The sequence below is a fragment of the Quercus suber genome, unplaced genomic scaffold (genome assembly GCF_002906115.3).
Source record: "Quercus suber isolate HL8 unplaced genomic scaffold, Cork oak 2.0 scaffold_513, whole genome shotgun sequence".
NCBI classification, from domain to species: domain Eukaryota; kingdom Viridiplantae; phylum Streptophyta; class Magnoliopsida; order Fagales; family Fagaceae; genus Quercus; species Quercus suber.
In genome coordinates, this window is record NW_027069962.1 from 81,360 (window position 1) to 146,212 (window position 64,853).

General features: G+C 34.9%; 3 protein-coding genes and 1 pseudogene across 3 annotated transcripts; 3 read left to right on the forward strand and 1 right to left on the reverse strand.

Moving 5' to 3' along the window:
- Positions 1-11,353: 11,353 nt before the first annotated feature.
- On the forward strand, positions 11,354-13,549 carry LOC112021103 (patatin-like protein 7). Its single transcript, XM_024053677.2, has 2 exons — positions 11,354-12,452; positions 12,864-13,549. The coding sequence occupies exons 1-2, from the start codon at positions 11,481-11,483 to the stop codon at positions 13,239-13,241; spliced, it is 1,350 nt and encodes a 449-aa protein (XP_023909445.1). The 5' UTR covers positions 11,354-11,480; the 3' UTR covers positions 13,242-13,549.
- Positions 13,550-21,865: 8,316 nt separating this feature from the next.
- LOC136063332 (protein MOR1-like) lies at positions 21,866-26,248 on the forward strand. The gene is made up of 11 exons (XM_065763544.1): positions 21,866-21,943; positions 22,863-22,985; positions 23,174-23,251; positions 23,458-23,616; positions 23,703-23,861; positions 24,582-24,679; positions 24,830-24,986; positions 25,067-25,183; positions 25,491-25,586; positions 25,725-25,796; positions 25,964-26,248. Exons 2-11 carry the CDS (start codon positions 22,875-22,877, stop codon positions 26,033-26,035), a joined length of 1,119 nt encoding a protein of 372 aa, XP_065619616.1. The 5' UTR covers positions 21,866-21,943; positions 22,863-22,874; the 3' UTR covers positions 26,036-26,248.
- LOC112021131 (U2 spliceosomal RNA) lies at positions 25,225-25,339 on the forward strand (annotated as a pseudogene).
- A 5-nt stretch (positions 26,249-26,253) lies between the features above and the next one.
- Positions 26,254-45,531, reverse strand: LOC112021101 (protein MOR1). Its single transcript, XM_024053673.2, has 43 exons — positions 45,133-45,531; positions 44,942-45,047; positions 44,728-44,851; positions 43,627-43,706; positions 43,240-43,417; positions 43,055-43,119; positions 42,211-42,293; positions 42,018-42,103; positions 41,758-41,871; positions 39,885-40,004; positions 38,633-38,735; positions 38,243-38,379; positions 37,247-37,312; positions 37,043-37,160; positions 36,905-36,945; positions 35,816-35,887; positions 35,622-35,729; positions 35,431-35,536; positions 33,370-33,482; positions 33,185-33,272; positions 32,929-33,029; positions 32,657-32,764; positions 32,424-32,529; positions 32,267-32,346; positions 32,036-32,185; positions 31,851-31,926; positions 31,508-31,632; positions 31,304-31,414; positions 31,078-31,227; positions 30,849-30,923; positions 30,675-30,756; positions 30,466-30,581; positions 30,287-30,385; positions 30,123-30,197; positions 29,932-30,027; positions 29,740-29,841; positions 29,552-29,653; positions 29,140-29,322; positions 28,947-29,058; positions 27,757-27,833; positions 27,585-27,664; positions 26,418-26,480; positions 26,254-26,335 (listed from the first exon to the last, which is right to left on the reverse strand). Exons 1-43 carry the CDS (start codon positions 45,290-45,292, stop codon positions 26,254-26,256), a joined length of 4,419 nt encoding a protein of 1,472 aa, XP_023909441.2. The 5' UTR covers positions 45,293-45,531.
- Positions 45,532-64,853: the final 19,322 nt, after the last annotated feature.

Genomic DNA, 64,853 nt, shown 5'->3' on the forward strand with positions numbered 1-64,853 from the left:
AGACCGAATGGACCGCACTGGACCGTAGTGAACCAAAGTGGTCCTACATGCTACGCTGATGTGGCTCAATAGAAACGTAGCAACAATAAATGTTATATACATATTATATAGATTTGTAGTTTTGAAGATCTAGAACAACTAAAAAAACTCTCAAATTGCAATTTACTCAATAATTGTTACTTTGCATTTTCTTTGAACATCCACGTAACAAAAGTTACAAAACTTAGTAGATTTGGCATCAATAGATTAAAAGTCATCTTCAATGAGGCAGTAGGAGAAAGATCTTAAGAAGAATCATAGGCGCCTCTAAGATTCTCAATACACTAATAATCACATCTGTATGTGCATTGAAACATTAAAATTAAATCTGTTACAGAGAAATTGCTTGGAAAGTAAGAAAGTTTTGAATTTTATGAATTTCCCATGCAACAAGGTTTAAAAAAAAAGAAAAAGAAAACACATTTTTCCCCTAATTAGGAACACAATCTTTCATATCCAGTCCTTGAAGGCTGAAAGCCTGAAACTATGAGCTATGGAGATCTAAATTAAAATCAATCATATAGCCCAATAATATGGTCTTGCTAGAAGCCAAATTTCATCCTATTCTATATTTCTCCATAAAAATAAAAATAAAAATTTGCTTGCAAGTACGTACCACCATACCAACAATTACTGAAAATATGATTCAGCAAGACTGTCGGCTAGCAATCACATAGCACAATTGTCCGGGTGGTGACTCTCAAGAAATGGCCGTCCGTACCTTCCTCCCTTAGCTATTTCTTTTTGACTCGTTTGTCCTCTTCTTTCTCACTCGTGTTGCTCCTTTCTTTTATTTATTATTTAGTAATTTGCCTTTGTCACCATCCATCAAAAGTATGCCTTATACTACGACATAATTAAATTAAATATACCATATGATAAAATATTATAACTTTGCTTTAACATTATTCCTCTCTATCTATCCACATTACCATACCATCAGACACATGTACTTATTTAAAATCATAATTAAACCCCATTTTCAACCAACCATATTTAACTAACGCAATGATCAAAGTTACTAACAACTAATTTAGTAAACAAATATGATTAAAGGCGTAGCCACATAATGAAGAAACCATTCAATTGTCGGGTTGAAAAAAATGCATGCTAAACGATAATCAATAATTAGTTTTTTTTTTATTTTTTTTTAAGAGTTTCCGACAACAATTCGTGGTAACAATGTTATAGTAATTGAGATGAGTGCAGTGCTGGTGCAGAAATATATATATATATATATATATATGCTAAATCTATCTCTACCTACCGCTGAAATTTTTGGCGGTGTCCCTACATGACCCAACAAAAGCAACGGCTGACAATATATTTGACTGCTGATTCGATTTATTTATTTATTTATTTATTTAAGGTTGTTTGTTTCATCGTTTTTTATAATTGTTAGGAGCATGAACTTGGGCAAAAGCAACGGCTGACAATATATTTGACTGCTGATTCGATTTATTTATTTATTTAAGGTTGTTTGTTTCATCGTTTTTTATAATTGTTAGGAGCATGAACTTGGGCGTCGGTGATGTGAAAGGAAACCATGGCGAAACTACAAATTCTAAGCGTTCGTGCTGGATAGTGGATACATGCATACATTTCTATCTTTATGATCGGCACAGACATTCAACTGTGACGAGGATTTGCTATTGTCTATAGCTAGACTGTAGATAATGTATTTGGGGCCCCATTTCTTGGAAACCTGTAATAAGATAAATTATAATACTATTTAGCGACAGGAATATGTTAAACCACTGCGGTGGTGGTATAGCATGGTGGTATTGCCACGCATGATATTTGATAAGAATTAAGGGGTTTAAGTAGTATTACTATAATAAATGTGTTGTACATTATAGTCTCATTAAGGTCCTTTGATATTATCAATTACTGTTACTTAACATGGGTCAATGACTCCACACAAAAATGATAATCGATTATAATTTAAAAAGTTCTAATAATGCATACTTTAAGGCATACATTATTACTTATAAAAAATAAAAATAAAAAGACATTCATTAATAAATCATTTTAGAAAAAAATTTTATAAAAAAAAGAAATGACTATTTTTTTGGACAAATTTTTCAATTTTTCATAAAAAATTTCCTAAATAGATGATATACACGTTAAGCGGAACCTAATTAAAAGCGCTCTACCAAAACAGTTTGTGTCACTCATTAACCCAATCCTTAGTAATATTTGGGAGGTTTTTTTCTAGTAAGACTTTTATTCGGTGCTCATGACCAAACAAGAAACAGGACTTGCACAATATCAATTCTAAACGCGTGTTGCATCCGTGTTTGCAGTAGACAGAAGCTAAACATTTCTTTTTCCCTTTTGCAATACTAAAGCTAAACATGTCTCTAACAAAGTTGAATTTACTGAATAAAGGCTTCAAAATCATTAATGTTGAACCACGCTAATGCCTTTAACTTACAAAATCATTAATGGTCAATTGGCTTAATGACAAACTTGATTGCCGCCCAAACCCATCTTGGGATTCAAACATTCAAGGAAAAAGAAGAACATGCGATATTTCCACCTTATAATCTCAGTCACTCACGTCTTTTCTTATGCCCCATATAGGCATAGCTTTTGGATTGTTCTCATTTTCAAAGGTCTAAAACCTATTCTTCCCAGAACTTGAGCAAGAATGAAACCAACTTGCACTTATCCTTTATTATCTCACGTGTACTTGGGATATCCTCCGACCCAATAGAAGTAAATGAAAGGTGCTGCATTCTTTGTCACAGCTAAGCAGTTTGGTAGATTTCATTTTGGTACGGGTCCCTGGCCAACTGTAACGGACAGTACCAACACCTAGATTTCATTTTCTTGTAGTTTGGATGTACAAAAATCTGGAAAGATATGCTCATTTATTGAGAGTCGTTTGTGAGATTGGCTGTGGACTTGTGGCTGAATTTCTTCTCTCAACTTTTACTGCTAGTACTAGAAATTAAGAGAGATGAAAAGAAGATATTTGTCACTCAATATGTCGGTACAACCGGACATCCAAAAGCTTTAGAGAAAGAGAAAATAAGCATTGTAGCCTTCGTACTAAAATTCTAAAACCCTACATATCTTATGAGGCCCTACTAGGATTTTTTCGCTGAGATTATATTTCTGTAGCTTTGAATCATTGAATGGTGCATGTATGCCTTAATTTGATGGTCAACTTTGTCTTTCACATTTGTAACCAATACATATATAGATGATATATCCATTGACAGCAGTCAAATGTAAATTTACTACGATGACGAGATGTTGCATATTGCTGCATATTGGGCCCCAATTATATATTATTGGGTCCTGACTTCCTTTATCACATTTAATTGTAGTCATCAGATGAAGAGTGCTATTTCAATTCCTTAGCAAGCATTAAATGCTAGCATGTTCTATACTTCATTCCTAAATGAATCAAAGTATGCCATCTTTGTACAATTGTTTCTAGAAGAACAAGAAGACAACTCTGCACAAAGTTATTGGGTTACAATAAGAGCACAAGAAAAAATTGAAGCAAACAAAAAAAAAAAAAAAAAAATTCACTCTAAAAGTGGAGAAATTTAGAAAAGAAAGTTGAAACTTTAGATTTGGAGCATAGTTATCTAAAACCTCACCAATAATTGACCTTACTAAGTGTATATGGTCGGGTTGGATTGGGTTTGTAGTATTTTTCAACCGAACCCGATCTCATTGGATTGAGAAATCTTTAATCCAACCTAGCATATTATAGCTCTAAAATCAACCAAAAAACTTTAATACATTAACTAGTTACAAGGAAAAAACGAGAAATTCAATCTTTTATAGTCATGTGACTTGCACGTGATTGTCAATTTTAACAGTGAATTATGTCATTAGATGCAATTCGTAAGTTTAATTATTTTAACAATTGAGGTGGTGGTTGCAAGTTTTCATCAAGCTATATGCTGCAATTTGAAAAGTTTTTTACAATTGGGTGGTGATTAATTGTACGTTAGTTTTCATAATTTGGAGTACTGCAAAGTGCAAGTCCACCCACAATTTTAGGTCGTTTTATACAGTTAATCATTTTTTATTCAATGACAAGGATGCTTGATATGTTCCTCTTTCTTTCTCATAGAAAACATAATTTATAATTTATTTTCTTTTTTAGGAGGAATAATGATTTTCCCTTTTAAAAGAAAAAGTCTATATAGCTTTTATATATATATATATATATATATATGGGCTATGATCAAGTTACATATGGTGTAATTCTTTATTAATGTTTCATAATTCAACAACTTCTTATTGGATTAAAATTTTCATATTAATCGAGTCTTTTTTACTATTCAATCTCTAAATTTGTATTTTATGTAAAATTTTAAAATTAAAAAAAAAAACATTTTATAGAAAAGATAATTATTAATCTTTGATTATCTTGAAATTTATAAAGGTGGAGGATAAAAATAAAATAAATAAATAAAAAAAGATGTAATCCAACAATAAAATACACATCAAATAAAAAGTATTGAGCTGTGTAATATTGTCAAAAATTATACAAAATGTACTTTGAATCTAATTATATAGATATCTATGTGTAGGGGTGTGCAGAAAACCCACCAACCCGACCCGCCGCGCCGGGTTGGGTCGGTTTTTAAGGCTTGGTGGGTTGGGTTGTGTTACAAAAAAAAAAAATTATATGGGTCGGGTTAGATTTGGGTCATAAAATTACAAACTCGCCAAACCCAACCTGACCCACCCATATTTAATATATATTTAAAATATATTTTATATTTAATAGTTAAAAAAAAAAAACCAAACTAATACTAATTTAATATATATATATATATATAATATTATATAATTAATAAATTTTTTTAAAACAACTAGTCCTTTCTATCATGTATAAAAGCTAATTAGTTCACACAAACCCTAGTAAATTACTATTGTTGTTTAATTATTAGTGTTGTTTGCCTTTAAAGAGTTACATTGATACTAATCTTTAGGTTTTTTTTAATATATTAATATTTATATTTTTTTCTACTCAATTTAATAATAATAATAATAATAATTGTCAAACACATGGATTTAACCCGACCCATGTGGGTTGGGTTGGGTTGAATTTTTTTTGACCCACCATGGTGGGTTGGGTCAAAAAATTCCCTCAACCCAACCCATGCACAGCCCTATCTGTGTGTTTTATGTGTATTGAGATGTTTTTGTTAAATTACAAGACAAGGCTAGCCTTGATTATTGTAGTTCGTTTAAATAATTGTTAAAACAAGTCTTTTATTCCATTATTAGTATGTAATTTTGTGACATAAAAATTTAGGAAACATCATTAAGTTATTATTCATTTTTATATAGGGAGAAGTGCTACGTCCATAATATTTTCATAACAAATTATAAGTGGTTTGTTATTATTAGTTCTAATTTAAATTTAGTACTGAAATTACATTTTAGCTCTACCAATAACAAATTATAACAACCTACCACTTAGAATTTGTTGTGAAAATAGCATTTCTTTTTACATAGATTTGTTAGTGACACCACTTTATTTTTTATCATTAAATTTTTTTTTCTCTTTTTATAAAACAAGTCAATTTATATAATATGGGTAAAATTATACAATACTTCGAGAGTACAAAATGTTATACTCTCTAATTTCACATAAATAGTAAATCTCACCATAAAAAGGGTATTTGACATTAAAATTTAGATATTAAATTTTATAATGATGTGGTGTAAAATTATATTTTATCCCTCCAATCCAACATATCACATCATCTTATCATATATTTAAGAATAAGCATAACCATAGCCAAAAAATTCTAATACCCATATAGAAATCCAACCAAATTGAATTTTAAGTAAAATATTGATATAATAATCTCTTATTGGATGATGTAAAACATGAATTTTACACCTTATCCTTACCAAATTAGGCTCTAAAATGTACTATTAACAGTTATGAAAAATCAAAAACCAAAAATAAAAAATAAAAAACAAAATAAAAATTGTGAAATAACCTATGGCTCTAGACTTATTGTTTTATCAAAGGACCTACAAATTTCAACATCAAAGGACCTACAAATTTCAATTTGAACGTACATATGATGTTGATGTTGAATTCAATACAGGGAAGACTTCAAAATCCACCGCAAGAAATAAAGGAAATTATTAGATACTTACTGTATCCCCTGACGTGGTACTCCACACCAATTAATGCAAGATATTTTCTCTAAACATGACACAAATCCATGAATACATATATACATATATAATATATAAAATGTTTTTCATAACGGCTGAATTGTTAAGTTTTTGACAAATTGCAAATTACACTTTTGATGTTTCGGATTGACTGGATTTTACACCTCAATATTTCAAAAACTTGATTTTACTCTTTGAAGTTTGGTTTCATTAGCAATTCACCTCCCATAGTTAATTGTAGTGTGTTAAGTGACACATCATCATACTAATGTGTATTTTTTTTTTTTTTTGACCAATCAACTGGAAATTACAAGTCAGTAGAGATGTAGTACAGCTCCTTATTTCTTCAATGATGTGTCCAAATACGTTGTGGCATGGCTCCTTTGTATTGATTGCATTAATAATCCGTAGGCAGTCTCCCTCAAATATGACATTGGATAGACTAAGCTGCCTTGCAAATATCACAGCCCGAGAAGCCGCCAATGCTTCAGCATGTTCTATGGATTGAGGTAATACTATTTTCTGACTTAGAGCACCCATAACATCCCCATTGCAGTCCCTAATCACCACTCTAATACCTGCCCAGTTGCTGTTTTCGAATAAAGCATCAAAGTTGGCCTTATAACAATCCTCTGGAGGTTTTGTCCACTTTGTATGGTGTCGGTGCACCTGTGGTCTAGTAGAAACAAAACTAAAGGATAATTTGGTAAAAATACATATTTAACTTGCACTAAAACATTGCCTACAAAATAGGAACACTCTTCCATAACCCACTTCTTCAAAACAACTATAAGTTTTTTTTTTAAATAGAAAAACAAGTTAAACAACCAGCAACATTGTTTTTTTTCCTATAAAAAAAAAAATCCCACATTTATCCAAAAATATATATATATATAAAAAAAACTAAATAGTTATTAAAAAAAAAAAAACTAAACTAAATAGATATATACACTTTTTTTTTTATAAGTAGTTACATCTTTAACTTCCATCAAAATGTTGCCCATAAAGAGAACCACTCTCTTGATGGTTTTCAAATTACTTTATCCATTTATAAAAATTAAAAAAAAAATGGATATGAATTATCACATGTTTTACTCTAACGGGCTCATGTTTTACTCTTAAAATCTGATTTTATTATGTCAAGTGTCAACAATGTTTTGCACTTTTCTAGTACCAACCAAAATTTTTCCCCTTTTTACGGCCAATTAAATATATAGCGTTTTATTGTTTTACTCCTAAAAAATGATTTTAATTTACCAACCACGTTTTCCACTTATCTAATTACTAAATTCATTTTTTTTTCCCTCTTTCAACAAATGGTAAACTAAATTCAAACTTTTTAAGAGATAAACTTATACAATTATTTTTTTATTAGCAGAAAACTTATATAATTATCACGACAATTGCTAACCACGTTTTCCACTTTCTCAATTACCAAAAAAAAAAAAAAGATTCCCTTTTACTACAGATATGAACTTCCAATACACACACAAAAAAACATTGTCACTCTCTAATCCTCATTTATCTCCTGACTTCTCACCAATAAATACGTACATGGTAGTTACCTCTCTTTCAAAAAAATTCTTTGAAATTTCAAAATTGAAGCAATCAATAACTCCCAATATTTTTCACCAATCAAAACTAAAATTTGGTAACACGTGAGATTCAAGTATTAGTTTTTCTATTTTCTCTGCTCCTTTGTTTCTCAAAAAGTACAAAGTTGTGAGGTTCTCAGGTTTGTCTATTTAACTCTGTTGGATTTGATTTTTCATTTCATTTATCATCAATTGAATTCAACTTAAATTTGTAGTTTTGTTGTTCGATCTCCATAAATTATTTGGTTTTCATTTTCATTTTCTTTTCTTTTGTGAGTTTGTAGGTGTAAAGGAACCTTTTGAAGCAACCCAATTTAGAGAACAAACAGTAAGACGAGCAGACAAGGTATGGTCTGAATTTGTGTTTTCAAATTTTGTAGCTTTAATGGATTGGTAAATTTCCTATCTATGATTCTATATAGGGTGAAAATGGTTCAAATTTGTTCTTGAAGGGTTTTAATACTTAGTTTATTTTTTATCCATATAAATGTACTTTCAAAAAATATTTGTTGGTTAAACATAAATAAGAATGGATTTTAAAAGTGAAAATCCTATGTCAATTTAAACAAATTCTTTAATTTAATAATTTGCATTAATTATAATTTAGAGCATTTATTATAATTTAGGATTACTACATTTTTCAATCACACAAAAAAAAAAAAAAAAAAAAAACCTAGGGTTGTGATGAGTATCCTATATACACTTCATCTATTTGATAGTTGACTCCATATATACTTCTTTAGCTGTTTTGGTTCGTCAAAATTCCATTGCATGAGTTCTTGTCCAGGAAAAAATTAAGATTATTATCTTAAAAGTAATCAAAAGAAATCAAAATATCGACCACAAACCTTACCCAAAGTAAATTTAATCGAACAAAGGAAGAGAAGAACAATATAATTAAAAAACATTTACATTGAGTAATATTTATGTAATTTCATTTGTTCCATAAAAATAAAAACATAAAACACATTAAAGGAAACTTAAATAACTTTTTGAGAGGAGAAACCCAAGTTATACACAGTAGTTTTTTTTTTTTTTTTTTTTTTTTTTTTTTTTTTTTTTTTTTTTTTTTTTAACGCTAGGAGAAGCAAAATAGCCCATAAACCGTACAGGAGAAAATTAACATAACTATGGTAGATTTTTTTTTTTTTTTTGAGAGAAGTTTTAATCTATGATATCTGCTCTCGATGATAGTTATTTATTATCAGACTACGACACCAATTGGTTTTTAGTGTATGCGGAGATTGACCTCTAGATCTCTTATTCAACCATGAGAAACTTTACCAGTTGAGTTAACTAGAACCTACTTGTAGTAGGAAGTTTGTGATGCAGTAAAAGACGTAAAGAAAGGAGAGGTTATCAGTTTTTAAAATATTAAAATTTTGTATCTACGTTTTTTTTAATAATAAAATTTTGTATTTCGCTTTTGTCAATATTTTGAAATCTTAATTGATACATGTTAAAATATATGCTGGTTTTTTAATATATAGAATTGAACCTGTGTAAGAAAGAAAAAAATTATAACCTAAAATTTGGGATTTTATAACTTAATAATTTACTTAAATAAGTGAAAAAGAGTAGTGAATAACTTAAAAATTCTTTAAATAATCTAATAAAAACTACATAGACTTATCCCAATTATGGGATAAGGATAAGATTTTTTTTTTTTTTTTTTTTTCAACTCTAAGTTAGATGGGGAAGATTTTTACTTAAAGTTGGTTTTTTTTTTTTTTTTTTTTTTTTTTTTTTTTTTTTTTTTTTAAGTAGAGTTGTTTTGAAGACTTGGATTAATGGAGGAGTGGTCCTATTTTGTAGGCATGTATGTTTACTGGGTTGTCCCAAATTTTGTCCCAAGTTTTAGGAGTGTAGGTATATTTTTGAATCATATAAAAATTCTAATCTAAGAAATGAAATTTTATAAGGAACTAGCCTTTGAGCACGTGCGTGCTCAACGGCTATTTTATTTTTTTAATAAAAGTTAATAATTTGATAGGAAGATAAACGTGAGGATGATTTTTATATTTTGTTTAACTTGTTTTTCTCTTTTTTTTTAATTAAAAAAAATACAGTAAACGTATAGTTGCTTTGAAGAAGTGGGTTAGTGGGAGAGTGGTCATATTTTGTAGGAAATGTTTTAGGAGAAAATTAAAGATATATTTTTATAGTATTATCCTCAAGTTTTCCCCTACTTAAACATAGGTTGTAAGGATATTTTGAAAAAAAAAATTCAGTCCAAACAGGAGAAACTCCTTAAATAGTAGTAGTATAAATATTGTGACATTATAGACCCTATTCCTAAAATATTGTAGGAGAAGTTTATTGGATATTGGAAGTACTTTTGACCTTTAGAAAAGCCTAAATCGAAGAGTGAATCTTGTTATACATATAGAATAGATAGATAGATAGATAAGGATATTTTCCAAAAAAAAAAAAAAAAATTGTGGTTGTNCTCAAAACTAAATCGTTTTAGTGATGACCAGGCAAAAAACTGGCATGCATCAAAACTATTAACATCACTTTATTATTTAATTTTAACAACTTACCATCTCATCTTGGAAATTTTAAAAAAAAAAAAAAAAATTGTGGTTGTGGCCGTGTGGGTCTCAGAATTCAACTTATGTTACCTACAAAAATTGCCTGAAAGCCAATCTAGGTGGTGTGACAGTTGTTTTGATCTTGCAAACACAAAACTTAGTGATGCAACTCAAAAATCTCCCTAAAATTGGCCATGCCGAACCATGAACACCCCTAATAAAATTCATAGCCTATTCGGTCAGCAATTGGTTGTGAGAATAAAAGAGCTGCTCATAATACAGCAAAATGCTTCAACCACAACTGAAGACAGGATATAGTTAAAGGAGGTTCCACCATGTGTTGCTCACTTAGTCGCCAATGATTTATCCAGTGATAACACCCAAAAACAAAAACAAAAACAAAAAAAAAAAGTATAGTATTAAGTGGATTGCATTTGTTATTGTGAAGACCACGTCTACTGTAGGGTCAAATAGTAATTACTCAAGAACATAACATAAGGATAGAGCTCTGTGATTCCTCTTTGTCCGGGCCAACTAAAATTCTATAGAGTTTCAACATTGCTGGGTGTTTTTTCTCAGTCAAAGAAAGAATAAAAATAAGGTTTATATAAGAACACTAAAGCGTTTACAAAGAAGAAAAAGGAAAAAGAAATACAAAAGGTCTGAACCTGATGTGTTTCCACTGGGACTTCCAAAATTTCTTGCTCCCTCCATTCCAAAATGCAACAAAAAAAACATAAAGAATAAATAGATAAATAAATAAACATGTGATAATCAATACTATTAGAGTATTAGTTAATTACTCGGATGCCGATTAGTCGCCTACCAAATGCACATTCCACGACATTCACAAATCACAGAAACATTTATTTTAAAAAATTTTAAATAAAAAATAAAATCACTCACACAAGTGAGTGAATGACACAGCACACCAGAGACAGAGACAGTACGCACGTATGTACCACCACACCTATATAAAGGCAATCCGGTGCCTCCCCATTTTCATCATTCTATTCCAATTCTCATTTCTCTCGCTCTCTCTCACTCTCTCACACGCTCATAAAGTCATAACTCTCTCTCTCTCTCTCTCTCTCTCACACACAGAAATACATTAAAATTTTCGAAAAACAACATTAAAATGGCGGCTGCAGTGACAGTAGTGTCAAACCCAATGCTCAACTTAGAAGAAGACTCTTCCTTTGACGTAGACAAGTTGTCTTATGAAATCTTCTCTATCCTTGAAACCAAGTTCCTCTTCGGCTATGATAGCATTCCCACCACTCCCCTCCAAGAAAGCTTGAAATTGAAGCCCATAACCACCAACAATAACAATAACAATAACAATTCTGTCGGAAAAGTCCGAGTCCTCTCCATAGACGGAGGCGGCGCCACCGACGGCATCCTCGCCGCCACCGCCCTCGCCCGTCTCGAGTCATTTCTCCGCCGCAAATCCGGCAACCCCAACGCCCGCATTGCCCACTTCTTCGACGTGGTGGCCGGAGCCGGCGCCGGGGGAATCCTCGCCGCCCTTCTCTTCACCCGAGGAAAAGACGGCAACCCCATTTTCACCGCCGACCAAGCACTCAGCTTCCTCATCCAGAACCGCCGCAAGCTCTTCCGGGTGTCGCCGGAAAGCACTCTCCGGCGACTTCTCGGCCGTCCGGCGAAGCTGGAGAAGCTCTTCGCCAAGACTTTTGGGGAGTCAACCACCCTGAAAGACACGCTGAAGACGGTTCTGATCCCCTGCTACGACCTCTCCAGCGACGGGCCGTTCGTGTTTTCCCGCGCGGATGCTGTGGAATTCGACGGCTACGATTTCAAGATGAAAGACGTGTGTGCCGCCACGTCGGCTGTGGGGCCCGCGGAGATGAAGTCGGTGGACGGGAGGACGAAGATCTTGGCCGTGAATGGGGAGGTGGCGATGAATAATCCGACGGCTGCGGCAATCACGCACGTTCTGCATAACAAGCAAGAGTTTCCTATGTGCAATGGAGTAGAGGATCTGCTTGTGGTGTCTTTAGGAAATGGGGAGTCTCAATTTGACGTTGCAAATTCAATTCCCAATGGAACTCAGCTTGTTAGAATTGCCGGAGATGGAGCTTCCGACATGGTAAGTTATCACAAATTTTACTATAAAAAAAAAAAATTACAAATTTGATGATGAATTTGATTAGTTAAATATTATATTACATTTTCAATCATAACAATTACTCCATCACTCTTAATTGTTATGGTAATGGTAATGAAAGTGCCACCTAACAGGATTATTTAATTAACTAATTAAGAGTGGTTTTATTTTATTGAGCAAAAAAAGTATTATTCTTGTTTATTTTAAACAATTTTGTCGGCTGAGGAATCTGAACGTGGGCTTACCTTGTCCTTTGTGTATTTTTTTACCTTATTTGGTTCTTACTTTTAAATTCATTGAAAAAGAAAAGAAAAAATTAAAGTGAGTTTCAATTGATTAATTTGTTTTAGGTGGGTACGCTAATCATTGAATCTTTCTTATTTTAATCTACAGGTTGATCAAGCAGTTTCAATGGCATTTGGTGAGTGTAGGACAAGTAATTATGTTCGCATTCAGGCAAATGAAAGTCTAGCTAAAAAGCATGGTGGGTTGAAGAAGGGCATGAATTCTTCTAGCAAGAGCATGGACATGTTGGCCGTGACAGAAAACATGTTGGAACAGAAAAATGTGGAGTCAGTTTTATTTCAAGGGAAAAAGATGGTTGAGACCACAAATTTAGAGAAGCTAGAATTGTTTGCTGGAGATCTAATTAAAGAACAAGAGAGGAGAAGAACTAGCATTTTACCGACTGTGACATTGAAGCAGTCATCACCTTCACCAAGAACATCTTCAGCTACTACTTTGTCAAATTCAACTCTATCTTCTTGCTAGTTAATTTGGGTGATTAAAACAAAAGGAGAAGGAAAAAAAAAAAAAAAGACAATTGAGTTGAGTTTATTTATGATGCCTCTGCTGCCGCTCGTGATGAATGAAATCCGAGTCTGAGCTGAAATGAGTTGCTCGGTGGACCTATATTTTTTTTGTATAAGTTACTAGTTTTTATGTAAAGTTATGGTATATTGTTGATTGTTTAGATGGAATGAGTTATTGTGAAAGCATATTGTGTAAAATTAAATTACATTAACGATGCTACTTTTGGGTACTTTGCTATAAGTAAACCAAAAAATTATTGGCTTGCATATTTAGATGTTATCCTTTCCAATTTAGCCCCAAAAAAAAAAATGTTACTCTTTCCTTGTTCCTCTTAAATGGACAGATGTAACCACCGCGAGGTGTAGTTTAGTGGTAGCAGTTCCCATATTGCTTCAATGAATTCACACTAGAGACTTCTTTTTTTTATTCAAACCTTAAAAAAAATATAAAAAATAATTTAAAAAAAAAAAAAAAAAACCTCATTTTTAGTCACTAATTAAATTGAGTTCAAGTGATTTAGTTAGTCAAAATTGGAGAATTCAGCATATTTGAAACATGTATAGGTTTAGAGAGTAGAGACACGCACAAATTCACATTTTTCATTTACAATTTTTTAAGGTATCTTATTCTTACAGCTAACGTTTCACGTTTGTCTATTTTTAATACTTAATACTACTTCAACTTAAATCTATAGTGGCAAAACACATCAACTTATAAGAAAGCTCGTATATTTTTGCATGTCTATAAATTTTTTTATTGGAACATACAAATTTGCAAATTGAAAGTTTAAACTTTTTTTTTTTATTCACTAGTTTGAAAGCATATTGTGTAAAATTAAATTATATCAACTATGGTAATTTTGGGTAGTTGGCATTTTCATTGGATTGGGTTCAACTCGATTACAAAAATGCTCCTTTTTTTTCCTTCAATTTGGGAGATGGGGAATCGAAGTGTCGAACCTAGCCATTGGAAAACTTCCAATTGAACCAAAATGTTATTAGCTTGGGTAATTAAATGTCATTCTGTCCATTTTAGCTGGAAAAAAATAAAATAAAAAGAAACTCTTTCTTAGTTCCTCTTAAATTGGGGTCCAATATGGAGTCTCAATTAAACCCACAATTTAGCTCCCCCTCCCCCCCCCCCATTTTTTTTTTTTTTTTTTAAGGTTTCTTATTCTTACCGCTTCACGTTTGCCTACTATTAATAGTTTACTTCAACATAAATCAATAGTGGCAAAACACATCAACTTATAAAAAAGCTCGTAAAGTTTTGCTTGTCAGTAAACTTATTATTAAAACATCCAAAGTTTGCAAATTGAAGGTTTGAATTTTTTATTGGTGAAAACAATGAAATAAATGGTGTGTAGTATTGTAGTGATTTCTTTCTTTCTTTTTAGTTGTTAAAGTGGGTGTGTCGTGTTCTTCAAACACCTGATTATTCTTTTGAGTGTGTGTAATCTCCAGTTCTACGCATATTATAAGTAGGGATGGTAATGGGACAGAGCAGGTCCGAAGGATGGGGTCTTCGCCTTGCCTTGAATGGTTTTGTCTTACCCTATCATCGTCCCAGCCTACATGACAGGGAAAATTTTCTTACCTCATTCCTGCCCCTTAAGGCCCCGCAAAACCCCGCCCCACCCCGTAAAACCCTACTTCTTGTTAATTTGCCCACAACTATTACAATTTTTTTTAATAAAACCTGTTTCATTAATAAAAATATACTTAAAATTACAAATAACTTTATCCCATCAAATCAAACTTATTTTTAGCAAAAATTGAATAATATTATTAAAGTATTTAACAAGACAATATCACAACAAAAACAAAAATCTCATAATACAAAATCAATGATTCAATAGTAGATAAATTTGTTTATAATAAAGACAAAAGAAAATGTTAAAATTGATACCTTATTTCCAACCTTGCTAGAGAAGAAGAAAAAAAAAAAAAAAGACCGAAAGTCTTGTTGGGTAGAATAAAATAAGCTAATGATATGTTTATTTAAATAATAGAATTTTAGAGTATAAAAATTTACAATTTAACCATTATCAATGCGGAATATGGTAAATTGAGTCTAAAAAGTCTAAATCCATTCCCGCTCCACTACCTTTGTAGAGTGGAAAAAACCTGCGTATGGTGAAGTACGGCAAAATTGTCATCCTCAGTTATAAATAAGTAGTAGTTCTTAGATTCCTTGTGTGGGCTTGGACCACTGTGTGAAAGGCAGAAAAAATAACATGCAGCCTTAATTTGACTTTGTTCGTTTTGTACATTTCTCGGCTTTACGCTGGGCTACCAATCCATCAAAGCCCGTATCATTCGAGGCCCCAAGACGTGTGGTACTTGTTTCATAGGCCTTAATTACTTGTATTGGTACAGAGAAATTAGCCTATAACAAGTATAAAATAAATCAATTAAGAATTTATCTGACTTCATAAGTTGTTTCTAAATTTTCAATATTCTAAGGTCTAGATACATTTTAAGGTGAGCATTTTTGTTATTTACTCCTTTGATGTAATCTGGTGGGTTTTGTATAAAAACAAGTAAAAAGATAAAAAGGGAGACTTTGGATTGGAAAGATCTTACATTATGAGTAGGCCCACCACTAGTTCAAATTTGAAACAACAAAATCATCATGGATTCACTTTTGTCTTTCCCTTTAACCGTCCCTTCTATTTGAAACAAAGGGCGGTGAAAATGATACTCAAGTGCCTAGTGTGCCCCATAGGATTGATTCCCTTTGTTCTGCTCGATCTGGTCCCCCAATTAAAATTGCTTTAAATCAAATTTCACACTAAGTTATTAAACTTGACTTTGAAGTTACAGTTCTCTTTTTCCATGTAATCCATTTATGTTTCAAATCTTTCAAGTTTCAACTAGTAATGTCACTTTCAAGTTTAAATTTTTTTTTGCATGTATTTCTCATCACTGGCCTGACCAACCAATTAAATGGCTCTCTTTTTAACACTGCACGCGTTTGGCAGTGCAAAGCACGATTCTGAGAACAAAACAACGAGGCTTCTCAAAATCAATTTTAAGAGGTAAAAAAAAATAAAAAAGGTAACAAAGTGGTCCTGTGTGGAAATGTGCTAGTGAAGCTTAGACTCACTATTTTGGAACATGATTGAAGTTAAGGTACTATCTGATACATAGTGCGCAACTTTAATAAGAGTAGTACTACTAGGACTGTCTCAGCTACCTTTTGTAGTTTCTAGTTATGAGCTTGTTTCTGATCTCTTTTGTGTATGAAAAGCCTGTATACTATCGAGTTGTGGGGGACTAGTTTTTGCATGAAGTGAGCTCTCTTTTAAAAGATACATGTCTTTTGTTTTCTGTTGACAATTGTAGCGTGCGTGTCGTGATGCTATGTATATAGAGAGGGGGTTGTGTTGAGCTTAGGGACCCCTAAGGGCCTGTTTAGTAGAGGTGTTTGAGTAATGTTTTTCGTATTTTTTAAAAATACGTGTCGATAAAAAAATGTATGAAAATGTGTGTAATATTATTTAAAAACTGAAAACATGTGTTTAGGATACTCTACCAAACGGCCCTAAGGCTGCTTGCTTGGACATTATTGTACTACTACTTTGGTTTTTTGGCAGACTAATTGAAGTGGGTTCACCTTGAAAGAAAAGAAGCATCAAACTAAATTGGGTTTTGAATCTTTGCCATACTATTTAGACAAAGACTAATGAGGACTGTACACACAGTGGAAGAGTACCAAGTACGAACCTTTACTCCTTTCCAGGCCCTCTCTAAGCCTCACCAATGGATTCCACGTGCTCCTTTTGATTGTAACCAAGTGGATCTTTCACAAACCAAATCCTAGTGCCTTTGTTTGATGGAACCCAAGGACAAGGAGAGCAACTGAGAGAGAGAGAGGAAGAGTCAGCAACTGTGGCGGAGCTAGAAAATTTTCATGGGGAGGCCGGTGAATACATTTTTGTGTAATTTTTGGATTTATTACCAAATGTAAAAGAAAATCAATTGAAAATTTCAAAAGCTAAGAACCATGGCCCCCTTGGCACCCCCTAGCTCCGCCTATGTCGGCAAGAAATTGTGGGTGGCTCATGGTTGCCTATGCCTATGCCTATGAGAGTGGCTACTTTTTTTTTTTTGGAATCATTTTGTCTAGAACAAGATGCTTTTTACATACCATCTTGCAAAAAACAATAAATCTAGGGCTTTTTTAATGGGTTACCCAAATGAGTGCTTATTTATGCCTACTTAATTATTTATGTACAAAGAAAAAGAAACCCAAAAAAATACATCTTTATTAAAATAAATTCCATACTTACATCATCCTTATAAGAATAAGAAAATAAAAATTGTATGGCCCATTTCCTAGTTACAAAGCCATCATATCATCATCGAGGATTAATCAATTTTTTGGGTATCCCACTAAGCTTAAGCCCAACCAACTACTAAAAATTGACTATATTTCGCATAAACATGAATTGCTATTTTAGTATGCCACGTTGTATCTCTAAGCAAATATGTTTGCTCCTACTTAGGCAAGCATGTGGTAATCATCCTCAAGATGGTATTGATGGTTTCTTTTTAAAGAAAACATTCAATTTAAAAGTTTCTAGAAAAAACTATTAATGTTTTTCTTTAGTTAATTCTCCCACCATGTTGAAAATATGAGTAATCTTACGTACCTGCTCTATGTGATTCGAAATCCTATTAATATGTTCTACCATACTTGGAACGCCATTCATTATGGAATTCACATTGTGCAAATAATCTCGACCAACAGGACATCAAGTTCAAAAATGTAGAGGCAATAAAATGCATTTCCCAAAATTGCAACACAATGTACCATTATTTCACATAACTTTACTACTTGAAATCTTCCCATTCTCAGATTCCAATTGCAAGATATTAGGGAATACTCAAGCCATTTTCATCACAAAGCACCCTAACTTACCGCATTACAAGTATGTCTCTTAAGTATTTCTTGGAGAATCCCTACAAACTTATCCACCACCCGTCCTCCAAAAAAAAAAACCTCAATATCACTAGTAAACATAATAGGCAAATCTCAGCATCAAATTCTGGCAGAATTAGGTGGAATTTTCACATAAGAGGCAAAATAGCTCATGTCTATAAACAATATGCTAATGTAAAAATAAATTAACCCTATTAAAGGAAGATGCTCTGACCGACTCTCTAATTCCCTAAATTACTTTCGCTTTATTATGAAGGCGAGGGTTCATCCAAGCGAGATGGTCCCAGTGACCCACTCAAGCTATCTTACGCACATCATCATGTGCAGCACCCGCCTATGCACAACACTCTCTAGCACGCCAATGCACTTACACAGTCAATTCAATCAATTTAAAAAATTTCGCAATCCATTAGTACCAATTTCATCGAATTATACGAAGAATAAAAATATATTTAAGGATAAAAACTTGCACAATGAAGCGCTCAAAATTAGTATTTCACATTTAGACCCAAATGTTCAATGTAGACCAAAAGAGAGTAATCAATGCCAACACTCTTCAACTTCTAAGCTACAACTGACATGTTACTTAAATGCTTAACCTGACCCTTTGGGAGTAAAATTTTATAATTGTCAGTTTACACTTCTAGTATACAACCCACCCAAAGTAATTATAAAACCAAGTGCATTCTACACAACACTTGTGTTGCATACCCATTGTATCTCTCTAGGAATATTAGTCTCACAACCAATTCCCACAATATACCAAGTCATGATGGTTTAGAGGTAGTCTCCTATTTAACATGTGCCCAAGGTTGTCAAAATTGGGATCTTACGTAAGATCGTTGAAGATAAGTGGGATCGTAAATCGTAGGATTAGATCGTGAATCGTAAAATCTTAGATATTTTCAAATTTAAATCAAAAACACATTAATAATGACTTTGTAGGTTGAATAATCATGTAAAATATAAATTTATCCATAAAAAAACTAAGATTTGCAATGATGTAATTTGCATGTCATACATCACTAAGTTTATACTGACGAAACAAATATATTTAAGTTTTGACCCAATGTATCTAAAAAGTTCAATAAATGTTTAATTAGCAACAAAATAACAAAATATTTATCAAAACATATAGAAAATATTTTCCAAGTCCTAAGTTCCAAGTTTGAAATCCAAAATAAGTTAGCAAATGAAAACTAGCTAACTACAATATAAAATCCAAAAGTAAGATGAATATTAAGGTGAAGTAAATATTTAATTATTCTCATTCTAAGGTTCTTATAACCACCGTCCTAAATTCCTAATCATCATCATCTATTTCATCATCTATGTAAACATTATATATTTGTATACTAGAGCTACAAAAGACATCAAGATACAATTTTATACTCATTTATTTAAGTTATACCACTTAGCAACAACTAAAGAGCATGCTCAAACAAATCAATCAATCAATATACAAATACAAACATAACTGATAAAATTATATATAAAAAAATATTTTAATAATATTAAAACACAAATTAGTATATTGATCAAACAAATTTAACAGCTTAAAAGGTAACAAAGCCTACATCAAATTCTTCATTTACAAATGATGAAGCATTCATTCATTTTGATTACAAGTGAACTACAAACTATGCTTAGGTTAACATAATTTTATAAAAATAAAATAAAAAGCCATACCATCTTATCGTGAAAAAATAAAAACCCTTGAAGTTTCGTCAAAATAAAAAATTTATCCCATAAAAAAAAAAACCAAAAAAAAAAAAACCAAAATTTTTTTTTTTTTGGGGGTAGGATCAATAGGATCTCATATGATCCTATGTACAATCCTACAATTTTTACGATCCTAGTGTGATCCTAAACGTTTTGGTTAAATAGAATCGTACAATCCTACGATCCAAATCGCGATTTTGACAACCATTCTTATACCACGCTAGTGCCTAATGCTCATGGAAAGAAAGAACTTAGGTTGAGCTCAAGAACCAGTGTCCATCGCTTATGAAGGAAAGAAAAGCTCGGGTTGAGCTCAAGGATATACTTTCAAATCATGAGCGTGTAACATCGTAAATAGCTTGGGGCTGGGGTCTTACAAGTTATGTAACTAGGCAACAAAACAAGAGAAATGCTATACGCACAAGTCAAGCATACAATCACTAGATCATGTCACGTGCAATATTGTTCATGCACAAACTAATAAAAAGGCAAGACATAATGTATCTTTTTTTTTTGGGCTTCCCACAGTGTTTCTTCAAGGCTTTCAACGAAAGACTAATCATTGTTCGTGCCGGATGGGCCCACGAAAGGATAAAGCACTAGCCCAGTCAAGACATAATGTATCATAGTTTGCAATAACTTCATTCGCCTGCTGACTCATGATTTTTCAATGCAATATAATGCTGGCCATTACTTGGAAGAATAATTTGTATACATCACTGTTCATTTCAATCAAAATTTCCTCGTGCCAGAAATAACTCATCAAATACAGAAATTTATACTCAAACTGCACTAAGGAGTTAGTACACTTATATTAAATAAAAGAAAATCAGGCACATCTGCAAAAAGAATATTTAACTACAATATACAATTATATGCAGAAACGTTAAGTCATTAGCACTGGCCAAAAAGTGCTACTTTCCGGAGAGCTCTGCAACTAAACCGAAGGTTGCCATGACATCAACTGGAGAAGGGAAACGCAAACAGATCCCAACTATATATGTACTGGAGGCAACTGCCTTTCAATGCATTCTGGCTCTCAATCCATTTACAAAGCAGGGTGATGAATAAGATGACAAAATACTTGTTCTATACTCCAATTGTTTTTCTACACATGTTCGATTGACCCACTTTTAAGCCTCTCCATCCTGGCTTGAAGCCCAGACAACGCTTTCTCATCCATAGGAAGAACCCCACTCTGCACCGTATTCTCAACACCAGAGCGGTCTGATGCATGGGGAATTTGACTAGAAAGTCCCTGGCTTGAGTTGTCATTCATGGACATTAGAGGCCTGCTTCCTGGGTTTGGGTTACCAGCTGCTGCTGCTAATTGCATGCTCTTCATCCTTTCTCTGATTGCATCTAATGTCCCACTGTTTACTGCAGTTTCCATGACGTTTTCCACTTAGTTTTTTCTTAATCTGGAAGTGTAAAACATCAAAAAAAAAAAAAAAAAAAAAAAAAAAAAAATTGTAACGTAAAATATGGTAGGTGCACAAAAACAGTGCATGCACATGCAGACAGAGGGTGGGAGAAACAATTGAAAACATGTATGTAATCATTTGGTTTTGCCCTTCTACAGATGGAGAAGAATGCAGCAGCTGGAAGGACTCCTCAAGTCTGCCAATGTCAACCCCTCCTCCATCGGCCTTAACAATTTCTTCGCCTGAATTTGCTCCTCTCTCCCCTGTACACACAAATGCTTTAAATGATGCAAAATCCTTGAATATTAAATCTGATCCAACAAACTTTAATCTACCACCTTCATATACTGAGGACAACAGGGCCATGAATGCCCTTACTTATAGGGGAATCACCTCTGAGAACTCATTTGGGGACCAAAGAAATGACAGATTTATAACTGGAGGTAATCTATACTATTTGTAGTTTTTTTTTTTTTTTTTTTTTTTTTTTNTACCCTTGCTAGTGCCAATGGCCCCACAGACTGGAATGAAGCTCTGGAAATCATTTCTTTTGGTTCTCCCGAGCAGGTATCCATCTTATATTGTGTTGAGATTTTCTCTGTTGATTAAATTAAACTCTTCCAATAAACTAAGATGATTTCTGTGCGCATTGACACATGTATGTAATAAGCTCCGTTGCAGAGTTTTTCATTGGTTAATTTTGCAAAATTTCCTCAATTATCTGAAATTTGGCTGGGAAATTTTAAAATTTCCTCTATATAGATGAAATATGTTGGAAAAGTATTGCAGGAGTACTTTTATTGTATACTATTATAATTGATTATTTATAGTGTATAATGTAGCTGCTAGGCCTTTTGTGCTAGAGTGACATTTCTCTTTCTTTGCAAGGTCTGGAGTTTTACAAGGGGGTTGTGGAGTTGCCATGCATTCTTTTGTTTGGTGAAAATATTGTAAAAAAGCCACCTTGTCATTAACAGGATTCTAGTTTTTTTGTATATTAATGTGTCACTTGTTGAATTTCTATAGTGGAATAACCCTGTATTTCCTTTTTATTATAATTCTCAAATGATCTATAAATATAAAATATTCCACAACAAAATGTCCAGACGAAGATTTTCAAAGATTGTGTCTTTCTCTGAACCTAAACTTCTCTAGTTGAACATTTTTAGTTGATTACATACTGGATTTACTTGCGGCCTTGTCGGCTGTATTTGTTGTGATTTGAGTTGCAGGCCTTCTCTTGGATTTTTTCCATTTCAATTTTGTCTCTTCTAGCAGCTAACATGTTAGATATGTGACTTGAATTTCCATAACTGGTCCATTGTGATCCCTTTAGTTGTTTAGGCCTGATGTTTGTTCTTTTTATGCTGCAATTCTCTTGGATGTGTTTTGCAAACATACAGGCATATCTAATCTGTTATGTATGTACATGAAATTTCAACTTTAAAAAGTAGGTTCTGAGATTTGAAATATGCATGTGTTGCAGTCTGTTGAAGGAATGAAAGTTGTGTGTCATGAGTTGGCACAGGCCACTAGTGATCCAGATGGCAGTGCAATGGATGAACTTGTGAAGGATGCAGATAGGCTGGTTTCTTGCTTGGCTACTAAGGCAATTACATCTATCAATATGTTATGATGTTACAACCCCCACATCATCCCCCACACACACCACCCCCCCCCCCCCCCCCCCCCCCCCCCCGGTGCCCCCTCTCTTTTCTTACACTCCTGTTCTCTCCTGAGTAAGTCTTCTTAATAAAATCTTATATTCTCTGGAAAATGTATTTTCTATCCTAACAGGTAGCAAAGACTTTTGACTTCAGTCTGACCGGCGCCTCTTCAAGGTCTTGTAAATATGTCCTGAACACACTCATGCAGGTAATTTTCCATCCAGCCTGATATTTTACTTTATGCTCCGTTTTAACGCAAGTTTGGGTTTGATCATGTTTTTTCCACCCTAATAGAAGATGGGTTATGTAAGACTCTTAATTTTCTCTTCTCCACTTTTGTCTTCTCTTCAACCAGACTGCGTTTAGTAGTTATTCTTTTTTCAACGTACTTATGATATCTGGACTTTTCTGCAGACATTTCAAAATAAAAGACTTGCTCATGCTGTCAATGAGGGTACTCTTGACAGTCTCATCACTGAGCTTCTTCTTTGGCTTTTGGATGAAAGGGTTCCCCATATGGATGATGGAAGCCAACTCCTCAAAGCTTTGAATGTGTTGATGCTTAAGATTCTGGTTAATATTTGCTTGATAATACATCTGCATTGCAGTTGCCTTTTTGCATCTGTTATATTAGCTTTACTAAGAGATTGTATATACAGGATAATGCGGATCGAACTTCATCATTTGTTGTCCTGATTAATCTGTTAAGCCCTTTGGATCCCTCAAGATGGCCTTCACCTGCATCAAATGAGTCCCTTGCTTCAAGAAATCAGAAGTTCTCTGATTTGGTTGTCAAATGCTTAATCAAACTTACAAAGGTAACTTCTCACTTATTACCTTGGTTTCTTTGTCTCAGTCTATTTTACAACAAGAAGATAAATTATAGTTTTATTAGATTTGCGGGGAAGGGGAAGGAAAGGAATAGGTTCAGGTGTCTTAATGGGCATGGGCAATTTCATCAATCCAATGGTTTTTCTAAAAGCTCAGATTTATCATTTAACACAGAAATTCAGCTTTAGGGGAGCACATAAAAAACTTTTCAAAACTTTCCAGATGCCTGTAATTTTTTTGAAAGAGCTTTAGGGCCCTTAAAGTGCTTTAAGAAGGGGTCTGTCGGTCTGGTAATGCAATACCGACAGGCCCTCACAGATTTCGCAGAGTCCTCAGTAGGAATTCATTTATGCAACAGTTGCTGAATTCTTCACCCATTGATATTGTTAAATGTTTGTCCTTGGTCATGCCTTGTACTTGTTTTTGGCTGAACAGTCAGTGTGACAACTATATCTCATGAATTTGAACACTTGTTATACTGTATTTTCAGTTTCTCCCAGAGATGTTCATTTGTAATTGTCAAGAGACTCTGACTAAAAAATTGTTTAAATAGTTTAATTATTGAAATTCTATGGATGGAGTGAAATTTATGGAGGAAAATTTGTTACTAATTGATGAAGCATCGGTTTTGTTTTTAAATGTTTCTTTTTCTGATTTATGCTCAGATATTTTTGGATTTGTCATAGTTCTGCTTCCATGTTGTACAGGTTCTTCAAAGCACTATATATGATGTTGATCTTGATCGCATCCTTCAAAGCATCCATTTATATTTGCAAGACTTGGGGATGGAAGAAATCAGGAGGAGGTATCCGCCTTGTATATATGTCGTGTTTCTTGCTCTCTTTAATACATATTTATGTACTGCAGTTATATTTTATTCTCTTCCCCTTTACCCAATATGAACTGATTTCATTTCTCCTTTTTTCTGCTATCTTAAAAACTTACACAACAAAAGAGCTGGTGCTGATGACAAACCGTTACGAATGGTGAAAACTGTTCTTCATGAACTAGTGAAGCTTCGTGGAGCTGCAATAAAGGGTCATCTTTCTATGGTTCCTATTGATATGAAACCTCAGCCAATTATTCTTGCCTACATTGACCTTAACCTTGAGGTTGTTATCCAGTAGGACAATAAGCTTTTCTAGATATATTTATTATTTTTACTTGTCTTTCTTACACCTTAATGTTGCAGACTTTAGCTGCAGCAAGAATGTTGACCTCATCAGGTCCTGGGGGCCAAACTCATTGGGGTGATTCAGCAGCCAACAATCCATCCTCTGGCACTCATTCTGCTGATGCACAGTTGAAGGTATCATTTTGCTCATTTTCTAATGCTTAATATTCAATCACAATACCTTTCTGCCTTTTGGCTAAGATCAAGTGTAGTATCTGTTCTTATCAGTTTAATATCTGATATGTGGGTCATCGGCCCACACGATATTAAAAAATTATTCAATCACAAATTTGTGGTTGTCCTTGATATCTCTAATATTATGTTCTATAAATTCCTCTCCTGTGTTCACTTGTTTTTCTGTTTCTCTCTTTGTGACTCAATGATGATTCCTTCCACCCCTCCCCCCTTTTCTTTTTTTTCTTATGCTCTCTCCAATTTACAGCAAGAACTTGCTGCTATATTCAAGAAAATTGGTGACAAGCAAACATGCACCATTGGTCTATATGAGCTATATCGCATAACTCAACTATACCCAAAGGTAAGCATTTGAGTCTGGGCTTTCCATTTGGAAGATGAATACTTGATAATCCTCTTATTTTTTTGGATGGTATCAAAAGTCAGTTACAATCGTGTTTGATTACCTAGCTAATGTTTATTTATTTTTTTCTGATTTCAGGTTGATATATTTGCTCAGCTCCAAAATGCTAGTGAGGCATTTCGCACATACATTAGAGATGGTTTAGCTCAGGTTTTGTATTATCATCTTAAACTAATGAATTGTTTAGGTATTCCCTAAGAAAAAATTGTAACGTAAAATATGGTAGGTGCACAAAAACAGTGCATGCACATGCAGACAGAGGGTGGGAGAAACAATTGAAAACATGTATGTAATCATTTGGTTTTGCCCTTCTACAGATGGAGAAGAATGCAGCAGCTGGAAGGACTCCTCAAGTCTGCCAATGTCAACCCCTCCTCCATCGGCCTTAACAATTTCTTCGCCTGAATTTGCTCCTCTCTCCCCTGTACACACAAATGCTTTAAATGATGCAAAATCCTTGAATATTAAATCTGATCCAACAAACTTTAATCTACCACCTTCATATACTGAGGACAACAGGGCCATGAATGCCCTTACTTATAGGGGAATCACCTCTGAGAACTCATTTGGGGACCAAAGAAATGACAGATTTATAACTGGAGGTAATCTATACTATTTGTAGTTTTTTTTTTTGAGGCAACAACTGTTGGTCCATGTGAAGTTCAGTATGGCCATAGTTTTTCCTGGAACTGAAACGTATTAGCACCATGACAAAAATGCACAGTGCATAACCATAAAAACAGCTAAAAACTTATGAAGTACATATTGTACCTTGTAATTATTGGGCCTGAAACAGATCGTGAAACTTCCCCACTTTGCTCTGCTACATCAGACCTGTTAATCAACAGAGAAAACAGGATTGAAAGTTTAAGACAATCTCAAGGCAGCCACAAAGCTACTACAGCTAATTACTGCATTCATGGTTATAATATTTACACAAAAGTTTCCCTTAGCTAAACAAAAAAATTTCCTAGTATGCTTCTGATCCTTCTTACTGAATAAATAGCAGATAGCAGATGAACTTTATAAAATTGCAAGAACTATGAGCAGAACTTTGCTAAATAGTAGCCAATTGTTTCTTTTCCTAATCCTTTTTCCATTAAAAATAAATAAATAAAATAAATAAAAAAATAAAGAAAAAAAAAAGATAAAAGAAAGATAAATAAGTACTTAAGCCTAATTAGAACACCCTTCTGCCTCATAAAGGAATGAGCAATGGAAATTAGGGGTTCCAATTGAAGAAACAGTAAACACCATGTATAAGCATCAAAATAAAACTTAAATAAAATTTGTAAGAATTATGACAAGAATTGTATGAAACATCATCAAAATTCTTTCCTTCAATCCTTTTCTTGGTATAACAAGTAGTATGAATTTTATCAGAAACGGAAAAGGAGAGGCCCTAGGCACCCTAGAACATGGAGAGTATACATGAGCATCATCAAAGAACTAACATCTAAAGTTACAAAAATCTAAACAATACATAAAAGAGATACAAGCTAAATCCCAAATCTCCTTAAAAATTCAAGCAAGGATCTTAGACATAAAAGTATCAAAAGAAGCAACAGGTCTCAACTCATGCAAATGTCCTAGATACACGACATCAAAAACTAAAGAACAACATTCCTTCATTCTTTTATAACTCACTAAAATATATATATATATATATATATATTAAAAGAAAGCAATAGTATTATTAAAATAATGACAACTTAAGCTTTAAGTTAAGCCAGCAGAAACGCAAACCTGAAGGGTACACAAACAAGATACAGTAACCAAGAAGCATAAATGTTGAAAGCCAAATACATTTCAGTTCACACTCACTAATTAATTAACATGACAAAATTTGCAAGAATGGAAGCAGGAAACAGGAATGACAATTTATTCTGTAAATGGTACAGAGACATGTACATCCAAGCATTAAAAGCAGATACAGACCCATTCTCCCTGACAGAACGCCTTAAAGCAGCTCTAGCTTCACCAGGCCTACCTTCCTTCTTCTTTTCCATCTCTCGAACCTGATAAAATGCATCCAGATTAATGGAAAAACAGAAACAGGACAGAATAAATAAATACCTTTCAGCACAGAAAAAAATAAATATATACCCACCTTCCACTTAAATCTATCGTCTAGCATGCTTCTCTGCGCATCTGTTAGCTTCCCGACATATCTCCATATGTCCTCACCTACAAAATTTGGAAAATAGATAGTGCTCAGCAACAGCCAAGGAGCAGGAAGAGGGTGGGGTGATGGGTGGAACGTAACTGGAAGCCCCCTTGAAGACTTATATGATGCAAGTGAAAGCCGATTATAGAGCTCAAGCATTAATTTGGAATGTTTTAGATGATGAAGAGCTTTCTTGGAACCCTGCTTAGTTAGTTTAAATTGAATTGGGTCTTATTGTTCACTTCTGTGTTTATTCTATTTAATCAGTTTTTAAGGCCTACATAAGGCTTTATTGTAGTCAATACAATTCATAGTGAGATTAATTTTGGTAAAATTCCAACAGACTATTTTAAGCTTCGAGAGTGTGATTGCCTTCTCCTAACTAAGTGTGATTTCTTAGGAAACCTAGGTGTGATTGCCTAGTGTTTATCTTTCCATATTTCTCGTTCTAATAACTTTTTAATACCAAAAAGCCATCAAATATATTCAAGATCCAATCATTTTATTACCTAAAACTACATAAACACATCAAACCCTATTCAAGAACCTTCAACATCTCATCAGGAAATCTAATTTGGTGTCAATGAGAATTTTTGCGACAGAAAGAGCCTGGGGACAAGGGATGCTGAAATTTAACACCAGTTGCCTCAACTACAAAGTATGACAGGTAAACACATAAAAGATCAAACACTCCACATGCCCTATGAATCTGCCTTTTTTTTTCATTAGTAAAATAATTTTATTACATAGCCAAGAGTCTTGTAGTTCAACTGATTGGCAATTCCTGGTGTCTCCAACATAAACACCCAAGGTTCAAATTCCCCCTCCCCTATTGAAACTATTGAATTATCAATAATGATTTTATTAAGGAAGAGGAAGCAGTTTGAATCTATTTCAAATTGGAGCAATTCCCACACTCCCCCCCCCACCTTTCCCCCATTTTCCTCTCCCTCCAAGCTGATGCATTAATCACACATTAACAAAACCAAAAAAAAAAAAAAATGTTTAAAAAAAATCACAATCAGAAATGAATACTACTCAAAAAGATTACATTCCTTGAGGCATGAGTTTTATAAATCCAAAATCCCATTAAAAATCATGAAGCATTACAATGAGTACATATCGTGACATACCAAGAATCTTATAGCCAGTAGCCAGCGTATTTAATGCTGCTTTCCTAATTTCACCATCTCGTTCTGCAGTCAAGCCCGCAACAATTTGCAATGATTTTAATTGCCCACTAATCTGTTCAAACATGAAATGTAAGCACATTAGAACTGAGAAAAAAAAAAAAAAAAAATGCAGCACAAAATTCTCTACTTTTACCTCAACTCCATGATGATCAATGATGAATCCAACAAGATCAGCACACTCTATCCGAGTACGGTTGTTCTTTGATCGCAAACCCTCCAAAATATAAGGGAAACTTTTTGATGCAGAATATATGTTTACAATCTGTTTGGTCAGCTCCCGCATTTTTTCTCGTACTTTCTCAATATTATGCCCTGACTGCAGCACAACATAAAGTTCAGCATTCTCTGCCATAACCATTTTAAACTTTACGGAGCAGATGATGGCATATAACACACCACATTGAAAAAGCTCTAAACCCAGCAATACAGAAACAACCCAATGACAGAAAAATAATATCCCATGAATTGTTTAGAAGGATATTAACCAAATTACAGATTATGTTTATATATGCAACCAATTCTTCTAATAAAAGAATATAATGAACCTTCTCAACTAAGCATGGAAGAAATATGGCCGCTTCAGATTCAGTCAAAGAGTAGGCCTCCTCCCTCAAGGTATCAAAAAGTTCGGGAAGAAATTCTAACACCTGTTCATTTCAACAGAATGAAGTTATATTGTACATAATAATAATCAGGGGAAACAACATTAATAAAGAAAGGAAAAGTACACCACCTTCAAAAGGCATGTTGTGTTCGATTTACAGAACTGCAACACAAACCACCTCAGAAGTATATCCAAAACTTCAACAATTTCCTTTGTTATGGATGGAAGCGCCTGAAATGTTTATAGAAGATCCATGTAAAAACAGACCTTCATATTCTCAAATAAAATACAAATACTCAAGGATGTAAGAAAGCAAAACACCTTCTGCAGCATCTCAAGCCCATCCACTTGCTTCTTAAAATCTGTACTTAGAAGCCGCCTGTGTAAATCTTCTCTGAAGTACCTCATCATGTCATTCTGCATCCAAAGCATGCTTTCAAAGATCATACACAACATGGTGGCAAAAAGGGGAAAACAAGATATCATTCTATGAACACTATACAATTATAAACCTCAAGATCTTGAATCTGTTCTACACGTAGCTCTTCAAACTTGAACCTACGAACTACCATTCTCTCCCGATCCTCCTGCATATAAGCCATACCAAATGACAGTTAAGTCATCAATGCCTAAGATTTTATACCAGTTTCAACCTTTCATATTCTAGCCAACATACCTTAGATGAGTCCTTGACATTTAACAATGCCTGTGACTGGACAGCTATATCTTGAACAGACAATAGCTCTGTCCTTGACCCCTTCGTTGCAACGACTCTCTTTCCAGAACATGAAACACACAATCAATATTGCCATTACATTTCAAAAAGAATATCCAAGATAAGACAATATTACATACCGAGGACATAGCTCTGTTTCCAGGCTTCATTACACCATTTGAAGTAGATTTTCCAACCCTTGAGCTGGATTTGGATGTTGGCCCCATTGAAATTGCTTTCGCTGAATCAAAGGATTCTAAGAGAAAGGATGTCACATTAGAATAAAGCATGACCAACCCAAAAAAAGATTTAAAAAAATTAGAGTCAGCCGAGCTACCAGAAAGCCCACCTTGGAAAGCCCCACTAGGTTTCAGTCGTTCAATAACAAGAGCCAAAGCTGGTCCATGTAGATCTTTAAGAATCTTTTCAACCTGAACAAAAAATTATATCAAGAAAATGTTCAGGCACCAATTATACCTCAGATGAATTAGAAAAAGCACCAGAATTTACCAAGCAGACTTACTGTTTCTTGTCCACTAACTCTCAAAATTTCATTAATGCATGTCTCTGCCGCCTTTCGAACATCTGATGATTTATCCTGAGAAAAATCCAACCATACATATAATTTTGAAGGGAAAAGTTTTAACAAAAAAGAAATGATCAATTTGCACAAGTTATAATCAGGAAACGTTTGAGCCAAGAAATGACTGAATATACTTTCCTAAATTTAAATAAATAAATAAATAAAATACCGTCATAGCAGAACATGCTGGTTTCAACAGATGTATTGCATCAGAAAAATCACTTAATCCAGAGAGTTGCCTCGTCAACCAATCAAAAAGATCCTTACGCCCCTCTGTCCCATGCTTTGTGTCTGTCAATGCTGCTGTGATGTAAGGAACCTACAATGAAATTACAGTTACCACACCTTACAGTAAAACGTACTAACTTTTAAAACATCAGAAAATAAACAGTTACCATTTTATCAAGATGAACAGCACCAAGCCAGGAATCTAAGGTAGTCAAAGTGCATTCTCTCATATGCTTCTTATTGTCACCAAGACATTTCAAAACATCTGACAGAATGCCCTGTAATAAAACAATTTCATAATAACGTTCAAGTTTCTAAAAAGCGAGAAGCACATTAAGATTTACTAACAGCTGAAAAAGTAGTCAACAAACCTTGCTGGACTTCTCAACAGCTGGTCCCATTGCAGAGGCAACACTACCAATAGTCGTTAAGGTCGCCATGACTAAATTTTTGTTGCTGTCCAATAGACGCCCTTTAAGGGCCCCAAATAACTCAACTGGCAGTCAAATAGCAAAAAAGATTTAAGCAGATTAACTGTCTTTGCAAACAAAATGGTAAATACGCAAGCTTATTGTAAAAGGACAGAGCAACATCAACAGCCTCTAACCCATGAGACATTCTAACTGAGAGACGGAAAAAAAGAGAGAGAGACACAGACAGAGCAGTGGTTTTGATTATTTTGAAAGCACTTGAACAAATGACAGTATATCAAACCTGTTCCAGTTGGTTGAATTCGCTTATTTGCCTCTTCCAAAATCTTATTCACAGCTTCAATTGACTCCAAACGAACCTGGAATATGGAAAAATTCCATAAATGAAATGTTTCTATTTACTAAACATTGACTGCAACCAGAAGAATGACAAATCAAACTGGTGTCAACATATACAAATAATCAAACCTTCCAATCAGTACTTTCCAAGCTCTTAAGTAGCACAGGGGTGATCTTTCCACTGATATCTTCACGTGGCAGGCCATCAAGCCCACTAACTGATACAGAAGAATTGGACTCAGATGCCCTAACAGTCCTCTTTGGAGCTGCAGAAGCACCCTGAAGGATGATATATAAGGACAATTAGCAATCCACAAACAATAAACAAATTTCTGGCATTATAACATAAACTTGATGTACCTCAAAGGGATTCTTTTCATACTCAGTATCAAGCGCACTAAGCAGTGCAGGTTTGACATCCGTAAGAAACCCTTTAATATCTGCAGTGGAATACATTTCAGAATTTGTAAAATTAAACACAGGCAGATGGACAGTTCCAAATAAAATGATTAGTCACCTGGACCAACAAATTTATGCACAATGCCCAATAGCTTAATTGTAGAATTTCTAGTGGCAGCCGCACTAGACTGCAATCCAGTTTCTTTACAGAAATCAATTAAATCCTGTAAAAAATTACAGTTAGTGTCACCTTAAATAATGATAATATTACAGTTTATTATTGAAAAACCATGAGAGACAAAACAAAACAAAGACACAACATGATAATTATGCTAAAATATCAGGAAAGACCTTAAGTTTCAAATGTGATACACCGAAGTCCTCGATAGCTGACACCATCCACAATATTCCTTCACTGAGAACCTTAGGATTCTTGTGCTCCTTCATGATTTTGTAAAGCTACAAAAACCACAATTTGCAACAATCATTTTAGACCAACATCAAAACAAATTTAATGCCAATGAACATAGGGCATTGTTTATACCTGCTACAGTATAAATTCTTCATATGCATGCATATATGCAGATGCTAACAGAAATTATATAAGTAGAAAGTATACTTACTCTTTCAAAAATAAAGCCTGGACCTACTGCTTCACAGAAAGTAGTAAGGCATTTCATGGCATAAGCACGTGTCTTGATATCTGCTACCCGTTCGCTTATACCTGTCAATTAGATGTAATAACTCCAACTAAGGTTAAAGTTGACTTGACAAAAATCAATTCAGCCACAAGGAAAAACAGCATATTGACCATAGAAATTGGAAAGCAAACACAACCATGAAGCTAGCTACTACTACTAAAATGAAAACAATACCCACCCAACAAGCAAAGTACTACACATTTCTTTGGAAACTTTTTCGCTGTAGAAGCTATGAAAGTAATAACTTCAATAACCTGTTGCTGAACCTGCATTACAAACAATTAAAGGCTATAGTAATTTTTGAACCCAAAAAAAAAGCACCAGATGAATCTGTCAACCTGAAACAGCAGAACCCTTAAGTACCTGAACATTTTTTTCACTCCAACCCGGCACAGCGCAAAGTAAACGAATCAAAATCTCTACAAATTGGTCAAGGCCCTGTAAACCTTCCACTTGTTGTTTCAAAGAGGAAATTGCTGCAATAAAACTTATATTTAGTAACCATACACTCAATCAAGAACCTCAGTTGACAAACCAGGTTCCCCACAAGGTAAATGCACAGTGCATGGCCTCTAAATTTTACTATTGTACAAAACAATCACTACACAGTTTTTAGCCAACATAAATCCTACCAGGGTCCATGGCATGCACCATAAACAGAAAATGATAGGTACAGAAGTCATTTGATAGTTCCAAGCTCGCAAAATCAAAACCAGCTAATTAAAAAACTGGAGTGCAACAAGTTAGGCTCATGTCAATCATATACAAAGAAAGGCATAAGCATAAATGCTAGTTACTTCTAAGATTTCAGCCTTTTTTTATAGGTAAATAAAATTCATTAATTAAAACTTCTAAGGTTTAAAGTTTAAACTTACAATTATACAAATAAATCTTTAAACCTTGATTAAAATCCAGAATCACAACATCAAATAATACGGCAGGAGTTCAGCTTCAGCAAACCATAAAACCATGTCATGATGAATTTAATTGAATGAAAAAAAATGATAAGTTTGTTTTAGTCCCAAGGGGAATGGAATTTAAGTTTTTTTTTTTTTTAGTGAACTTTCACAAAAATAAGGAACTTGTTCTTACTTGACTTCTTTATTAACAATTAGAACCAACTTGGATCATATTACTGGTTAACACAAATATCAGTTCATTATATAGCCTAGGCAAGCTACGTGTGCACCCAAACCAATGCAAAATTTAGGTAATTTTTTTTTTCAAACATGTTTTAGAACCCAAGCCTTCATTTGCAAAATTACAATAAACATCCATGCACTCATCTGTCCTAGCGACTTGACTGAATACATTTACCCACTAGATATATAAAGCTTCATAAGAATAGACCCATTAAGAATTTATAGGATAATAAAACTACTCAGTAGAAACAAAAATAATAATTTAATAGAGAGGAGGGTCCCATTACAAGAATTTACAAGATAAAGAAATTACATATGCAGGAAACACTAATGGCCTAAAGCAATGTCTGGTTTGAGGGAAGATGGAGAGAAAGGAAAGAAGAGATAAAAGGGAGGGAGGATCACAGAAATCCATCATTTGATTGGAGAGAAATGGGGCAACCAATTTTCCTTACACACCCACCTTTTTCTTTCCTCCCTGATTTGAAGGAAAGAGAGGGAAGGGGGGTACGAGTGGGACCCACATGTTGATTCTTTTTCCTTTTCTTCCTCCCTTGCAAACCAAACTCTTGGAAGGAAAAATACTCTCCTTTCACCTCCCTTTATTTTCCTCTTACCCCCTCCCTTTCTGTTCCCTTCCCTCCCCCTCCATTTTATCAAACAAGGTGTAAAATGAAATTAAGCGCCCGTTTGGGAACAACTTATTCAGTTTTTTGCTGAAAGTGTGCTTAAGTATACTTGTACTTTAAAAAAGTAATAAAAAGTGAGGTTTTAAAAAACTGTACATAAAAGCTAAAAAGGTGGCTTATAATCTAATACCAAATGGACACTGAATGAAAAATGAAACTCAGAAAACAGGACTTGAAATGGGATGTTGTATTGTTTACCATGATAAAACAGCATGAACCAGAATGGTAGCAAAGGACAATGTAATTGATTACAAGAAACTAAATTGCTTAATCTACAATCCCCAGTAAACCAATCTCATTATTATCTCTAGCACTACATGCTAAAAAAGTTGAATGGCCATACCTTCCCCCTCCCCCCTAGCCACCAACAAAAAAAGAAAAAGAAAAATCAAAGCAATGCTAAATGAGAAAAAATTAAAGGCAACTAAAGCTCAATGCAAATCTAGAAGGAATCTAAGCGATGCAGCCAGGGAAGATTAATATATGACTAGCCCAAAAAGATACATCACAAGGGACATCCATGCAAGATACATCGACAAATGACCCACCAAATAATAGCACAATAAAAAGAGTTGAAAGAGAAGATAACCAACCCTCAAGTCGTTCTTTCCATACTGTGCTCTTCAATTGAGAAACAGTGTCTGCCTGTAGAATAGAACCTAATCTGCTTTCAATCTCTTCAAGGCTCATTTCTGCTGGCTGTAAATTTGAAGGAAAAAAAGGCAGTTAACAAAGACCTTGCAAAAATCAGAATAGAGTATTCACAACCAAATCATTGACTTACCTCAATGTCTTCAGGAGGCTCAATTGGTTTGGAAGATTTTTGCTGTCCAGTTCCATCACTTTTCTTGTTAGCACCCGGTTTTACAGAGCCACCCTTCTTTATAGCAGGCTATCAAAGTAACAGCACAAGTCAACTAGGAAATACTTGGAGATATAAAGTAAATTAAGCACCAAGAGACACAAACAAGCACTCACAGCTGCCTGGACAGGCCTCTTCCCACTAAGCATGCTAGCTGCTGACTTTCTCACAAATGCACCTTCAGAAGCCTGCAATTTATTCAAGAATGACATCTTAAGCTAGTAATCTAAATATAGGAATAATCAACGTCAACAACACACAAAAATTGGATCAGCGTAACATCTAAAACCTTGTAAGCAGCTACTTATATAACAAGATGCATTTTTTTAGTAACTATAACAAGATGCAACTTTTGTATATCAAACTTGGTAAACATTAGAAGTGTTGAACAACAGATGGGATCTCAGTCAATATTTATTATAAGAACTTATGGAAACAAAAGGGCTTGCCATAAAATTTGTCAAAAGAATCTGTACAGCAGGAGGGCTAAATAAATATGCCCCGGTATTGTTTTCAAAATTGTTGGAAACAGGATACTTATCAACAAAAAAAAAAAATTGTTGGAAATAGGAAAAGAATTAGAAATTGAGATGTTGCACAAATAGAATTAGAAATTGTTCATGTGGGAACAGTATGCTCTCCATTTCACTTAAAATGGAGACTCCATTTCACTATCAAAATTTTATTCTTTAGATCTAAGAATGGCCAAAGTGCCCCATCATTTAAAATGGTAAATAGTGTGGCACTAAATACACCTTCAGATTTGTAATAGTTAATATGAAGCACAAAATGGATCCATTTCAAATGAAGAGAACCCCTTTTTCATTGATGTATACATTACAGCAGGAAGGAACTTCCATCTTGTTTTATATTTAGCATTTATAGACTCTATATATATATATATATATATATATACTCTCCACTCATGCTAATGGTTGATCGGATAACTATGTACACCTATGTAGATTGTAAGAAGTTCCAAAACTCCTAATGCAAGTCCATCCCACGATAGTTCCTCTGTTTTGTCCTCTCACTTAGCTTTGATGCAAATGCAGTTAATGCGAGTCCCAAATGTGATAAAAATCTGGAACCATAATACATTAAATAACCTAGTGTAACAATCAAATTTCTTGAATGTACCATATGTAAAAGGCATTAAATATGCAAAGCATGAAACTTTAATCAAAAATCAAGTATCAACTCACCACTGAAGAGGGTATGCTTCCACCTGAAGTTTGGACTGTGACTGACACACAGGACAAGGTATAAGTAAGAAAGAGAAACCTCTAAAGATAAACACTTGATTAAATTGGTATCCACTTGAAGTACAAAAAATTACAAACCTGAGCTCGTATTAGTGGACACACCAGCTTCAGAACCCACAATCATTTCAGAAAGCTTCTTTCTCCGAACATCATCAAGTTTCTCCAATGACCTTTCCAATGGCCTCATGCCAACCAACTAAAAATGAATGAACAAGTGAAGTTCAAAATAACAGTAGTTTTCATATTTTATTTATTCACACTATAAAAGGTTGACAGTGCTACCTTAGCCATTGCTGCCAAGGCTGAAAAGGCTGCATCTCTCACATCAGGGGTCCCATCATTGAGGCTCTACACAAACCAAAATATTTTCTTCAGACACATAAATGAGAAACCATAAAAATTGCAGTAAAGTCCCAAACAAATCTTATCAATGACTATGCACAACTCTGTATCCATATATGACTTAGAAAGGCATTAGCAAAGGGAAGAAGAAATGTAAATAGGGGTGTTCACGGTGCGGTGCAGTGCGGTTTTGGGTCATTTTTAGCACCGCACTTTGTTTTTGCGGTCACATGTGCGGTGTGGTGCGGTGTAGAGTTTAGCCAAAACTATAACCGCACCGCACCTCATTTTTGTGGTCACATGTGCGACACTATGTATAAAATGCGGTTCAAAGTCGGTATATTTTTCAAATTTTGGGCTTTTCCTACTCAGTCCAAAACTAATTTTTCTCTTTTTTTGGGCCAAGTTTTAAATTATTGAGCTAGTTTTTCTTTATTTTGAGTTAACTTTTCTAGTCAACACTTGCTAGAGCTATCAAACTTTTTTCTTTTTTTGAAAACTAAGATTATTAAACTATTAATAATATATTTAATATTAAAAATAAATAAATATATTAATATATAGAGAGTGTGCGGTGCGGTTTGTGTGGTTTTCTTATTATAGAACTACAAACCGCACCGCACCCTGCGGTGTGGTGTGATGCGTGCACTATTACTTGCAGTGCAGTGCGGTTATGCCATTTTGCGGGCGATTTTGGTGCGATTTTTGCGGTTTGGTGAACACCCCTAAATGTAAATAACAATCCATATCATGTCCAAGCAAAGAAGCAACACTTGTATCAGACCATAACGGAAGCACCAAAGGACTGGCATTCCCAGACATTAAGAATGTAAAATTAAATCCTCTTATTCCTCTTATTCATAGATCTCAAGTTAAAACAGCACATGTTACTAAAAGCCAGAAAAATAAAACACAGGTAAGACCACAGGCACTAACCTCCATACAGATGGGTACATAATCCTTGTGCGCCTTTAGAACAACAGCCTTGTTGCTTGTTTCAATACAAAATGTAACCCAGTTCAAGGTTAGAGAGCGCACCAAAGGCACTTTGTTTTTTACTGCAGTCCTAATATCTGCAATAAATACCATTCATTACAATCAATATTAATTCACAATTACCACCAACCACGTGTAATATATGAAACATGAAGACACAATTTTTTCATGCAACCACCTCCAAAAACTGTAACTTCTGCTCTTTAATCAATATTCAGAACTAAACCAATTTGAAAGGCAACCAAAAAAAATTTTTAAGTAAAGAAAGATGAATTTATTGGAAACAGAGATAACGGAAGTGATTTTTGAATGAAACATAATAAAACCTGCCTTCAACAATGTCAACAAGATTTAAGCACCCAGCCTTGTGCATTGCTTGGAGAGTTTGAGAAAGTGCTTCCGTCAATGTAGGCTTCTTCTCTTTCAGTTTTTCCTATTAAAGAAACATATTTGTTATATCAGCAGCCACTTGTTCAGGCATAGCAACAAAAGGAAATAATTCTGTTCTTGAATAGGGTTCACAATAACCTTAAAAAACAATAAACATAAGATAACTTATTAAAGAGATATTGACGACCACAAATGGACAAATTTTCCTCAAGAAAAAGGTTTTCCTCAATTTAAAACATGTAACATATAAATAGATTTTGAATTGCATATTTTCACTCTTTACCTCAAAGTCCTTTGCAAGATATAATCAGTACAAAAAATATAATCAGCAAAGGCAATTGTAAAGGTAGCATTAAAAAAAAATCATTTACAGTTCCAGGGAGAATCCAAGTGACCCATTGCTACGACTAGAAAATAAAATTTCTGACCAAGACCTGCCTATCAAAAAAAAAAAAAAAAACAACTGACCAAGACCTACCACTAAGGTTAACAAGAGAACCAATTCTATATCCTTACAGCACTTCCAGTTACACATCAAATATATCAGGGTATATTTGGTTTCAAGTCATATAGGCAATGTTGATCATATTTAATCAGGGCTTCCCTTTCATTATTACTTTCACAGGGGAACCATGTCCTGCTCAGTTAAAGTATTGGAACACCCTCCTTACTCAAAGAGAGAGCTTTTGCACCTATAATATTTTTGCATTTCCTATTTGTTATTTCTAGGGAATGTGAAAATTTCTGTTCATTGTTTACAGATTAGACCCTTGTTTCATCTCTTTTTCTTCTCACAAAACTGTTTTCATTTTCAAATTACCAAACAAATAGGAAAACAAGAGATTTTCAATAACCAAAGACACCTTTAGTTTATGATCAACACTCTGCCGCAAGATGACACAAAATGATTTGCAAAAACAATAAGACATCAAGAGAATATAGCAATTCAGTTTCTAAGTAGATCCATTTTAAGGAAAAAAAAAGTGCAAAAGATAAAAAGAGGGGGGGGGGGGGGGGGGAGGGGGGGGGGGGAAGGGGCGAATGCAATCATACTATAAATAATATATTCCCTTCTTTCATAATAGAATAGTGCATCATTTGGAACAACTTGAGATGCAACAAGGGATTCACACAAATTATAGACATTTTAACTTTAGTTTTCCTTTTTTTAGAATTACATAATTGTACTTACAAGAAGAATTGGCAATAAAAAGCGTGAACTCCCAGAAAAATGCAATCTAAGACCACGGGCAAGATTGCCAAGAGCTTGAATAGCTTCAACTGCAACAGCAATGTTCACATCCGTAATAAGCTGCATGAAAAATCAATCAGTTAAACTTTTACTTGGCAAGGCAATTATTTGTTGCATGAACAGCTGTTCAGAAACAAAGCAACATGTCAAAAATTATAAAACAGCATACACATAAGCATATCAACATGCCAACTTTTGAGCATTCAAATAATAAATTCTAGCTAACCAAACACACATTGAAATTTTAAAACCCTTCAAATCATATGCAACCAAATACAAATCAAATGTCGTCAACTATGATGTTGACACTGCAGTCTTTATGGGCATTGTCATTTTAAACCAACAGGGTTCCACAATACAATATCTTCCCTCAAATAAACTGTACATAGAATAATATCATTCATGATTCAAAGAATTTAAGTTCTAACCTCTAAACTGCAATGTGAGAAAAAGAAAGAAATAATTTTTACCATGTAAAATGCAATGAGCAAACAAAAAGATTAATTCAAAATATGGTGAGCATGGTTTCACTGCTGCCAACAAAACTCATGTACAACTACTGTGAAAAGGCAACTACTTAATTCAGATCACTACCTGTCTATGGTTTTCCTATATTTATTTAACCTTTTACTTCACTCTCCAAATTGTCAAAAATGCACCCAAAACCAAAAACTACACGATAAGTTTAATAAGAGCCACCACCAAGAGACTTGTAGCTCAATGGCATTGCTTGGTCTCCTTTATAAGTAGAACCAGGGTTCAAAACTGAAAACCCCTCCTTCACTTGTTGTATCAATTGAATTGTCAACCAAAAAAAAAAAAAAACCAAGTTTGAGCAAGCCACCCAACCAATTTGCTGATCACAAAGGTAATTCACAACCCTGTCCCAAGTGAGGCATATAGAGCGATTTTCATCGTCTAAAATTCATTTTAGAACCTTAATTATAATCCCCATTGTGGTAGATTGTAGATCTCCCAACCAAGTATCTAGAATGGTGCCCTTTTAACCCTGCAGTAGGATCATTGACTCAAATTTACTCATAGCAATTTGATGGGCCCCTCAATTGTGTGCAAAAAAGAATACACGCGCACACACATCCATAATACTTTCCATAAATATATATATGCACAAGTACTAAGGCATACACATTTACTTTGTCTTCTTTTTATTGATAAGTAATAAAGGGCATATACCTTTAGATGCTCAATGTTTTTTTACATCAATAATTTAAAGTTATCAGCAGTGTTTTTTGGCTAAGTGGTCCGTAAATTTTCTTTTGAGTGTCTTGTAAAACCATTTTTTAGGTATAATACCTTTTTAGTATCTTTATAACTTAAATTGGACTTCATAATTGAACCACAATTGCCTATTCATGACTCTACTAACAAGATCAATACAAATAGAGAGATTTGATTACTTGAAATCTTTTCTTTGTAAATTAAGCCAATATGCTTTGAAAGTTTTGACCTTATAGTCTAGTTTAAACAACCATTGGAACCTCAAGTCAAAGATGTGAAAGTACAAGCACATCCAGGAATGCACAGTATGGGCTCAATCTACTGTCATAACCCAGTTATTTTTACATTCATTTGCCCATTAAGTGACATTTTTGTGATATTCGAGGGTGTAAATTGCAAGTTTACATAGATTAGGGGCCAATTTAGAAGCAACCTCAAACTTTAAGGTTGTAAACTGCATTTTAGCCTGAATAAAATGTACCCATAATCAAGCCCAAACGACAATACAAAGGAACAATCTCAAACTCAGTAAAAATGAAGACTCAATTACTTCAACTAAATAATTTTAACCCACCTTCTTCAATGTCCGACAAACTTCTGTAAAATCACCATGTGCTATTCTTTTCGTTGAGGCAAGCTTGGTAAGTTCCGCTACAGCCTCCTTTCGTTCTGACCATTTGGTAGCTTTCTGAAAAATAGATACATCATTAAAACAATAATTAAGCTCCAAAACATCAAAATTTGCACTATTTGATGAGAAGATTAACCCCCCATATAGCCCAACAAAATATGTTTAACTGTGACCAAAAAGAGAGATTGATATGGAACACTTACCACTCCATCCCAAAATCCAGACTTCTCAAGAGGAGTCAATATATCAACAGGGTCAACAAGCTCATACTCGTCCATTTCCTGCGGAGCTGTCAATCAAAAATATCAAGAACAAAGATACGTTAGTAACATTGCTATGGTGCTGACATGTTTCAATGGAAAGCATGTTCAAGGATGCTGCAGGGACAACACATACCATCATCTGAAGATTCTACAGTCGGACCAGGGCCCACAACTTCAGATATAGCTTCCTGCTCTGGCTCTTTATCTTGTTCAGATCTAATAAGCATATAACAATTAATCCCATCCATAAAAAGGAACCAACAATATTATCACTTCAATTTTGATACAATTCCTAAAAAAGAAGAGTTATTGAGATAAATAATGCATAAACAATTGTATGCTTAACAAAAGTGCAGTTGACATGCGGTCACAAGGAGTGTTTGTTAAACAGGTAATGAAAATGCATTGACGAAAATAAATAAATAAATAAACCTTTTTTAGTTTACTTAACCCCTAACCTCCAAGAAAACATTAATATAAAAAAAAATACAAAATAAAAATACCTAAGTACACATATTACACAAAATACTGTACAGCCAAATAGACACCAATTCTCACTTAGGACATCACGTAAGGAAAATAGGAAATCTACAATCCAAGAAAGTCCCTTTGTTCAAATATTTAGAGATTTAAACTTTTAGGAGGATCTAAAAACACATAAATCAATGCAGGACTGCCACTGCTCATGAGCAATGCATTAATCAGTAGGGAACTCCACACACACACACCCCTCCCCCAAAAAAAATAATTTTGACTGGTAAGTTGAACACACATGCCCAGTGGATTTTAGACCCACAACCTCACCCTCAACCTATTCTTATGGGGGAAAACAAGAAAGAGGCATAGAAGGAACAACATGAAGACACATTTAGAGACATAATATGATCATAACAATTGCCAAAGAAGTTACCAGATCATAACACAAGTAGATAAATTTAAGAAATTAGAAACATGGTTATTCACAACAGGACTTTCACCTTATTTTGCGAGATGGCTTAGCTGTGACCGTAACATTTACAAGTTCAGCCTCCAGCTCTTTTTTCTTCAACACCCAAAAATAAAAACAAGAGTTTTTTTACAATTTCAAACAACAGGAGAAACATAGACAAGCTATAGATACAAAAAAAAAAAAAGAAAAACAAATGCAAGATATACACCATACCATTGTATCCCGCATTTTTTCAAAGAGTATTGATTTTACAGGATCTTTCCCAATCCAACGACATAGCTCAAGAGTCAGTCCTTTAGAGGATGCACGAACATTTTGATCTTGATGGTCAAAGAGTTCAGGAAGCATCTTCAGAATTCTCTTTGGGGGAACAACTTTTGCTCCAAATTCACTAATGACAATCAGAACAATGCCATCAAATTATTTATTAAAAATGAACAACATAATACGTTTTGGTTATCAACAGGTAAATACAAACACAAAATGCACATACACACTTGGGATAAAACCCATGACCTCTACCTCTATCTCTTGCTAAGGAGGCGAGGAGATGCAAAAGAACTAATGCATAATATGTAAAATCAAACTTAATATGCAAACCTCAAGGCTTGAAACATAACATCGATTGCAGGCACAACAGCTTTGGCAACTTTGTTCTTTATTGCTTTCTCCATTGCATCCTACAATTACCAGGACCCATAAGTTAATAAAACCTACATTTAAAAGAAAGGTTGTATTTTGTACATCTAAGCACATATTCTCAAATCATATTCACGTTTCCCCATTGCAAGTACCAAAATTGATTATACAATTCAAATAGCACAACCAAAAACTATAAGTATATATTTTGATAATTCAATAGTTACAATAATAGGGAATGGAGAATTAGAATCCTAGACGGCTTTCTTGGAAACACTAGGAGGTGCCAATTGAGCTACAAAGCTCTTAGCATCTATAAGTAAATTTTTCTATCCAAAGAATATTTAAGCTCCATTGACTGTACCAAAAATGTGCATACAAGAACAACAATTATGTGCAACCTATCTCAAATGAGTCCAGTGGGAATGTAGGATTGTTTTACTTAAAAGAAAGGAACAAAAGCACACTAAGAATTCCAAACATGAAGGAGAGAATAAAGAAACAACCAAGACTCTACGCTAGCCTTAAGAAAATCGAAACAATAGTGGCAACTAAATGGAATTGAAATCTATAAATGTACTATCACTAAAGCATTGTACGATAATTCACATAGAGAGCAAATGGTGGACAGGTTATTCCAACTTTAGAAAAAAGGAAAGTAAAGGCATCACATTTAATGGCCACTAGAAGAACATTACAATAGCCAAGAGCCTCGTAGTTCAACCCGACACGTCCTGAATTTCCAATGGAGACGTCCTGGGTTCAAATCCCTCCTCACCCAATTATCAAAAAAAGAACATTACAATAAAACATAGGAAAATGGGCCAAATAAATTGACCCTTGCAATCGCAAACCCCATACCATACTATAGAACAGCTTGATTAATGAAAGCATACAAAGAAGCATTTGTTTATTGTTCACGTATTAAGTCTAAACTAAAAAAAAAAAATAATAATAAAAAATAAAAAAAATAAAAAAACACACACACACACACATGCATTGCATTCAAAGCAATTAAAGGCAGCAAATTTTTATAGCGAGAGAGAAAGAGAGAAAAAGCACCAAAAACTGGTCGACTGCCTCCAATTCTATCCAAAGCATGAATGCCGCCTGAGCTTTCTCCACTGTCTTCGTCCTTCCGGTGAGGCATTTCGCCACAATTGCATCGCATACTTCCTTGGCATACCTTCAACATTACCAAATCCCAATCCAAATTACGAAGTTTCAACAACAAACAAACCAAAAAGGAAGAAAGAAAGAGAAAAAGCAAACAGACCTAGCGGCATCGGAATCGGCAGCTCGTAAAAACGCAATCAAAGCGTCGAGCGCCTTCTCTTGCACCGGCGCATTGGAATCCGCAACTGTCTTCTTGAAAAGCGGACCTAAATAACAGATCGAACATTAAGAAACAAAGAAACGCAGATCTGAGTCCAAAACCCTAAAAAACCAAAAGAGTCGAAAACATACCGAAATCGCGAAGGCGAGAGTCCTTGGGATCTGCGATGGAATCGCATAGCGCGGCCAAGTCGATATTGGCTTCGTTCCTGACCTTCCAGTTCTTGTGTAGCAATCGATCTTCCCAAGGCAATTTCTTCGCCTCCTTCAACAATTTCTCTTCCTCAGACATTTTTGTTTTCTCGCTTTTTGGCTTATTTTACTGTGTTGGTTGTACTGACCAATATTAATCGATCTATGGAAAATGCAGAGAGAGAGAGAGAGAGGAAGGTATGAGGAATGAGAAACTCGCTTTCCTAAAATTTCTCTCTTTTTTTTTGGGTGTGTTTTTTAGTGTCTCTGCCGAGTGCCGGCGAGATCAGATAATTTGAGTAAAGAGAGAGAGAGAGATGAAGGGTAGCCCGGTGTTTTTTAACTTTTTTAACAGAGAAGAAAGAACCAGCCTTTTTGTTTTTTTTGTTTTTTTTTAAAGAGAGGAGAGGACAGATATGGTATTTTCAAGGGAATTTTTCTCACGTGCATTCATAGCGCGTGATTAAGAAGAGGGCCTGAATTGGAAGTAAATATTAAAATTTGCAAAATAATTTGTATTCAATAAAACATTGTTGTGAAACTTTTAATTCTTTATAAAGTTACGTCAATAATTAACAACAATTTTCCAACATATTCATATTAGTCTAATCTAATTTTTTAAAGGGGCAAAGAGTAATACTACTATAGGTACTATCGCATTGATTATCACATCAGTTTATAGACTTTACTAATTTCGTCACACGCACTTTGCAGTTTTTTTTTTTTTTTGTCTAGTGTACGTAAAACTAGAAATTAACGAAATTCAAAATTCAAAATAAATAAAGAAAAGAAACTAGTAAGTCTTGATAAAGTAAAAAAACAAAAGTTGGAACGTGGTCTTGAGGAAAATATCAAAGTGGACTAAGAAGTTTTTTTTTTTTTGGATAAGTTTTTTTTGAAAGCATAGATTAATAATAGAGTGTCCTATTTTGTAAGCATTACGTTGAGTTTGACATATATTTTTACTAGGTTGTCCTCAAATTTTGTCCCTATTAAACATAAGATCTAGAGATATTTATGAACCACATAAAAGTTCAGTCTAAAAATGAGAATCATCTTATAGATAGTATAGATAAATAATAAAGCTTGTAGTATCTTTAGATCTTTTCATTCGAAAAACTATAGTGAGCTTATGTGTGATATGTTTTACTAATTTAAGAATATTTTTTCTTCTAGAATATTATTAAAAAAAAAAATTAGATTGTTGTGTGTTGGTGGTGCAACCCATAATGGTGTAACAATTGTTGGGCCTAAATCCCCAATTAATTTGTATGTTACTCTACGTAGAGCTCACAATGGAAAATCCTAGGAAGAGATTGGTTAATAAATAATGGCTAGGAATGGTTTTAAGATGGTTGTGTATTGTCAATTTGACCATCCAAGGTAGTCCTTAAGAGTCCCAAGCTAGATCACATCTTCCCTAATATCATATGAAAACCTCTCGTTCACTAGTGTTTCTCTCCCTTGAAAAATGTTTCAACCCTATTTCCTTCAAATTCCTCTCCTTTTCTACTCTCTCATTAATGGGTAGACAATGATAAGACTATTCCACCTGTGCATGGATCCCACCATTTGCCAGGTTTAAGTGACCCTTTAAGTATAGGTCATTGTTTTAGCATCTCAAATCTCATGTCATGGAGTGGACTCATTTGGTTCGTTCTTCATGATGATTCTCTTGTAACTTGAACCTAGTATTGAAATACTCGGATGATGGACTCCCCCAAGACATTATTTCTCATTGACATTAACTCCTCTCCTTGGAGAGTAGGTACAGTCTACTCAAACTTAACGTGGTCGTTTGGTCCCTTATGTGATGACCTAGTTTGGACTTTGTACAAATGAGTTAGGTTAAGGGTTCATGGGCCTTGGCCAAGCTAGATCTGGACCGAACTTTGTTCACCCACATTGTGCATTTTTGTTATATCCCTAACTTTATTGTTTGAGTTATTTAGATATTTAGTCTTTTTCTTTTTCAAAATTGTATTTTTAAAACATGATTTAAACTGCACTACATTGTATTTTAAATAAAATTGTTTTTTCAAAATAAAATTTTATAATTGAAAAAATATACAATTATTTTACAAATTTTAAATACAAATACCAATTTAAAAAACTACATCAAAAATTTATTATTTAAATTTTATTCATGAAATGGGCCCCATGGGTATGGTTTGGTCATGAGATTTGGACCGCATTGGTCCGAAAGTTGAAACTTGTAATGTAAGCGTACGAGGATAGCGCGTGGGTTATAAATGGAAATTTTATGCACGTCAGGTTGTTTCTTTCAGCTTCCTCTGATGTATAAATATAGCAATAGTTCTATGGTTGAGCAATGTAATTCGTAGAGCCTTTTTAAGTGGGCCCTACCTTTTTCCCCCAATCTCAAAAAGAGTAGAGGGAGCGGCGAGGCAGACGTATCACTCTACTCGATTAACATCTTTATCTAACGATTAACATTTTTTTTTTTAAATTTGCTGATCTGTCACAAAAGTTTTGAACAACATTCTTTACCGGCCGTTGATTTCCAATTTTTTTTTTAGTTTAGGGTCATGATCCAACGGTTACTGTTTGATGCACTTTTTACAATGGGCTCACGGGATAAGCACCACTTAACAAGATAGTGTTTGTTAACCTCTTATGATCATTATTAGTTCTTTGCCTTGCCGGCTGGTTTACTCATTGAGTCCCCGGGGGGGCCTAATGGGTAAATTGACTAATTTGCCCCTTCCTAGTCATTACAAAATTTGAAAATTTTCAAACTTTTTGGTTCCGCCTCATTTTGTACCGTTCTTTTCTTATATATCTAAATTTCTATTGCCAACAAACGGGTATTTGACACGTCTCACTACTTCCAAAATTGGAGATTTTTGCAGCTACAATTTTTTTTTTCCCTTCCAAACAGTATTGTTTGGAGGAGAGAGTTAAAATAAAAGTTCTCAAAAATAAATAAATATATATATATATATACTCAATCCGTCCCACTTTTTTTGTCTTGTTTGAAAAGTCAATTTTTTTAAGAGAATATCATTTATTGTTTTGTCTACCTTTTAAAAATGTACAAGTTTTCAAAACTACCCTTAAAAAAATTAATCAAAAAATTGAATTAGTAAATTAATAAGAGTATAATAGGAATATTAGTAAATTAATGACTTTTATTTATAGAAACAGGACAATATTTTTGGACATCTCAAAATGTAATAGAGGACAAAAAAAAAAAAGGACGGAGGGAGTATATAAGTTAGCTTTAGAACTTAGAGGGTTATTCTCTCTCTCCTTAAAATAAAATAAAAATAAAAATAAATAAAAGTTAGCTTTAGAACTTGGAGGGTTATTCTCTCTCCCCTTAGCATGCTAGCGCCTTGATGCTAAAAGGCAATCGAGTCTTTTTCGATTGCCATTGCAAGCATTGCTTCGAGGTGGGCCTATCACTGTTCAAAGTATAGGTCTTTCAACTTCAACCTCCTTAAAGGACTATGGGTCCGTTTGGATTGAACTTATTGTTGCTGAAATTGAAAACTAAAAATTGAAAATACTGTAACAAAATAATTTTTAAATGTGTAAATAGTACCGTGGGACCCATTTTTAATATTTTTTAGTGCGTAAACAGTGCTGTGAACAGTGTGTGAACAGTGCTTTTTGTCCCCTGCACAGTGAACCCATTTGAGGTTACTGTTCACGTGCAGGGAAAAAAAAATCTAAAAATGTAGAAGGAAAAATGTAGATGCCCAACCCAAATGGCCACTATGTGTCGTATTTTTAAAGGATTTATACATTTTTTTTTTGTGAGTTTTTTTTTTTTTTAATTATTTGTGGATCTAATGTTTGCCTTTTGGTGTACCCTCATTGATCTATTTTGATCATTCTCTTTGCCTTCATGGGTGATGTATCACTCATTCACATAATTTTAATATTTATTTTATTTTATTTTTTGAATAAATGGGGGATATTGGTTAAATTTTACATATAAATAGTTTTTTTATTTATCAAAAACATATGATGAGGGGATTTTTCAAAATTCATGGAGCATCCCTTGGTTAGATGGACGCTAGAACTTAAAAGTTAAGGGGGGCGGCTTTGCTATTGGTTGTGTGCAACGATTTTGGCCACCGACTCTGTTGTTGTTTAGCCACTGAGGGTTTTTTTTTTTTTTTTTTTTTTGTGTTTGATGTATGCGCTGTTGAGAGCTGTTGAGTAAAAAAATATATATATATATATATTTTTATATTTTTTTTTTGTTTAAAATTTTTTAAAGGGTCAGGTCATTTGTTTTGGGTAAAATTAGTTGACTAAGCTTAATTTTTTTTTTTTTTAAAGTTTTACTGTTAGTAATTTTTGTTGTTAGACTAAATTGAAAAATAAAGAGTGTCGCTTTTCCTGCTATCATGTCTACTGGTAATATTTTCGGAGATGCTCGGTGTTCCATGAATGCTGCAACTTCTGTCCGTCCAGTATCTCTAGGTGATAGGTACATTTTTTCTGCAATGACGTGATTCTGTAGGGTCCCTCCCAGTTAGGGCCAAGCTTTCTTTGGGTGGGGTCTCTGGCTGCGCCCATTACCTTCCTCAAGACGAGGTCTCCAACCTTGAAGTCTCGGTGTTTGACTTGGGAGTTGTAGTGCTTCGCCATGAGGTCTTGGTATCGTGCGAGTCTCTGCTCAGCTATTGCCCTGACTTCATCTAGTAGATCAAGCTGTAGACGCATAGTCTCGTCGTTCTTTCTTTCATCATGATTACCCGCTCTGTAGCTCGTGAGTCCAACCTTTATTGGGATAACTGCCTCGCTTTCATAAGCTAATCAAAACGGTGTTTCCCCTGTAGGCATTCTTGCTGTCGTCCTATATGCCCATAGTACGTTTGGTAGCTCTTTTGGCCATACACCCTTTGCCTCCTCGAGCCGAATCTTGATGATTTTGAGTAAGGATCGGTTCGTGACTTTAACTTACCCGTTAGCTTATGGGTTAGCGGAGGAAAAGTAATGGTTCTTGATTCCCAACTGTGAGCAAAAATCCCTAAAGGAGTCGTTGTTGAACTGTTTCCCGTTATCTGAGACCAAGACTCTGGGGATCTCGTACTTACAGATGATGTTTTTCCAAACGAAGCTTCTCACATTCTTCTCCGTAATGGTAGCCAAGACTTCTACTTCTACCAATTTAGTGAAATAGTCTATACCAACTATAAGGAACTTTAATTGCCATACAACTATTGGGAACATACTCATGATGTTGAGTCCTTATTGAGCGAATGGCCACGGGGCTATCATCTAGTTCAATTCTTCCATCGGGTGTCTAATGACGTTGCTGAACCTTTGACATTTGTCGCAGGTTTTGACATAAGTCTGGGCATCCTTCTACATAGTAGGCTAGTAGTATCCAGCTCTAATCAGTTTGTGAACTAATGATCGTGATCCTAAATGGTTGCTGCAAATCCCTTCGTGTACTTCTCTCATGACATAGTCCACTTCTTCGGGGCTTAAACACTTTAGGTACGGGCAGGAAAAGCCTCTCTTGTACAGGACGTCCCTCATCATAACGAATTGTGCCGCTTGGACATTCAGCTTTCTTGCGGCTTCCTTATAGTCTAGTAATGCGTCGCTTTTCAAATAGGAAACTAATGGTGTGGTCTAGTTGCTTTCAGAGCTAATCTCCTATATATTGACAAGATCTATTAATGGTGAGAACTGAACAAAAGACAGTACCTTGTTGGAGGTGATCATGTGTTCTACTGATGCGGCTTTGGTAAGATGGTCGGCTTGCTCATTTTCTCCTTTAGGGATTTGAACAACCTTGGCCTGTAAGTTGTCTACCCTTCTTTTTACTTACTCCAGGTACTTCTTCATTCTTTCACCCTTACATTCGTATTCCCCGTTTACTTGGTTAGTGACGACTTGAGAATCGTAATGAATAACCACGCTTGCGGCCCCTACTGCTTTAGCGAGATCTAGTCCTATCACCAGAGCTTCGTACTCTGCTTCATTGTTGGTAGTAGGAAAGTCGAGACGAACCATGCATTCAATTTCGTCCCTTTTCAAAGAACGAAGCACAATACCTACCCTTCCAGCTTGCCGGTTGGACGATCCGTCAGTATGTATACTCCACCGAGGATACTCTTCTACCTCTTGACCCTCTCCGTTAGTGAATTTCGAAATGAAGTCAGTGACTACTTGCCGTTTAATGGCACTACGCAGTCGATACTATAGGTCAAACTCACTTAACTCTATCACCCATAATGCTACTCGTCCAACAGCTTCAGGATTGCTTATTGCTCGTAAAGGCTTGTCAGTGAGTATAATCACTGTGTGGGCTTGGAAGTACGGCTTGAGCTTGCGGGCTGCTATAACCAATGTGAAGGTGAGCTTTTCCATTGGTGGGTACCACTCCTCTACCCCACGAAGTGCCCGGTTGGCATAGTACACAGGTTTTTTCACCTTGTCTTCTTCTTTGATTAAGGCCGCGCTAACAGCAGCCGGTGATATAGCCAAATAAAGGAATAATTCTTCCTCTGGCTTTGATGGACTCAACAGTGGTGGGGAAGAGAGGTAGGCCTTCAAATCCTCGAACGCCTGCTGACACTCGGCCGTCAATTCAAAAGATTTCTTCAACATGTGGAAGAAAGGTAGACACTTATCTGTTGCTCTAGACACGAACCTATTGAGCGCGATTATCTTGCAATTGAGGTTTTGTACTTCTTTCACGTTCTTGGGGGTGTCATTTCTATTATGGCCCGGATCTTGTCTGGGTTAGCCTCGATACCTCTCTGGGACATCATGAACTCTAGGAATTTTTCTGTCATTACTTTGTAGGCATACTTGCCTAGATTGAGCTTCATGTTGTAGGAATGAAGGGTGTCGAATGTTTCTCTAAGATCCTCCAAGTGATTGTCCTCCCTTTGGCTTTTTACCAACATGCCGTCAACATAAACTTGGACATTTCTCCCAATCTACTGTGTGAACATCTTGTTCATGAGTCTCTAATACGTCTCATCGACATTTTTAAGGCCAAATGACATTACTTTATAGCAAAAGAGGCCCTGGCTAGTGACGAACGAAGTCTTCTTCTAATCCACTTCGTCCATTTTGATCTGGTTGTAACCCGAAAAGGCATCCATAAAACTTAATAACTGGTGTTAAGCCGTAGAGTCAATTAGGATGTCGACCCGCAGAAAGGGGTAGCTATATTTGGGGCATGCCTTGTTCAAGTCTGTAAAGTCTACTCACATTCTCCATTTTTCGCTGGCTTTTTTGACCATTACCACGTTTGCTACCCAATCAGGGTAGTAAACTTTCCTAATGAAGTTCACCTCTTGTAGCTTATGAACTTTCTCCGCTATAGCTTGGTCTTGTTCTAGGGTGAATACCCGTTTCTTCTGACGGATCGGTGGAAAGGAGGGCGAAACATTCAACTTGTGCACCATGACCGAAGGGTCTATTCCTGGCATGTCTTCATGGCTCCAAGCAAATACATCCCGGTTATCTTTGAGAAAAGTTGTGAGTGCTTGGCGGACCATCGGGCTGGCGAGGGTACCAATCCTGGTCGTTCGATCGGGCTTAGAGTTGTCAAGAAGTATTTCTTCTGGTGTTCTTCTATGTTCATAGCCTAGAGGTGATCGTCCATCTCCATCGTAGCTATGTAGCAATCACGTGCAACCACCTGATTTCCGTGTAGCTTTCCTACTCCATAATTGGTAGGGAATTTGATCATTAAGTGGTAGGTCGAGTTACCGCCTTCCATGAATAGAGAGTAGGTCGTCTTAGGATGGCATTGTAAGTGGACGAGCAGTCGACCATAAGGAATGTTACATCCTTAGTGATCTGCTGGGGGGAGTCACCAACCATCACAGATAATGTGACTGCACCGAAGGGGAATACCCTTGTTCCTTTAAAACCAACGAGCGGGGTGTTTATCGGAACTAGTCGTTCTCTGTCAATCCTCATCTATTGGAATGTTGGGTAGTAAAGGATGTCAGTTGAGATGCCATTGTCAACCAGGACCCGGTGCGTGTTGTAATCTCTTACCCATATGCTAACGACAAGTGCATCATCATACGGGTGGTGGAGACATCAGACACTTTTTCCGAGAATTTGATGACGGGGTTGTCGATCCGTGCCATCTTTGGTACGAAACCCTTCAGCTAGACGTTCTGAACCATCCTGAGGTAAGTCTTACAAGCCTTTTTAAATGACCCAGTAGCTGTTGTGCCCCCTATAATCATTCTTATATCTCCTATGGGTGGCCTAAGATGCTCATTCTCCCATCTGGGAGCTTGCTCTTGAGGTGGATCCGCTCTCTCCTTGCTAACGAACTTTTGCAGCTTTCCTTACCTAATAAGAGCTTCAATTTGTTGCTTCAAGTTGTAATAGTCGGTTGTGTCATGACTATGATTATAGTGGAAGCGGCAGTACTTGTCTTTAGGCCTCTTATTAGGATCTCCCTTCAGCTTGTCGGGAAAAGTCAAGGCTCTTTCATCCTTGATTTGCATCAAGACTTGGTTGATTAGGGCAGTCAATAGGGTGAAGCTTGTGAACTTCCTTAGGGGGGCTTGTAGCATCTGTCCTCCTGCCGTTCTCCTGTCCTAGCCATCTTTCGCCCTCTGTCTGGCTGTATGTCTTCCTGTCTTTCCCTTTTCTTGGGCTTCTCTTCTCGGGCCAGTGGTGTGTCTTCCGCATTCATGAACTTGGTCGCCCTGTAAAGCACATGTGACATAGTTTTTGGGTCGTTCTTATATAGTGAAAATAGGAACTTACCCTTCTATAGCCCATTGGTGAATGCTGTTATGAGTATCTTATCATCCGCTTCATCGATCGAAAGAGCCTTCTTGTTAAAGCGGGTTATGTAAGATCTCAGCATCTCATACTCCCGTTGCTTAATGTTCATCAGGCATGCAGTGGACTTCTTATACCCATGCCCCCCGATGAAGTGTGAGGCGTACTGGGCACTTAACTCCTTGAAGGTACTAATGGAGTTGGGTGTCAGCCTGCTGAACAAGATCCTTGTGGGTCCCTTCAACGTGGTGGGAAAGGCTCTGCACATGATCTCGTCTAGCACCCCTTGAAAGTGCATCAGGGTCTTAAAAGACTCCAAGTGATCTAAGGGATCCTTGGATCTGTTGTAATTTTCTACCAACAGCATACGAAACTCTAGTGGAAGGGGGAATGGAGTGACGGATGCTGTGACTGGCGAATCAATTCGATGGACCAAGTCATCGAGGTAGCTAGATACCCGTCCTCTAAAGGCATTCATCATAAAGTCCATCTGTTCCTTCATCATCTGCATCTCGGCAACTATGTGAGGTGGAACTGTATCGGTAACAGATGGCCAATCGTTCTGGTCTGCTTGGAGTGTTGCTACCTTTCGACCCTTCTTGGTTCCTTCTCTTAACGCTAGTGCCTTCTTGTTCTTCCTCTTGAGTATTAAGGTCGGCATTCTTTTGGTGCAACTGTTCTTCTAGGTGATGGTTTTGTTTAGTGAGGCGCTCCACAACAATGGCGAGAGTTTGAACCTGTCTCTCCAGGGTGGTCGTGCGTGGTTCGTCTCCTTGAGCGTCGTTAGTGGTCACCTTCGAGCGAGTAAGCACCATGTAACTCTTTATCCAAGAAGCGATGGTATGGCTTAAAAGTTGCAAGTTCCCATAGACAGTGCCAACTGATGATGATGAAAATGGTCAGTAAGCTGCACAATACTCACGTGCTCGAAATAAGACCTGCGAAACAAAAACAAAGAAAACCCTAAGAGAGTACCGGTGTGGTACCGGCCAAAGACCCTTCAAAGGTTAAGTCAGAAAACTTTTCACAACTCTAGAGTGCCAGAGTTGGGGTAAATTATGCGTACCTTGATTTGTGAGGGTTTCAAGGTTTTTATAGTATTGTAGAATTGACATCCGTGCCTTGGTTAAGAAGATGTTTCCTTGTAGGAGAGATCCTCTTTAATTTGCATATTTTGCGGACTCCTTTCCTTATAGGATTCTACTTAATTAAGGGTAATCATGGGGCATAAGATATTTCGTTATATACTTATGTGTGGAGGTCAAGTAAAGCCATGTCAAACTCGTCAGAGGTGTAGTTGTTAGCTTATCAAGCTTTCAGCTGTCGATCTTATCCTATCATTGCTCGGGCTATGGTCTTGTTAGTGAGACTAACAACTTTATTAGGGTCATCACATTTGCCTAATATGGACGAGTTTATTAACGCTACAAAACTTCCCTTATCACTATACCTCATAAATAATTTGTTTGCTATATTTGGGTTTAGTAAAATGTCTTCAGTAAACCTATTTTGAAAGTTGTGGTTGATTGTAAATTTATGGCAAGTTTATGCACCCAATTTTGGCACAATATAAGTGGTCCATTATGGATTTCAATTTCAATATATCTTTGGTTAGTAGTGCATAACGATAAAGAGAAAATAACATAAGGGAAGAAGAGGAGGAGAAAAGAGAAAGGCAGCAAATTGCAAATTCCTTCTCCTCCTTTCCTCCCACGTGGCCAAAAAACAATTGATTAATACCTATGATGTTGTGTTTTTATAACAATGAAAAACATGTCAAAATATCAATCCAACTTCCTCATAGATTGCACTATAAAAAGTGCTTATAAAAGTAAACACATTTGTGCATGTATTAGCAATTTGCAAATGCGTAATATTAGATGTTAGGCTCATATTTTCTATGTAATTGGTTAATCTTTTGACAAAACGCATTTTACTTGTAAATTGGGTAGATATAAGTTAGGTTTGATACATATCAAATGTTTGTATTAAAGACATGAAAATTGATCCAAGAAACAAATGAAGAAAAACTGTTTTACTGAAACTTGACAGATAGCTCAATAAAAAGATGCTATTGAAATTTAATGGGCAGCTCGACACAAGCTAGATCTATTGAGCTTTACGAATTCAAAATTTCTAAATCTGAATTTTGGCCCATGTTGATGTATTTGTTGAGGGTTTCTTTTCTATATCTCTAAACATATATAAGGCTTATTTTAAGAGTCGTCACATACAAATACAAAGACCAAGAGTTTATTTTTCTCTGTGAGAAGTTACTGCGTTTGTATAGGGATTTGTAACCAAACACCTCATGATCTTCATTGTTGATGAAGTGAAGAATTTTGCAGCCAACAACAACCATTCAAGTTGCTAGAATTAGTCACGTATTAGGATCCATGCAAAGAAGTTAGTTATAGATTGGAGATTTGTGTAACAAAGGAAAGAAGACTATTATAAGATCAAATCCAATAGGGTTTTGGAGCAAAAGTTTAACTGTAGGTTAGTATTTTAGGATAGACTAGGGTAGTGATAAGATTTCTTATACTTGTAACTGCTTAATTGTTAATTAGTAGATTATTGGGAGTGGTGTCCTTAAAATCACCTGGTGGAGTTTTTGCCTTGCAAGAGGTTTTCCCCATTTGTCAACAAATCACCATGTTAATTTAATTTCTGTTGTATTTAGTTTAATTGGTGATTTGTTGGTGTCTCCATGATCTGCATGCAATTTAATCTAATTAATTAACTTGGGTAATTGAATTAATTAACCAGGGTCAAACTATCTTAACCCAACATTAGAGGACAAACATATAAATCTCAAATTGATATAAATGAAAAATTATGATGCTAAACCAAAAAAAAACCTCATTTTTGTTATTATAATATATATCGAATCAACACATCCACAATCTATACTAGCCTCTAAGCAATTTTCTAATCACAAAATTGCCTAGGGATGTGATGATTTATGTGTTTGTTGGTGAATTTTTTTTCACATAAATCTCATCACAATCCTATATAATTTTGTGATTAAAAAAATGTAAAAATTTCAAATTATGATGAATGTAAATTATTAACCTTTAGAGAAAAAAATAAGAACAACCTCTAACTTTTTGATAAGTTCATCACTTATAATAGTACTGCTAAAAGAATATTGAAATTAAAATATGTACATGAAATGAACATTATATATATATATATATATTCTTTTTAATATCTTTCATTTGTTACAAGTTTATGTTTAACATGTTTATGTATAGACGTATGTTTATAACTAGAGAAATGTTTTTAAATTAATTAAAATTTGCAACTTATTGAATGTTTGTGTCCATTTTTAAAAATGGTTACTAAGCAAGTTACTCCTTTCAATTGGCATTTATTGGCATCTTTTTCTTACTTGTTAGGGGTGATTCATCTAACTCAATATCACCCATATTCTCTGGAATTTGTACATTTTTTGGTAGATATTATTGGAAAAATAAACATACATTTTAGGAAGTGTACATTAATAGAAGGTGCAAACTCAATTATATGATTTTAGGAAGTGTACATTAATAGAAGGTGCAAACTCAATTATATGTGTACAGATAGATCATGTCCATTCATTTAAAAACCTATAAATCTAATCTGGTAAGGTTTAACCATAATATAACTCTAATATTAACTAACCTTAATATGAAAAGAATCCATGTTCACAAATTTGGTATTATTGTCTCAGATTTTCCAACCATAAAAAAAAAAGTATCAGAAAATTGAACCTATATAAATAGCTATATCAGAAAATTTGAGGGTCCTTTAGGAATCATTTTATTCACTACAGTAGCATGCTAATATAGATTCAACTATGGTACAAGATGTACTCATAATTAGTTGGAATTTTAGATGTACAATCTTATATGAAGTGAGACATGTAGCAAACATATAAAGAAATTACCTATAAAAAGCCCCATAATTAATTCGCTCATGTTGCTGGTTAAAGAGTGATATGTAAAATAACAAGACACACATTCAACTGTCCAAACTTAGTGTGACACTTTAAATATACTACGTATTTCCATCATTTGCTAAAAAAATTGCACCATGCGAATCCACCACGAAAATGGCCGAATAATGATACTCCTCAGAATATATATATATATATATATAATTTATTTGTTATAAGTTCATGTTTAACAATATGCTTCTTCTTAAAAAAAAAAAATTTTTAACAATATGTTTATGTATCATATGTTCATGTGCGGCGACATGTTTGTTAAATTAATTAAAATTTTAAAACTAATTAAATGCACGTTGATACTTTTGTTGTTTGATGTTACTTTTAATAGCTTAAATTTTGTGAGTATCAGTTTATCACTTGTAAGATTTGAGAAAGTAACTTAGTTGGCATTTATTGGCCTCTTTTCCTCACTTGTTTGGGGTGATTCGACTAGCTCAGTAGCACACATTTTGCAAATCTTTGTGCATTTTTGGTGATTTATACAATATATTTTTTTTTGGTAAATCAGAGAATGATATTAAAGATTAAAGGGAAAATACATTTGCATTCACTGAGTGATCAAAAGTCACTCCAGAATTATCCAAATTTACTAAAAGCAGCACCTTAATAGGAGGGCTTAAAAACACAAAATAATCAACATTTAGCAAAGCACCATGTCGTGCGAGTGCATCTGCACACTTGTTCACCTCTCTAAAGCAATGTTTGATCTTCACATGAGGGATGAGCTTTAGCCCTTCCTTGCAGTCCGCCAGAATTGGGTTGTTTGAACTAGAGGAGTCATTTGCTTTACCAAGAAGATCAACCAGCAACTGGACATCCAACTCAACTATCACAGCTAGTAGATTGAGGGAAATGCATAGCTGAATGCCATCTCGAAGAGCCCACAACTCAGCTGCAACACTTGTAGCCCAGCCTATAGCTCTCGCATACCCTCTTATCCACGCCCCATTTGCATCTCTTATAAGGCCACCCCCCCCAACCCGACCGGGGTTCCCTAAGGAGGACCCATCAGAATTTAGTTTAAACCAATTAACTAGGGGCTGCAACCACTTCACTTGGATAGTAGACTTTGTAGGTGCACTATGGATGTTTGCACCAATAAAGACATACTCCGTCACCTTCGCCAAAACTTCAACCTTAAGATTTAGGGAGGGCTTGGCCTTTTGAAACACCACCCTATTTCTTCGGATCCAAAGGCACCACAACCCAATCAAAGAAATGATACTCCAATCAATTCCTAATGATCCATAGCAAGCCGCACTACACACATTCAATCTGAGCCAATCCATAAAATTCGTCCCATAGAAGTAATTGGCTTGCATCAGAGGAGAGATAGATTCCCAAAAGGATTTTGCAAGGGTGCACGATCTCAATAAGTGATCAATGGTTTCCGGGTAATTGTTGCACGAAGGGCAAGTGTCAGAATCAAGGATGCCTCCCTTTGCAAGAACAGCTCGCACTGGGATACTCTCATGACAGCACTGCCATATGAAACATTTAATCTTGGGTATAGCATTTGCTTTCCAAACCCAAGCTCCTCTAAATTGCCCACTGTTTAGATTGTCCATTTGGAGTAGGCTATGTGGTACGCATCGTTGGAATCAAAATCTCCATTTGGGGAGGAGATCCAAGCCATTCGGTCCTTAATGTTGGCAAGCCGAGGTATAGGCGTAGCTTTAATGTCCATAAGAATGTGCCTCGGAATGGGAAAGGAGCATTTAGACCAATCCCACCCTGCGGTGGAGACCATATCCTTAATACGAAGAAATTCTTCCTCCCGTTGAAGCGGACCATGCACAAGACTTCTAAGAGTGCCTTTATCCAACCACTTATCAAACCAGAAAAAAAGGTTGCTATTTCTGCTAGCTACCCACTTGGATCCTTCTGTAAACACTTCGTGCCCCTTAGACAGAGCACTCCAAACTTTCGAGCAAGCACGCCTAGAGAAATTCCTTGTTGAGGACCTTCTTCGCAAATACTTTTGGCTGAGCACCCGCACCCATAAAGACTCCTTTTTCCTTGTGAAGGCGCCAATTAAGTTTGGCAAGAAGGACCTTATTTTTCTCACTTGCAGCTAATAAACCCAACCCGCCCTTCTTCTTTGGTTTGGTGATTTTTTTCCAACTAATAAGATGGAGTTTTTTCTTTGTTTCGGAATCGCCCCATAGAAAATTTCGGCTAAGCCTATCCACTGCTTTGGAGATTTTTGGTGGGATATCCACACATTGCATGATGTAATTAGGGATCGTCGAGGTTACAGACTGAGTAAGGACCATTCTCCCAGCAAAAGAAAGCAGATGGGCTTTCCATCCAGCAAGACGACTCTGAACTTGCTCAAGGATGAAGCCATAATCCTGATTAATACCCGTATGCTTTAATGGGAAACCCAAATACTTCCCTAGATTAGGGGTAGACCGAAAACCCAAGGTGTCACAGAAACTTTCCCTCTCATAGGCGGGGATATTTGGAGAAAGGAAAACTCTGGATTTTTGGCTACTCAGCTTCTGCCCCGACATATCACAAAAAGAATCCAGTACATCTCAAATTGCCACACAATTCTTATGATCTGCTTTTGCAAACAATACAAGGTCATTAGCAAAAAAGAGATGGGAGAAAGCGACACCTCTTTGAGAAGCTCGAACTGGATTCCAGAGCTTATCTTCACATTTATTTGTAGTCCGAGCTCCCAGCACCTCAATACAGAGAATAAAAATATACGACGAGAGAGGGTCCTCCTGTCTTATACCCCTTGAAGGAAGGAAAGGATTTAAGGCACCTCCATTGAAAAGAATCGAGACCGAAGAGGTCGAGATGCAATTCATAATTAGAGTTATGAGTTGGTGCGGGAACTGAAAAAGATGGAGGGTATCTCTGATAAACCCCCACTCCAATCTGTCATACGCCTTCTCAAGATCAATCTTAATTGCCATAACCTCGGTTCGACCTTTTTTCCTAGAGATGGTATGGATCATTTCTTGAACAATAATGGCATTATCAACTCCCTTTCTTCCTGGGATGAAAGCAGTTTGGAAAGGGGAGACCAAATCAGAAAGAAGAGGTCTAACATGCGCAACAATGATTTTGGTGATTATCTTGTACACAGTATTACACAAACTAATAGGTCTATAATTGCTGAGCTGTTTCGGACTAGTGCACTTAGGAATGAGGGTCACTAGAGTCTAATTGAGGAAACCAGGAATTTTGCAAGAAGTGAAAGCCTCTTTTATTACCTTTTTAACTGAGTCCCTAACCAACAGCCAGAAACGTTGGAAAAATCCCGCGTGAAGACCGTCAAGGCCCGGCGCCTTATAAGGTTTGAGGGACCAGAGAACAACACGAATTTCATCATCAGTAACTGGGCATTCAAGCCCCCTTATATCAGCATCCTTTAAGGCACAATTCCAGAAGGGCGGGTTCCAATTTACTCGAAAAGAGCTTGTCGACTCCGTGGTAAAGAGCTTAACAAAACCTTCTCGAACAAAACTGGAAATTTCAGTATCCCCATTAAGCCAGCAACCCATGCAATCCTTCATACTAACAATACGATTCCATCTCCTTCGCACCAGGACAGACGTATGAAAGAAAGCTGTGTTCCTATCTCCTTGGACTAGTAAATTTACTCTAGACTTCATAGCCCAGAATTCTTCCTCAATCTTGGATAAGTCCATATAGTCACAGATAAGCCTTTTTTCCAAATTAATCAAAAAATCATTTGGTCTACTAAACTTACTCCAACCTACCCACACGAGTTTTTGGAAAATGATCTCATATATAATATGTCATAATGACTAGTAACAAGGTTTACATGTAATGCTTTTCTTTGGGCATTGATTTTCAGGGGTTAACATTCTCTTTACTCTAATGTTGGGTTTTATTTCTTGGATTTGCTTAGAATATTTTTAAATATTTTGTAATCTATGTATCTTTGAGTTGATTAGTCGAATTTAATTTGCTCTTGTTTTTGTAGTTTAAATTTTGTGTACATGATTCATGAATAATATAATTTACTGATAGTGAGAATTAAGGAGACAGACTTAGGATTTCAAGCTAGAGGGGGCTAGAGTATAAGCAAAAAAAAAAAAAAAAACTCCAAACAGGCATCCATATAGTATTAACAAATTATAAATACACAAAATTATTTTTTATTAATACATTAAGATGAAATCATTTAGCATTTAACATCTTAGAAAGTTACTTTATCTATTTTTCCACCTTACTTTACAATACACCCAACATTAAATTTTCTATTTTTTTATTACTTCATTTAAAATAATATAAACAACTCATTAAAATAATAAAAGAAGAGAGATAATTTTGAGTTTTTTAATTGAAGGAAGAGAGAGAATCTTAGTAAAATATTGTATTTTGTTTTTAACAATTTGTTACAGTCAACTGATATTTATACTAATTTATTGTAGCTGTAAAAAAATTTAGTTTCAGATTCTCCAATAAAACATGGTTTTTTTGGTTCTTTGGTAGTAAAATAGTTTTTTTTTTTTTTTGCTAAATTACAATCACCATTATGAATGCTTTTATTGTTTTTATTAAGTTTTTAGGTTGGATAGTTGTTAGTTGGGTTAGGCTGGTTAGGCTAATTAGGGAGGAGGGGGTCTAAGGATTTGGAAGAGGGAGGGCAACTACAAAAATGAAAAATATAATAAGTAAAAAAAAAAAAAAAAAAAAATCTTTGGGCTGGGGGGCACAGGACCCCTTGGGCAATATGAAATACCACGATTGGACTTTTGATGTGAGTATAAATGTAATGCCATGAACAAAAAAAAGAAGAAGCACACATTCAGTTAGTTTTGGTAAAACTTTAATCAAGTTATATGTACTTGATAAGAATAACATTTTTAAAATTATAGATATTGTGGTAGGCCGTAAAACTATTATTTTTATTTTTTAAAACACAATGTTGTGGTAGAATTGTGGTTAAATTTATTAATTTTTAATTAGTTCTAATTAGCTTAATAGATAAATTAAATATTTTGTTGTTGAATTATCATGGAGCAAACTCTATAGGTTGAAAATCTATAATTGTACCCATAAAAAATTCTTTAATCTCTAATTGAAAATACTAATAGAATGTCTAATTCCTCATATATCCAAATTCCAAAGTCCATATGTTTTTGTTCAATAATCTTCACGCAGTTTATTTCCTCTCTGCCTTTTTTTTTTTTTCCCGTCATTATTCATTATTATTTTCATTCAAAAATCTTCACGTAGAAGCTTTGATCTGTATCTGATAAATATGACCATGTTCTCTGCCCTAAAATATATTCTGAACTCTCAAAGGGTCCCTACGGTGGTGTGCAAATTAATTCAGTCAAAGCCAAACAATGTGCATGATTTAAGAATTAGGTTTAGATTAGGATTGCCATGAAACCCATGACTCAACAACCATGCACACACACACACACACACACACACACTACACTCACAATCTCTTCGCCTATAACTAAACCCCATTACTCTCTCAACTCTCATCCACATATCCTCACTGTTCTTTCTCAAATTCTCTAGCTCTTATCACTTTTCAGACTATACCCACCATGGCTTTGACACCCAACCTCCTTCACTTGCTCTTTCTTGGTCTTCTCTGCAACTTTTACCTATGCTGTGCATCCCGGCTGTTGTTGGACACAAAGGAACCATTAACAACACAAACTGGATCCCATTCATCTTCACTGGTTGGTCATAAATCTATGGCCCATTCCCATGAAAGCAAGCAAACTGGTTCAAGGCCCATGATACCAACTGATCTGCCATCATTCAAAGAGCCCATGTTTCTTCCAAATCCTTTTCGCAGTGCCACTCCAATGTTTCCATTTCCCAACTTGCCTACTCTCCCAAAATTGCCTCCTTTACCCACTTTCCCATTTATTATACCAACCTTGCCTCCCATTCCTTCAGGTTCTAATGCACCCCCGGAACCTGAGAATACAGGCTCGTTGCAACGAGATAATAGGAGTAAAGGGACCCCATGAATGAATGAACGAACCCCAATATTGCATTTCCATTTCATCGCATATGATGTGTGGGGAACTAATTAATATGTAGAATTATCTAATGTTGTGTTGTTGACTCTCTTTCTCTCTAGCTAGCTGGGGAGACTTCTGTCTTCATGGTCATCTTGTAGTTGATTTTATCTAATGATAATAATGAAAAATGATATTATTGATACTTAATTACCAAAGGATAAGTTTTAGCATTGTTGTATATTTTAATCTTCCTGAATTACTGTTAATTAATCACCATTTGATATGAATGAGTAGGTGTTTACGATTTACACCTCACAATTACCGAAGGTGTTTTTTTTTTGAGAATCAATTACCGAAGGTGTTAGTTGGCAAGCCATATCATCTTGTGGCTGAAGATGCTTTAATATCAAAAACTCTATGGTTGTATAAATATGATTATATATAAAACAATATATATATTATAATTATAATATTATTAACTCTTTTGTTTATCAACTAAGTTGGGATAGATATATGATATCTTGCTGATTATAGAATAATAAAACTAGTTCATATTTATTTTATTTATCAATGGAGTTGAGATATAACTATTTGGTACCTAATTAACTAAATGAATGGAATGTTTTCTACCAAAAAAAAAAAAAAAGAAATATCATTTGATTTGATAATTGTTGTACTAAATGATATATCATTTGATTTGATAATTTGTGTTTGGTGGTGCTATTACTTAGAATTTTCAAATTACGGGGTATCAAATAAAACTATGTGGTTTGATTATTTGTGTTGGTTTGAACTTTGAAGCATTAATAAAATAGTTTTTGTTGGTTTGATGCTATGATTAGGTTTATTAGGTTATAAATTTCCTCTTATTTGAGTTGTGCCATTCTAATGCTCAATTCAAAAAATAAAATAAAAATTTCTCCAACGCT

Bases quoted from the DNA above. Each gene is read 5' to 3' on its own strand.
- LOC112021101 (XM_024053673.2), bottom strand. From the start codon at position 45,292: ATGTCTGAGGAAGAGAAATTGTTGAAGGAGGCGAAGAAATTGCCTTGG. The intron at 29,059-29,139 runs GTAAAAGTAGAG...ATGTTTGAACAG, and splicing joins TTGATCATCATGGAGTTGAG to ATTAGTGGGCAATTAAAATC. The intron at 26,481-27,584 runs GTCTGTATCTGC...GTTGATTAACAG, and splicing joins CGTTCTGTCAGGGAGAATGG to GTCTGATGTAGCAGAGCAAA.
- LOC136063332 (XM_065763544.1), top strand. From the start codon at position 22,875: ATGAAAGTTGTGTGTCATGAGTTGGCACAGGCCACTAGTGATCCAGAT. The intron at 25,587-25,724 runs GTAAGCATTTGA...TTCTGATTTCAG, and splicing joins TAACTCAACTATACCCAAAG to GTTGATATATTTGCTCAGCT. The intron at 25,797-25,963 runs GTTTTGTATTAT...GCCCTTCTACAG, and splicing joins TTAGAGATGGTTTAGCTCAG to ATGGAGAAGAATGCAGCAGC.
- LOC112021103 (XM_024053677.2), top strand. From the start codon at position 11,481: ATGGCGGCTGCAGTGACAGTAGTGTCAAACCCAATGCTCAACTTAGAA. The intron at 12,453-12,863 runs GTAAGTTATCAC...TTTAATCTACAG, and splicing joins GAGATGGAGCTTCCGACATG to GTTGATCAAGCAGTTTCAAT.